General features: G+C 39.3%; 1 protein-coding gene across 3 annotated transcripts; it reads right to left on the reverse strand.

Moving 5' to 3' along the window:
- Nucleotides 1–13,417: 13,417 nt before the first annotated feature.
- HPSE (heparanase) lies at nt 13,418–46,704 on the reverse strand (the record flags this gene model as incomplete). Of its 3 annotated transcripts, XM_082838196.1 has the most annotated exons (12): nt 13,418–14,439; nt 19,321–19,467; nt 20,645–20,763; nt 23,632–23,746; nt 24,865–24,971; nt 25,416–25,509; nt 26,018–26,065; nt 26,382–26,550; nt 28,625–28,798; nt 33,478–33,603; nt 35,357–35,502; nt 46,481–46,704. In XM_082838196.1, the coding sequence occupies 12 exons, from the start codon at nt 46,702–46,704 to the stop codon at nt 14,280–14,282; spliced, it is 1,629 nt and encodes a 542-aa protein (XP_082694322.1). In that variant the 3' UTR covers nt 13,418–14,279. The 3 variants fall into 3 exon arrangements, with proteins under 3 accessions (XP_082694322.1, XP_082694323.1, XP_082694324.1); XM_082838197.1 differs by lacking the exon at nt 28,625–28,798; XM_082838198.1 differs by lacking the exons at nt 23,632–23,746; nt 24,865–24,971.
- Nucleotides 46,705–72,089: the final 25,385 nt, after the last annotated feature.

Genomic DNA, 72,089 nt, shown 5'->3' on the forward strand with positions numbered 1-72,089 from the left:
CTCTCAGGTTTGATAATTCTCTAGAATGATTCATGGAACTCAAGAAGGAACTACACTTATGGTTGCAATTTATTAAAAAGATACAAATGAACAATCAGTTGAAGAGGTACATAGGGCAAGGTTCAGAAGTGTCCCAAGCACAGGAACATCTGTCCCTATGGAGTCAAAGTATACCACCCTCCTGGCATATCAATATGTTCAACAACTCGGAAGTGCTGTGAATCTTGTTCAAGAGTTTATCAAGGCTTGAGATTGGTTCAAGATGGCGGAGTAGAAGGACGTGCTGTCACTCCCTCTTGTGAGAACACCAGAATCACAACTACCTGCTGGACAATCATCGACAGGAAGACACTGGAACTCACCAAAAAAGATAGCCCACATCCAAAGACAAAGGAGAAGCCACGATGAGATGTTAGGAGTGGCGCAATCACAGTAAAATCAAATCCCATAACTGCTGGGGGGTGACGCACAGACTGGACAGCACTTATACCACAAAAGTCCACACACTGGAGTGAAGGTTCTGAACCCCACGTCAGGCTTCCCAACCTGGGGGTCTGGCAATGGGAGGAGGAATTCCTAGAGAATCAGACTTTGAAGCCTAATGGGATTTGATTGCAGGACATAAACAGGACTGGGGAAAACAGAGACTCCACTCTTGGAGGGCACACACAAAGTAGTGTGCACATCAGGACCCGGGGGAAGGAGCAGTGACCCCAGGGGAGACTGAACCAGACCTACCTGCTAGTGTTGGAGGGTCTCCTGCAGAGGTGGGGGGTGGCTGTGGCTCACCGTGGGGACAAGGAAACTGGCAGCAGACGTTCTGGGAAGTACACCTTGGCATGAGCTCTCCCAGGGTCTGTCATTAGCCCCACCAAAGAGCTGAGGTAGACTCCAGTGTCGGGTTGCCTCAGGCCAAACAACCAACAGGGAGGGAACACAGCCCCACCCAACATCAGTCAAGAAGATTAAAGTTTTACTAAGCTCTGCCCACCAGAGCAACAGTCAGCTCCACCCACCACCAGTCCCTCCCATCAGGAAACTTGCAAAAGCCTCATAGATAGCCTCATCCCCCAGAGGGCACACAGCAGAAACAAGAAGAATTAAAATACAGCAGCCTGTGGAACAAAAACCATATTCACAGAAAGATAGACAAGATGAAAAGGCACAGGGCTATGTACCAGATGAAGAAAAAGAGATAAAACCCCAGGAAAACAGCTAAATGAAGTGGAGATAGGCAACCTTCCAGAAAAAGGATTCAGAATAATGATAGTGAAGATGATCCAGGACCTCAGAAAAAGAATGGAGGCAAAGATCGAGAAGATGCAAGAAATGTTTAACAAAGACCTAGAAGAATTAAAGAACAAGCAAACACAGATGAACAATAAATAACTGAAATGAAAACTGCACTAGAAGGAATCAATAGCAGAATAACTGAGGCAGAATTGGAAAAGTGATGGGGAAGACAGAATGGTGGGATTCACTGCTGCAGAACATAATATAGAAAAAAGAATGAAAAGAAATGAAGACAGCCTAAGAGACCTCTGGGACAACATTAAATGCAACAACATTCACATTATAGGGATCCCTGAAGGAGAAGAGAGAGAAAAAGGAACAAAGAAAATATTTAAAGAGATTATAGTCGAAAACTTCCCTAACATGGGAAAGGAAATAGCCACCCAACTCCAGGAAACACAGTGAGTCCCATACAGGATAAACCCAAGGAGAAACACGCCACGACACATAGTAATCAAATTGGCAAAAATTAAAGGCAAAGAAAATTTATTGAAAGCAGCAAGGGAAAGACAACAAATAACATACAAGGGAACTCCCATAAGGTTAACAGCCGATTTCTCAGAAGAAACTCTACAAGCCAGAAGGGAGTGGCATGATATACTTAAAGTGATGAAAGGGAAGAACCTACAACCAAGATTACTCTACCTGGCAAGGATCTCATTCAGATTCAATGGATAAATCAAAAGCTTTACAGACAAGCTAAAAGAATTCAGCACCACCAAAACAGCTCTACAACAAATGCTAAAGAAACTTATCTAAGTGGGAAACACAGGAGAAGAAAAGGAGCTACAACCGCAAACCCAAAACAATTAAGAAAATGGTCATAGGAACATACATATCGACAATTACCTTAAAGATGAATGGATTAAATGCTCCACCAAAAGACACAGGCTCGCTGAATGGATACAAAAACAAGACCCATATATATGTTGTCTACAAGAGACCCACTTCAGACCTAGGGACATACACAGACTGAAAGTGAGGGGATGGAAAAAGATATTCCATGCAAATGGAAATCAAAGAAAGCTGGAGTAGCAATACTCATATCAGATAAAATAGACTTTAAAATAAAGAATGTTACAAGAGACAAGGAAGAACACTACATAATGATCAAGGGATCAATCCAAGAAGAAGATATAACAATTATAAATATATATGCACCCATAATGGAGCACCTCAATATATAAGAGAACTGCTAACAGCTATAAAAGAGGAAATCGATAGTAACACAATAATAGTGGGGAATTTTAACGCCTCACTTACACCAATGGACAGATCATCCAAAATGAAAATAAATAAGGAAACAGAAGCTTTAAATGACACAATAGACCAGATAGATTTAATTGATATTTATAGGACAGTCCATCCAAAAACAGCAGATTACACTTTCTTCTCCAGTGTGCACAGAACATTCTCCAGGATAGATCACACCTTGGATTACAAATCAAGCCTCAGTAAACTTAAGAAAATTGAAATCATATCAAGCATCTTTTGTGACCACAACGCTATGAGATTAGAAATCAATTACAGAGAAAAAAATGTAAAAAGCACAAACACATGGAGACTAAACAATGCATTACTAAATAACCAAGACATCACTGAAGAAATCAAAGAGGAAATAAAAAAGTACCTAGAGACAAATGACAATGAAACACGACAATCCAAAACCTGTGGGATGCAGCAAAAACATTTGTAAGAGGGAAGTTTATAGCAATACAAGCCTACCTCAAGAAACAAGAAAAATCTCAAATAAACAATCTAACCTTACACCTAAAGGAGCTAGAGAAAGAAGAACAAACAAAACCCAGAGTTAGCAGAAGGAAAGAAATCATCAAGATCAGAGCAGAAATAAATGAAACAGAAACAAAGAAAACAATAGCAAAGATCAATAAAACTAAAACCTGGTTCTTTGAGAAGATAAACAAAATTGATAAACCATTAGCCAGACTCATCAAGAAAAAGAGGGAGAGGACTCAAATCAATAAAATTAGAAATGAAAAAGGAGAAGTTACAACAGACACCGCAGAAATACAAAGAATCCTAAGAGACTACTACAAGCAACTCTATGCCAATAAAATGGACAACCTGGAAGAAATGGACACATTCTTAGAAAGGTATAACCTTCCAAGACTGAGCCAGGAAGAAATAGAAAATATGAACAGACCAATCACAAGTCACGAAATTGAAACTGTGATTAAAAATCTTCCAACAAACAAAAGTCCAGGACCAGATGGCTTCACAGGTGATTTCCATCAAACATTTAGAGAGGAGCTAACACCCATCCTTCTCAAACTCTTCCAAAAAATTCCAGAGGAAGGAACACTCTCAAACTCATCCAATGAGTCCACCATCACCCTGATACCAAAACCAGACAAAGATACTACAAAAAAAGAAAATTACAGACCAATATCACTGATGAATATAGATGCAAAAATCCTCAACAAAATACTAGCAAACAGAATCCAACAACACATTAAAAGGATCATACACCACGATCAAGTGGGATTTATCCCAGTAATGCAAGCATTCTTCAATATAGGCAAATCAACCAATGTGATACACCATATTAAGAAACTGAAGAATAAAAACCATCTGATCATCTCCATAGATGCAGAAAAAACTTTTGACGTATTTCAACACTGATTTATGATAAAAACTCTCCAGAAAGTGGGCATAGAGGGAACCTACCTCAACATAATAAAGACCATATTCGAGAAACCCACAGCAAACATCATTCTCAATGGTGAAAAACTGAAAGCATTTCCTGTAAGATCAGGAACAAGACAAGAATGTCCACTCTCACCACTATTATTCAATACAGTTTTGGAAGTCCTAGCCACGGCAATCAGAGAAGAAAAAAATAAAAGGACTACACATTGGAAAAGAAGAACTAAAACTGTCAATGTTTGCAGACGACATGATACTATACATAAGAATACTAAAAATGCCACCAGAAAACTACTAGAGCTAATCCATGAATTTTGTAAAATTTCAGGATAGAAAATTAATGCACAGAAATCTCTTGCATTCCTATACACTAATGATGAAAAATCTGGAAGAGAAATTAAGGAAACACTCCCATTTACCATTGCAATAAAACGAATAAAATACCTAGGAATAAACCTACCTAGGGAGACAAAAGACCTGTATGCAGAAAACTGTAAGACACTGATGAAAGAAATTAAAAACGATACCAACAGACGGAGAGATATACCATGTGCTTGGATTAGAAGAATCAATATTGTGAAAATGACTGTATTACCCAAAACAATCTACAGATTCAATGCAATTCCTATCAAATTTCCAATGGCATTTTTTACGGAACTACAACAAAAAATCTTAAAATTTGTATGGAGATACAAAATACCCCGAATAGCCAAAGCAGTCTTGAGGGAAAATAATGGAGCAGGAGGAATCAGACTCCCTGACTTCGGACTGTACTACAAAGCTACAGTAATCAAGACAATATGGTACTAGCACAAAAACAGAAACATAGATGAATGGAATAAGATAGAAAGCCCTGAGATATACCCACGCACCTATGGTCAACTAATCTATGACAAAGGAGGCAAGGATATACAATGGAAAAAAGACAGTCTCTTCAATAAGTGGTGCTGGGAAAACTGGACAGTTACATGTAAAAGAATGAAATTAGAATGCTTCCTAACACCATACACAAAAATAAACTCAAAATGGATTTGAGATCTAAATTTAAGACTGGACACTGTAAAACTCTTAGAGGTAAAGGAGGTAAAGTTATGTCAAACAGGAAGAGCACTGTTTGACATAACTGACAGCAAGATCTTTTTTGATCCACCTCCTAGACTAATGGAAATAAAACCAAAAATAACCAAATGGGACCTAATGAAACTTAAAAGCTTTTGCACAGCAATGGAAACCATAAAAAGTACGAAAAGACAACCCTCAGAATGGGAGAACATATTTGCAAATGAATCAATGGACAAAGGATTAATCTCCAAAATATATAAACAGCTCATGCAGCTCAATATTAAAGAAACAAACAACCCAATCCAAAAATGGGCAGAAGACCTAAATAGACATTTCTCCAAAGAAGACATACAGATGGCCAAGAAGCACATGAAAAGCTGCTCAACATCACTAATTATTAGAGAAATGCAAATCAAAACTACAATGAGGTATCACCTCACAGCAGTTAGAATGGGCATCATCAGAAAATCTACAAACAACAAATGCTGCAGAGGGTGTGGAGAAAAGGGAACCCTCTTGCATTGTTGGTAGGAAAGTAAATTGAAACAGCCACTATGGAGAACAATATGGAGGTTCATTAAAATACTAAAAATAGAATTATCATATGATCCAGCAATCCCATTACTGGGCATATACCCAGAGAAAACCATAATTCTAAAAGACACATGCACCCCAATGTTCATTGCAGCACTATTTACAATAGCCAGGTCATGGAAGCAACCTAAATGCCCATCGACAGACGAATAGATAAGGAAGATGTGGTACATATATATATGATGGAATATTACTCAGCCACAAAAAGGAACGAAATTGGGTCATTTGTAGAGACATGGATGGATCTAGAGACTGTCATACAGAGTGAACTAAGTCAGAAAGAGAAAAACAAATATCGTATATTAACTCATGTATGTGGAATGTAGAAAAATGGTACAGATGAACTGGTGTGCAGGGCAGAAGTTGATATACAGATGTAGACAACAAATGTATGGAAATCAAGGGGGGAAAGCTGTGGGGGGTAGGGGGCGTGGGATGAATTGGGAGATTGGGATTGACATGTATACAGTGATGTGTATAAAATTGGTGACTAATAAGAAACTGCCATATGAAAAAATCAATAAAGTAAAATTAAAAAAAAAGAGGCACGAAGTTAAGTGTTTAAAAAATTGGTAGAGAGTGGGGTCAGAAGTAAAGCTACCAGAGAATATAGATGCTGGGAAGATTGGATGGATATGAACTTCTGATTTGAAGGTTCAGTGACTCTTTCTTTACCCAGTACCCAGAGAATAGACTAGTTACATAACTTGTGGGGCCCAGTGCAAAATGAAAATGCAGAGTGCCTTGTTCAAAAATTATTAAGACTTTCAAAATGGCAATAGCAGGACATTAAACCAAGTGTGAGGTTGTTCTGAGTGGAGGATTTTGAGGGACTGCATACATCATGTCTATGATGCTGGCCCTGCCCTGAGGTGATGGGTTCCCAAAAAAACGTGGGCCAATTAAAATGTACAGGAGTCTGAGGGAAGTACTCAAATGTCACTGTTTTAATTTATAGGACAATAGAGCAGTCACGTGGAGTGGAACCCCAACTTTCAGGGTCCCCTCTAGACTTTATTGCTGAGGTACTTGCTAGGCATGCAGTATAGTGCCTCTTGGGCAAGGTACTCAACTGCTGTAAACTCTTTAGAAAAAAGCAGAGACTGGATTATCTCTAAAATATCTGTAGCACTCTCATCCCTCAATCTGGATTGTGAGTACCTGGGGGAAGGGACTCTTTATTTTTTTTAAACTTATTACCCATAGGAACCAGGATGGTAAATTTTATGTGTCAACTTGGCTGAGTTATGGTGCTCAGATATTTGGTCAAATATTATTCTGGATGTTTTCATAAGGATGTTTTTGGATGAGAATAACATTTAAAAAGGTGGACTTTGAGTAAAGCAAATTGCCCTCCATAATGTGGGTGAGCCTTGTCCAACCATTTGAATGCCTAATAAAACAAAAGACTGACCTCCCCCAAGTGATAAGGAATTCTGCCAGCAAATAACCTTCAGACTTGAACTGCAATGGCTCTTTCCTGGGTCACCAGCCTGCTGGCCTACCTTGCAGATTGTGGACTTGCCAGCCTCCATAATCCCATGAGCAAATTCTTTAAAATAAATCATAACTCTCTGGAGAAACCTGCCGAATACAGGAAAATAACACCTAGTGGATGGTGAATAAATTTCTTTATTCCACAAATATTTGTTTAAATGATTAATCAACCAGACATTTCACTCTGTATGCACCATTCATTTTTACAGATTTATATTTTTTAAGTAATTCTATATTCATCATAATAGTTGACCTTTAGAACAATTTTTACTTCTCTACTATATTTCATCTGATTTTTGAGCTGACTCCTAGAGCTGTTTTAGATTTCTTTTTAAGTATCATTTTAAAAAAAAGTATAATTTGACTCCAAAAATGGATGTTAAATTTTAAAAATGAAACACAAAAGACCCCGAATAGCCAAAGCAATCTTGAGAAAGAAAAACGGAGCTGGAGGAATCAGGCTCCCCAACTTCAAACTATACTACAAAGCTACAGTAATCAAAACAGTATGATACCAGCACAAAAACAGTAATATAGATCAACGGTACAGGATAGAAAGCCCAGAGGTAAACCCATGCACCTATGGTCAACTAATCTATGACAAAGGAGGCAAGGATATACAATGGAGAAAAGACAGCCTCTTCAACAAGTGGTGCTGGGAAAACTGGACAGCTACATGTAAAAGAATGAAACTAGAACACTCTCTAACACCATACACAAAAATAAACTCAGAATGGATTAAAGACCTAAATGTAAGATCAGACACTATAAAACTCTTAGAGGAAAACATAGGAAAAACACTCTTTGACATAAACCATAGCAAGATCTTTTTTGACCCACCTCCTAGAGTAATGAAAATAAAAATAAAAATAAACAAATCGGACCTAATTAAACTTAAAGCTTTTGCACAGCAAAGGAAACTGTAAACAAAATGAAAAGACGACCCTCAGAATGGGAGAAAAATATTTGCAAATGAAGCAATGGACAAAGGATTAATCTCCAAAATATACAAACAACTCATGGAGCTCAATATCTAAAAAACAAACAACCCAGTCAAAAATTGGGCAGAAGACCCAAATAGACATTTCTCCAAAGAAGACATACAGATGGCCAAGAGGCACATGAAAAGATGCTCAACATCACTAATTATTAGAGAAATGCAACTCAAACCTATAATGAGGTATCACCTCACATCGGTCAGAATGGCCATCATCACAAAATTTACAAACAACAAATGCTGGAGAGGGTGTGGAGAAAAGAGAACCCTCTGGCACTGTTGGTGGGAATGTAAATTGATACAGTAACTAGGGAGAACAGTATGGAGGCCTCCTTAAAAAACTTAAAATAGAACTACCATATGACCCAGCAATTCCACTACTGGGCATATTCCCTGAGAAAACCATAATTCAAAAGGACACATGTACGCCAATGTTCATTGCAGCACTATTTACAATAGCCAGGACACAGAAACAAACTAAATGTCCATCAACAGATGAATGGATAAAGATGTGGTACATATATACAATGGAATATTATTCAGCCATAAAAAGGAATGAAATTGGGACTTATGTAGAGATGTGGATGGATCTAGAGACTGTCATACAGAGTTAAGTAAGTCAGAAAGAGAAAAATAAATATTGTATATTAATGCATATATGTGGAATGTAGAAAAATGGTACAGATGAACCTATTTGCAGGGCAGGAATAGAGATGCAGATGTATAGAAAGGACATGGGAACATGGTGGGGAAGGAGGGGTGGGACGAATTGGGACGTTAGGATTGACATATATACACTACCATGTTTAAAATAGATAGCTAGTGGGAACCTGCTATAAAGCACAGGCAGCTCAGCTCAGTGCTATGTGAAGACCTAGATGGGTGGGATGGGAGGGGTGGGAGGGAGGTCCAAGAAGGAGGGGATATATGTATACATATAGCTGATTCACTTCATTGTACAGCAGAAACTAACACCACATTGTAAAGCAATTATACTCCAGTAAAAAAAATTTTAATAAAATAAATAATAAAAATAAATTTGTAAAAGTACCTTTTACAAGGAGCTTAAATAGTAGAATCAATAACAATAATGCTTCAGGCCTTAAAATTATTTTATGTGATGTTGGTGTTCTTTATGAAAATTATTATAAAATGATAGCTGCTAAGAAATATGAGAATAATAAGAGAAAAATTATGAAAGGCATCCATGTTTCTCAGTGGTACTGGTGGAACTGAGTTCTCATTGCCTATTGCAGCAAATTCAGCAACAAACCTAAGTACTGGCTTTTCCTTCTCCTCCATCTCACTCTCCCTGATGTCTCACACCTGCTTCCTGAGATCACCTCCCAAATAAACTACTGGACCCCAAGTCCTTGTCTCAGCCTTTGCTTTAGATGACCCCCAACATCTGATACTTAAGCATAGGAAGGGGTTGAACCCAACACACTAGTGGTTCTATATCCTGTCTATAGACCCTCTAATCAAAAGCTAATTGTTACCGTACTTGGTGTAGCGGACCTGAATTGGTAATTCTATTAACTCTGGCCAGAGGAGTAAATTTGTAGTTTTGGCATGAGAAAATGACATTTTTGTACAAATTGTATTTTTTAAAAAATAAATTTATTTTATTTATTTATTTTTGTCTGCGTTGGGTCTTCGTCGCTGCACGCCGGCTTGCTCTAGTTGCAGTGAGTGGGGGCTACTCTTCATTGTGGTACTCGGGCTTCTCATTGTGCCGGATTCTCTTGTTGCGGAGCACGGGCTTTAGGGCACGTGGACTTCAGTAGTTGTGGTGCACGGACTCAGTAGTTGTGGCTCGTGGGCTCTAGAGTGCAGGCTCAGTGGTTGTGGCGCACGGGCTTAGTTGCTCCGCGGCATTTGGCATCTTCCCCGAACAGGTCTGCCCACCACCAGGGAAGCTCTACAAATTGTATTTATATAGGTTTGCTATCACTGTTGTTTGTTTTTTAAGATGTTGAAATGCTTAGGGAACTTGATCTACTAAATTTGTGTGTGATTTATTAGATATATAAGAATTTTTTTTAAGTGTGGTTAGGAAGAATATGTTAAATATGCAAATTTGCCTTATTAATTTTGGAGTGCTGCAGAATCAGAAAACTAGCCTTATTATTGTCCTTTCAAAGGTCTATGGGAATTGAAATAAATATGTTAAGTTGCATTTAATAAAGTAACCTAAGAACCAATTTAAAAACTAGTGACTATCATCAAATATATAAAAGTAAGGAACAAATTTAACTTAAATCAAAGTGTTATAAAAACTTACAGTGTTTGGACTTCCCTGGTGGTGCAGTGGTTAAGAATCTGCCTGCCAATGCAGGGGACACGGGTTTGAACCCTGGTCCGGGAAGATCCCACATGCTGCGGAGCAGCTAAGCCTGTGTGCCACGACTACTGAGCCCACGCTCCACAATTACTGAAGCCTGCATGCCTAGAGCCCGTGCTCCACAACAAGAGGAGCCACTGCTATGAGAAGCCTGCACACCCCAACGAAGAGCAGCCCCTGCTCACTGCAACTAGAGAAAGCCCACACGCAACGAAGACCCAATTCAGTCAAAAATAAATAATAAATAAATAAGTTTATATAAAAAAAGAAACAGCGTTTAACAACAGTGATAGGGAAGATTTTTTTAAAATACTGTTAAATATTTAAGTATCTAACTTGCTCTAGGGCTTTCTAACCCATAAGTCTGTAGAATTGAGAATGGTATAAAATTGCAAAAGGAGAAGACAGGAGTACCTTATCCTTGAAAAAAACCACAAATCTCTGACCCAGGGATGGAGTGAGTATGGGAATGTTCACACTATATTTTTCTAAGGCACACAGTACGTAAGTTGGTCTGCACATCATTGGTAATATTTTCTTCTACAGTTGAAACTAATTATTTATTCTACTACCATTTAATTTTGAATACTACTGCTTTGATTTTGTATTGCATTATCAGATAAAATAGATTGGTATTTATGTTAGTTTGGTTGGTCATCAAAATTCTGGTTAGAAGGAAAATTAAAAGACTTATCAACCATGAGGTGTTTCAATAGGTTGATGAGACACATCAGAAGTTTTAAAAAAGAAAATGGGTGCAATTACAGAATTGACAAGCCCTGAACATACAAGTTTCACAGCAGGAGTTGGTAATTCCCATTATCGTGTAGATGAGGTGAATCACAAGGGCCAAACTAAAAGACAGATGTAATTTTGAGCCAATATAATAAGTTGCAGAAAATAAATATATTTGATTGATTAAATAAATTAATGAAATCATATGGGTTCAAAAAGTCTCACTAATGTGACAGGCAAGAAGCTTCCTCTAAAAAAGTTTAAAAAAACCCTATTTATTAATAATGCATTTAATATTCATTAATATACAACTGAGAGCATTCCTTTCTTCACATAACTATGCCCCTGTTCTTCATATAACCACCCACCACAGTAAAAACTTTCTAGTGATAATTAAAAAAAATTTTTTTGAAGTTATCAGGCAATACTTTTTGAGGTTTGAAACATCACTCAGTTTTTCTGTATACTCAAAATCAAACTACCTAAGCTAGTTTCAAATTTGAACGTTCTTCTCTGTCATTAAGGAAACATCTGAATGGCTACTGTGTGCCAATGTGCTAAGCATAGGGAATACAAAGATGATTAAGATATTGAACTTCTTTCTTATAAGCTTAGAGTCAAGTTAGAAAGATATATGGACACAATTTAGATGTATCATAAGTGCCACAGTAAATGTCCAAACTGCTATAGGAGCAAAGAATATGACTAAAGCTACTTGAATGATAGGGGAGGCATTGAAACTGCTGTTTGAGCTGGGTCTTAATAAACATAAAAGTTTGCCGCATAGAGAGGAGAAGTAGAAGAGTCCAGGTGGAGAGCAGAAAGAGCAGTACCGAAGTTACAGGAGCAAAAGGTAAAAGAGGCTGTGTGTCTGGACTGCTCAACCGATGTGTGGGTGGAGAGCAGAATTCATGGGGAAAGTAGCAAGAATTGAGGCTGAAGAAAACAGCAGGTGCCAGGTTATGGAGGACCTTATATGCTATAGGAAATGGAGAGCCATTTTAATTTTTAAGCAAAGTTTAAGAATTTTAAGCAAAGTCAGGAAGAACAGAAAATTATTACAATAATACAAGTGAAAAAATGGGCCTTGAATTTATTAAGTGAAGGAGGGGTTAGGGAAAAGAAAAATAGATAGGACCGAACACTGATCATGATTGAATCTACATGATGAGGGAGGAAATCGTGTTTGTGCCTGATGATCTCTTTTCTTCAAGGTCAAGTCGGTATGGGGGAGGCTGAAAGGACAAATAAAGGTAAGAGGTGTAAATAAAGTGGTGAAGGAAACAAGGGATCTGTAGGCTTAAGCTTTATTGAAAGAATAATCAAGGACTTCCCTGGTGGTGCAGTGGTTAAGAATCCGCCTACCAATGCAGGGGACACGGTCTTGATCCCTGGTCCGGGAAGACCCCACATGCTGCGGAGCAACTAAGCCCGTGCTACAACTGAGCCTGTGCTCTAGAGCCCGCGAGCCACAACTACTGAAGCCTGCGCGCCTAGAGCCCGTGCTCCACAGCAACAGAAGCCGCCGCAGTGAGAGGCCCGCGTGCCGCAACGAAGAGTGGCCCCTGCTCGCCACAACTAGAGAAAGCCAACGCGCAGCAACGAAGACCCAACACAGCCAAAAATAAGTAAATAAATTAAAAAACAGGAAGAATAATCATGCAATATTGAGGTTATAAAAGTTACTTTATTTCAAATGTGAAAATATAAAAATTACTTACATATAAAATTTAAGGATATTAAAGCATCCAAACTTTAAGTTTCAGATTTAGTTCCTTATAAATGTACTTAATTGATGACAATATTCATAGCGGGCATAAATATAAGGAGAATTATATTTCTAAGAATTAAGACACAGGAGCAAATAATATATTCTGTTACTGATAAAAGCACAGAACAGTAGTGGTCAGTGTTATAGACTTCCCAACACCCTCTCCATTTCAAAAGATTATTAGGAGACAATTGGAGGAATCTCATTGATGGTGGCAGTGACTGGGGAGAATGGCCATGCGACCATGACACGAGGAGGCATGAGGAGAGTTTTGCTGAGAGAACCTCTGAGAAAGGGTCCTTCAAAAGTCTATGAAGGAGACAGAAAAAATTGCTCATCTTCTTTCTCTGGCTGCTGCCAGGTCTGAATGGGCCCATGGAATAGCTACAGCCATAGTGAAACCAGCTTGAGAATGAAGCCAATACTAAAGGTGACAGAGAAGAGAGATGGAATGAAACCGATTCCTTGATGACATACTGAGCAGTGGAGCTCACCCTACTTGAACTTCTTGTTATGTGGGATTATAAATGTGTGGTGGTTTAAGCCATTGGAATCAGGGTTTTCTGTTACTTGCAGCCAACTAAAACAAGAATTTAAGGTAGATTAAAGGTAAACATTAACAGATGCTTACAATGTATTGAATTAAATTTTCTCCTCTTGGTAAATCAATTTCACTTACAGTCAGTTTTTATTTCATTTGAAGTTTACATAATCCCTTCCCTCCAAATTGCCATTAATCATTTTTTTTTTGTGCTATCACATCTAACCATCTGTCCTCTCACACAGTATTGCTGACAGAGACAAACAGAACAGAGGGAAGTGAAGCAGCAGCTGCATTTAGCTCTCTGTTAAGCTGCAAAGAGATTGTCTCTCTTTTATAGATGATTTGAAGGTTGTGGTAGTAAACTTTTTCTGACAGCAGCCCTATGGGAGGAAAGCATATGGAGGAAAGAATCTGACAATCTTCTAATAACTGTTTTTTTTAAAAATAAAAACAACTAAACACTTTCTTAAAACTAATAATATATCCTTCACTTACTTGCCCCCTGGCTGTATTGGGAGTATTTATATACATTTTTAATAATCTTAAATAAAAATAGTACATGCAGAGTACAAACATAGTGTCTGGAACTAGGTATTACTATTAACAGTGGTCTACTTAGAACAAAATACTGTGCTAATCTAGCGCTGAGAGTGTCCTAGTGGCCCTAAAGCAGTCACCAGTTCATCTGCTTGCCTTCCTACAGCCTGAGATTTGCTTTCCTCTTATCAATGCACTTGAAAAATTCAGTCTCTGGGCTAGTATATGTCTTTCATTTTCAGATGCAAGCAGCAACTTTGGCATTTCTTATCACAAAAAATCCGTATGAGAGAGCTGGCAGGCCCAGTGAACTTCCTGGGCGGAGAGGCTTTTCTGTCAAAGCTGGCAGGGTTTGGTCATCCACCATCTTCAGAGTTTGACCATTGAGCTGGACAGATCTGCAAAGGGGAAAGATACGTCCAAGTTAGCCAAGTTGTGTGTCTTCCACCTACTCTATAAAAGTCATGAGATCTTTTTAAGACCAAAAAATTTTTCTGTGGCAGTTTATATTATATAATTTGTATTTGAACACTATGTCAGTTAAATATTTGACCTAGATGGTCTTTAAGCTGCACTGGTAGAGTTGAGCAGTTGTGACAGAAACCATATGGCCTGCAAAGCCCCAAATATTTACTATCTGGCCCTTTACAGAAAATGGAACACATGTAACCCATACTAGGCAAGATGATGGAGTTATAAAAAGAACGAAGATGACATACTTCTGGATCTGCAGCATTTTTTTGGATGGTAAGAAACTGAAAACATTTTTATATAAAGCAAATATATAGAATGGAGTGTGAATTTCATGAATTTAACATACAAAATGACAGTCAATTTCCCATTTGTAACTATGTCCATAAACCCTCTTACTCCCCTTTTCCCAGGAGGTATGCATTCATTTTCTTAAATTGTTAAGCTATTTTGGTAGAATGTATATTGCTGTGGTGAAGCAAAAATGATTTTGTTTAGCTAAACCACAGATTCCAAAAAAATTATGTTTTCTTTGCATCTCACTGTTGGAATTTAAAATCAAAACTGAGTCAAAAAATGGAAAAAAAATTAAGGACAAGTATTATTTCTTATGCATATTTATTATTATTTAAGTCAAATTAGTACATGCTTACAGCAATAAATCTCATATAAACAAGAGCTTATGAAGAAAAGCTTTAGTCTGCTTTTAGTTCTGCTGATAGTTCCATAATTCCAAATGATGCTTTTATCTCTATTATCTTTTTCTTAAATGCTTTTTACATTATGAAATTTTTATATATGAAAAAAGTTTTTTATTGTTGAAAATTTAGATTACTGTCAGAGTTTATCTATGTCATGTATATAATACATGTAACAGTACCTTGTATATAGTAAGCACTGTAAAAGTATTATCTATCATCATCATTATTATTCAGATAAATATAACAAAAGCAACCTGGTAACTCATCATAACCATTTTTAAGATTTTGATGTATATTTATTCATCTCTTTTCTATGTATGTATGTACATACATGTTTTCATTTAGACAAAAATGAGCATACAGTATATAGTCTCTTAAAAGTTGATTCTTTTTCCTGTAACACATCCTAACATTTGTTCACACCATTAAACATTCATCCACTACATCATTTTAATGGCTGCACAAGATTCAGTTGTATGAGCATATTAGTTTATTTACTTAATTGTCTAATGTTAGACATTTGATTGTTTCCAATTTAACATTATTATAAAGTTTTCTTTTTTTTTTTTTTTTTTGTGGTACACGGGCCTCTCACTCTTGTGGCCTCTCCCGTTGCGGAGCACAGGCTCCGGACGTGCAGGCTCAGCTGCCATGGCTCACGGGCCCAGCCGCTCCGCGGCATGTGGGATCTTCCCGGACCGGGGCACGAACCCGTGTCCCCTGCATCAGCAGGCGGACTCTCAACCACTGCGCCACCAGGGAAGCCCCTAAAGTTTTCATTTTTAAAGATCTCTCACACTCTATCCTAAGTATCAGTCAGCAGAAAAACTGGTTTCCATTTAACCTTGGTTAAATGCCCAGCTCTGGGCTCTGTGCCTAAAGATGTGATAAGATAACCATGGCTGTGCTGGAGGCTAATAAGCCTGCATAGCTGTTACACTCAGCCCACATGCACCCAAGCTTTATCTTAGCACCTGTATCACAGCAGTTCCTGGATGGGGTGTGGGAGGAAACGCCATGACCACCATCAGGAAACCACAGACAAAAATAGGCCTTGAAAACACCTCTAGATGGTGGTAGTAAGACCTCTTCTGCATGAAATTGAAGACCATTACAAGGGTACACAAAAAAGTCTCAGAAATGCTTTAGGAGAGGCCACAGAGTTTAAAGGTAAGTCTGATCATTGTAAATTAATACTGCTCTGGGTTAAGATGATGAAACATGGGCAAGATATTCCATCTGGCTATACTGTTTAATCACCTATAAATATAGCTAAAGGATGCTATCAACATACTGAGTGTAAGCTTAAAGCACGCAGAATATTTCCTCATCAGGCTGGGCAATGAGGGTAGGGCTTTTTTTGAGGGTAGTATCTTGTTTTATATTTTTAAGTCAGTAACATGATGACAAGAAATAGAAGACATGCTTGTCACGTTTCAGATAAATAGAGCTAGAAGGAATTATCAAGCAACAGATTTGGCAAAATTGGCGATGCTGGGCAAAATTTATCTGAGATAACTATTAAATACTGTTTTTATGTTAACATATATTCACTTCAAATATTTATTAAAAACTTACTATGCAGGGCCTTCTGTGGGAACTATACAAGTTATTCAAGTAAAAAATAATTTTTTAAAGGTGATTATTATTTAAGCCTCTGAGGTCATTAGCGTGAGCAAGTGTGCAGACTGTGCACTCATTAAACTTATCTGCGATGCTTTTGCAACATTTTAAAGAGGGAAAAATATAAGTAATATATACTCATCAAAGAGAACTTAGGGTAATAAAACATTATGCACAATTTCACCAATTTTCCAAGTATAAAGCATGAAACGTGTGATAAGAATGCAACAGGGTCTGGTAAATATAGCAAAGAGAAGAATCATTGAAGAAATTGGGCATATTTAGCCTGGAGAGAAGACAGTCCAATTGTCCTTCAAATATTTGAGAGTTATTCTGGAGAAAAGGAGGTATTCAGCATTGTTCCAGATTAACAGTAACAAACTCAAGTGTCCTCAAGGGCCAAGGAAGTTACGTGTGCCAGTGCAGTAGGACAGGTTTAAGACACAGCAGGGTCACATAGGGACTAAGGAGCACAGAAAGATGAACGACCTGTCTAAAGTAAACAACCCCAGTTCAACTCCATCGAATTGGGAAAACATCCCAGAGCTGCCAGAGCACCTATTTTCAAAGAAAAGCTAGAAATCCAGATACTTTAGTAGTTGTCAATTTTTACAACATTGACAACTAATTAAAAATAAAAATTAACACAGAATGTATGCCAACCTCCCCTAGCAGAAAAAGAGAAAAAAAAAATCCTCTAAACCCACTTGTCCACAGGCATGAGGTATAGTTTCCATCCTCCGTTCTAGAGAATAGAACTAAGAGCAGCAGATGAAAGGCTTAGAGGCTCACTTTATCCTTGCCACAGAGAGCAGTCGCCAGCAGAGGCTGCGAGATCCAACAGAGGAGGAATCAAACAGAGCTGAATGGCCTTAGATACCCATCTAAAATGATCTCTTAAAACACTTTTAATTCTGCAACTATTATTCAACGACTTCAGAAAAGCTTTTCTCTTATCAGCCTCAGACAGAAATATGCAAAAAATAGCCACTTCAAAAAGGGTCAAAACCCAAATAGAGAAAAGTATCTGTTATCCAAATATACATTATTTACAATAGGGGAAAAAAAGATTTAAACAGTAGGAAAATAAGTAAACCATGGCATTTTATAAAACATGCAGCGGGGCTTCCCTGGTGGCGCAGTGGTTGAGAGTCCGCCTGCCAATGCAGGGGACATGGGTTCGTGCCCCGGTCCGGGAAGATCCCACATGCCGCGGAGCAGCTAGGCCCGTGAGCCATGGCTGCTAAGCCTGCGCGTCTGGAGCCTGTGCTCTGCAACAGGAGAGGCCACAACAGCGAGAGGCCCGCGTAACGCAAAAAAAAAAAAAAAACAAAAACATGCATCCCATTTAGAAGACTACAAAGGCTATATATGGAAAGATACTTTGGGAAACTTGTGGGTTCCCCTTTACTTTTTCCTATTAGAGGTTGTATGATTACAGTTATAGTAAAATAAAGGATAGGGAAAAAAAGTAATGGTACCCAGTGTTAATAATGCTTGTCTATGGGGGATAGGACTTTGGAGAAAGCATGTTTATGGTACTTTTTCAGGTTCTGAGGCTGTCACTGAAAACATCACTCATAGAGCATTTGCAAAGATGCGAGGAGGTAGTAAGAATTTTGTAATCTCAATTTTTTATGCTTTAATGTGAGAATAGCCATGATGGAAAGAGCCCCTTCCAACACACAATGAATTTTTATTTTAATTAATTAATTTTTTTGGCTGCACCGTACAGCTTGTGGGATTTTTAGTTCCCTGACTAGGGATTGAACCCGTACCCCCTGATTTGGGAGCATGGAGTCTTAACCACTGGACCATGGGGGAAGTCTCCTTCCAATACATATTAGACAGAAATCTTACAATGTTTGTGTGCCTAACTCTTAAAGGCTTACGGTCATTCTTGGGTATTCTGTTGGATTACAGGCTTTTGTAAGACATAGTCAATGACAGGCTTTTATAACTAAAATGTATTAGAACCAACTTTAAATAATTCACCTAAAAGGCACATTTCTGACCACTTTTTTCTTACTCTAACCAATAAAAACACTACTCTGATACCATAAGAGACTCACACCCAGCTCGCACCATATAATATTTTACAACAACTCCTATGCCTTTATATAGCAATTACATATAGGTATTTTTGTTTTAGTGACTGTGTTACCAAGAATTATGTCTTTTTGGAGCAAATAATCTAAATGCATTGAGTGGATCTTGATATATCATGTTGCTCTGAAATGAAAACATTTCCCTGAGATAACTGCTAGTTTGTGGTCCCATTCTTCTGCTTTGGACTCTCTGAATGAATCACACTTGTATTAGCATGTATTCATATGTAACTTCCTGAATATTAAGAATTGTTAGAACTTGAAATAGTTGACTTTTTTTTTTTTTTTTGCTCCCTATCAACACATGGTATTCTGACAAACACCAATAAAATTCACTTTTGGTGAAAGTTTGAAATGAACCAAGAAAATTACTCACTTGGAAAATAAGCCATTGGGTCCTGAAGGTTTTATGAGGTATTTGTCCACTTGCTTGTCAAATAAGTGATGTGGTAACTGCAAGCGCTTGGTGACATTATGGAGGTTTAAGGCATACAGAGTTATATCTCCTTCTTTATACCTTGGGCTAAAAGCAAATGGATTAACTCAATAAAAATATTTATCTAATTTAAGCAATTGAATAGTTGATTAAAAATATAGTCATGGACAATACTAAGTATTAGTATCTATAGTGATGATGGGCCCTCTTTGTATCCTTCCATTTATGATAATATTAGGCTACTAATGTGGTCCTATTTTGAAAACATGATAAAAATATTGCTGTTCACACTGCCATTTTCTGGGCTTTAGCACTTTGAGATCTTTGCTGCTTTGCTAGGCTGCGTTGTGAGGAAGCCAGTCAGCCCATATGCATTCAAACATAGGGAAGTTAAATGGTAAAATGGAAATTTTCAGGGTTCATGTGAATTCCTAATATAAACCATATAAACCCAGGCTTTTCCTAACCTTATGAAAAGACTGAAACAAATAAGAAAATTAAATCTACTGACACTTTTCAGAATTTTTCCACCTAAACCATTCCCCCACTTATTCCTAATGGGGCTCACTACCCAGAAACAGAGTTTCCACTCACTGAAACTGGAAACAGTATGTAGCTTTTGTAGCTAGAATTAGCATTTTAGTATTATTCTATTAGGAAAGACAGACTGAAACTAAAAAGAGAAAAATCTCAGACTTAGGAACATTTTTCCTACCTAAGGCCAGAGTACTGGATTACAAAAGTCTCTATGGCCTCTCAACTCCAGAAACTGGGTTGAAACTTTTGAAAACATGAGTGTTATTGTTGTTATTGGTGTCATTTTAATTATTCTTCTTTATTAATCAGATATGATGCAAAGGGATAAGTATATTCATGTAATTATTCATTCATATGAGTTCATATTCATATTTTATTCATTCATAGCCATTCAATTGATTAATCATTCATACAAAATTGGTTTTATGTGCTTCATTTGTATCATTATTTATTTAAATTCAGGATATAGTTTCATTATGGATTGTGATAATTAAATCATTGTACAAATCTTTGCTGGACTGCAAATGCCTATGTTTAACCTTTTTTTTTTTTTCATTTTTTTAGCTAGACTCTGGCACCATATCACTATGAGAATGAAAAGAAATGAAGAACAATGACACACCTTAGACCCACTGTATAGATAGAAGACAACAGTGTGTTAGAGTAGGAAGTTGTGTGCTTACTAATTAAAACTTGTTGATTGGTAAAGGGCATCTTACACACTTACTGGTTGATGTTTGTGCAATGAAGGTATACTCGAAGTTTGTTTCTGTCTGGACCTTTCACACTTGCCATTAACACATTGGTGCCCACCAGTTTCTTGAACAGAAGAGAGAGCCAATAATCCTAGTTGTAGTGATTGGGGAGGGGAGGGACAAAAATAAATCTTTACTTACTCTTTAACAAAAACAGTGTCAAGAAAATAGTTATCCTACAAAGAGTGTGACTGTTATCCTAGAGCTATTTTAAAAGGATTCATCTTTTGGTCTGCATTACCACCACGAATCTGAGGGCAATATCTTGTTTGCTGCTTTTTATCACTGGACGACTACACTTCCACAATTCAGAGTGCTAGGAGATAAATCTCAAGGATGTAACTCATTGCTCAGAGACAGTCTAAATATTCTTTGTTGTCAATCATCCAAAAATTCAAAGCTCAAAGCAAAACTTTTAGATATAGACACACACACTCACATACACACACACACACACACACACACACACAAAGCCAAGTTTTAAAAATAAAACTTCTGTTTAAGAGACTAAAACAATTTCCTCTGAAACCTTATAAACCCCCAACCCCTGCCCAATAAGGCAGTGCATTAGGCAGTGACCATCACTAGCTATCAAGGTCAAGAAAAGAGACAATCAGACATTATGTGTCTCTTGATGGAAGCACACACTATCACCTATGAAGAATTCTTGCAAAACAAAAAACCCCACAAAAATCAAGCCTCTGGGTCTAGCTACCAGTTTACAGGAAATACAGGGGACAGAGGAACATGCTAAATGATACCACAGAAATAAATTTAGCAAAATCCAGAATGTGGGAAAGACTATATAACATTACCTGGTTTCTTAATAAATTCCAAGGGACAAAACAAAGAGAGGGAGAGAGAACTTAAAGATTAACAGATTTAAGAGATATAATAAATACAATATATGGACCTTGTTTGGGTTCTGATGTGAATAAACCAACAATTAAAAACTTTTGTGACTGGGGGGTGGGGTGGTGGTGTGATGAATTGGGAGATTGGGATTGACAGGTATACACTGATGTGTATAAAATGGATGACTAATAAGAAACAAAAAAACAAAAAAAACCATTTGTGACAATAAGGAAAATATGAAACACTGATTAAATATTTAATGATACTGAGAAATTACTGTTCATATTTTAAAGTATGATAATTATATTTTGTTATGTTTTTACAAAGGAGATACATACTGAAATACTTATGGATAAAGTGGTATACCTGAGATTTGCTTAGAAGTAATCCAGTAGGTGGGAGGTAAAGAGTGGGTACAATTATGGATTAAACAACATTAGGGCTTCATATACTTTTCTCTCTACTTTGAAAATTTTCATAATAAAAAGTTTTGTTTTTTTTTTAAATCCACTCAATATATATATACCCCAACCCTTCCTTCTTGAGCTTGGGTAAGGTAGACTCAACAGGCAAACAGCTTTTGTTTCTCTGCTTAACTTCAAAATTCTTACTGGAGACAAGAAGAGAATCAATTAAATGTTTTCAAAGGAGATGTAGCATGGTTCCACGACTTGGGGTAGAAAGGAAGCAGGCTCAGAGCCAGGATTTATTTGTACAGGATTCTTTAGAGTAACAATGAGACAGCTGTGTGACCTCTAGCAAATCACACAAGCTCATCTCAATTTGAACTTCCTCATTTGAAAAATGGATCTAAGATACCTTCCTTGCCACCTTCCAGGACTGTTTTGCGAATTCCCTGGGATTCTGCAGATGTCAAAGGTACCATTTACTCTTGCAAGTTTTTCTAGCTGACTTGTGCACCTTGAGGAGGAAGTATATTTAGCACATATACAAAGAATTCTTAAGCCAAAAGTTTATGTTTGGCTGAGAAGCTTTAGATAACATCATAAATAGCTGGTACTACTTACAAAGAGTGACAGGATAAGCTGGCTAATTTCTAGGCATTGGACTCAAAGCAAATTGTGAAGAAACTGTTTATTTCTCTTCCTTGTTCAATGTCCATTTAAGAAGGGGCCAGTAGTAGATTTTGGATATTTGTCTAATGAAATGATCACGTTTGGTTTAACTCATTTTATAAATGACTCATAATATACTTGGGGAAGATAGATTCCATTTTGTGCAAAGACATTCTGCTAAAAAATTTTTTTAGGTTATGAACAGTGTGCTCCATGAATTTGGACCACTATAGACTAAAAGCAATTTTGGGGGGAAATCTATCTACAAACCACAAAAGCCTAGCTTATATTTTGGCATGTGCTTTTTGCAGACTTTCTTAGCTTTCCTACAATGTTCAAGCAATTCCCTTAGGAATTATTCTTAGAAAATAGATATTCTCAAATGCTATTTTAGACTATAAAAATCAAGGTCATACTTCTCAGGCTATACCTATGCTATCCCAACTTTTAGATATATATATCTTCCAGGTGGCTTTTTAGATAGAAAGGCTATATTTCCTGATTTAGTACCAGATGTAGTTGGAGGTAGGGTGGAAATGAGACTTTACTCATAAATATCTTGAAGATTATTAACAAAATAGCCAATCGTATGGTGATATTTTTAAACAAATACATGGTACTAGCTTATTTTAAGTTAAATAAATTATGATTTCATGACAAAAAATTTTGAAACTTTGGATACTACAGGCAATTTTAACTTTGATTTACTTGGCAAAACATTTGATTCAAGTTTATCTTATAAAATTGAAGTCAAAAAATTTCAAATTACTCCTTTTTAAAAAAATCCCACAACATGCCCCAAATAACCCACATTAAAAACATTATTTCTGGGTCTCAATTTCTTGAGACACAAAAAAGTTAGAATGAGTGATCTCTAAGGTTTCTTCTAATTCATCTGTCCATGGTTTGGCTACTTATTGAGAGCATTGAATTTATTGAGAGAATTGACTATTTATAAAAGTTTAATACAGGGGGCCCTTAGTATACTCTAACCTACTCACGATAATAGGAAAATAATGGTCACTTACAGGCAAAGGTTCAAAATTTTCATCCACTAAATGGTAGTTTCCAGCTCCAAAGAACACTTGCCTCATCACCACTTCTATGCCCATTCTGGCCGACAGGCCCAATTTATCCAGCCACCTGGAACAGAGTGAGGCCAAGCTTTCTTCAGATTTGGAAAACAAAATAACTCGGTTTTAACTATACACTATTCTGATTTATTCCTCCGTGTGGGAGGAATTGACAGGAAGCCAGAAAAGTAGTATTATCAATAAGGCATTCAGATGAAGTAGAGACTTCACTTCACATGTTCTCACACTTCTGCATGATAACAAATCCTAGAAGACTATTAATATGCTATAGGAGTCCCTATCAGGGTAGGACAACATCTACAAAGCAGAGTTGACAAATGCCCACACTTATAGACTTATTCTCCGTCCTGTGGGATCCAAACCCGCCCTTCCCACTTCTACCCGCCGCCTCCCCACCCGCATTTCCATGTGAGGTCTGAAGAAAGGATTGCTGGTGGCCAGCAGCACTAAAATGCAAAATAAGTAGAATCACCCCTAAGCTTTTATGGACACTTCTTCCTCCCGTGTTCAGTCAGTGGCAAAACACACATCTTCTTTCTTTCCTCTCCTCCTCATGCCTCCACAAGCATAAGGGATGTGTGCTCTAGTCGGGGCTTATAAGAATGAGGATAGGAGAGGAAAGAGAATAAAGCTTAATATGAGCATGTAGAACTATAGACTAAGAGTGTTAACTGAGTTATGAAATGTAAGTAAATCAGTTGGTTTTAAAGCAATCAAGTTTGTGGTGCTTGGATAAGGGGGTGATTTAGTAAATCTTTAAATTCATTGGTAGCCCCTCGGGTGCGACCTCATACTTTCAGGCTCGAAACGTCTTGGGAATCTATGAATAGAGCTACATGTACTCAGAATCCTTCTCAGAGTCAAGGCTCTTGATGCACTCTTTTACAATGTATTTCTTTAGAGAAAGGAATGCTTGACATATTTATGGGCCATAATTAAGGAACAAAACTTCTAAAGCAGTTCATTCATACAGTGATTAATTTGGGCACATGTTAAAGATGTCCAACCAACTTTAGTAAATCATTTTCTTGCAAAATCTGGCACAAACTTTGGAGCTCAGCCACAGAAACTGTCTTTGACCAGATTTTTGTCTGACGAGTTATTTCAACTGAACAGAAGAACAGGAGAATGCTATCTGGTCCCTGAGACAAGTGCAAATTCACTCACATAAAGCCAGCAGCAAAGGTGTTGGACAGCAAGGGCGCTCCACCCCCATACGCAGAGCTGGTCTCTCCTAACCAAACCTTCTTGTGGGGTCTGGTCTCCTCAACAGCCTATGTATGGAACAGAAAAGTCTCCACAGTAATTGCAAACAAGCTGACCAAATATGGTGCTGAAGATTATTCAATATTCAAAACCTTGCATTCCCAGATCCATCCGTTCAGTAGAGTTACAAAATATTTTCGCGGTCATTTAGGTCTTGGGAAATTACCTTTTATTGGAATACTAGGTGTGGAAGCAATGTAAATAATCCCCTTCTTTTCTTATGGACTCTGAGAGTTCACTCTACCAAAAGGCCATTGGAAGTATTTTTAATTTCCAATCAACATACATGGGTGAGACCCGATACTAAGGGGAACTGAAGGTGAATAAGACCTAGTGCCTGCTCTCTAAAATTGGAAAAACATGTAAATTTATATACCTGTAGAATTTAGGACTAGCTAGACTACAAAATAAGGACTCTGGTTTTACATTAAAAAGAATAAGAAGACTATTACCTGGAAAATTTTTTGCACAGATGAAATAAAAGTGTCTAGTACATCAGGGTTTAGAAAATCTTCTTTGGTAGCAATTCGCCCATTCAAGTAGTAGCTAAATTATTCAGAAAATATTCAGGAAAAAGTAACAAACTTTACTTTCTGCTTTTAAGTTAATTGGCCGCCCTTGCCCTCCTTTCTACTTCTTCCCACCCCTGTGCTATTAAAAAAAAAAAAAAAAAAAAGCAGAAGTTCTACTAAGGAGAGAACAAGATGGAAGGGGACCACTTATTCTGTCTTGAGAAAACATAGTCACAAATGCAGGTATTTGTGGGTTACCCATTCTTTGGCAAGCATATTAGTTTTACCTACTATTAGCTACATCTATTCCATGACTTAAACAATAGTGTGCCTTGATCTTGTAGAAACTACCACGTTACTTAAAACAAGTTTAAATTTCTGTTTTATTAATGTTAAGATCCTAGTACAATGCTGCTTGAGACCGTTTCTTATCAGGAACTATAAAGTCAATTAGCAATTAAATGAAAACAATTTTTTGAAAACTAGGTAATAAGTAAAGCTAGCTTTACTTTCTCAGTATAAACAGTAGGAGACATACTTACTGATGCCATGTAACTGAATCAATCACTTCTCCCCCAGCCTTCAGGAAACTAGAAAAAAAAATCTATTATGTTATCACTTAATCCTTATATGAACAATAAATGCACAAGAGTTGTCTTCCCTAGAAATAGGCTGGTTACTACTTTAGGATAAAGCAACACAAACTTCCTAATTCTGATACAAATTTTATCACAGGTGCCATTTGCCCCCAAATCTTTGGTATTCTGAGCCAGTCAATGTTTCCTCTTTTGGTAAACCTTCTAGTCAGGCAACAAATTGTTTAATAACAGGTGGTTTATTGAGGATTCTCCACCAAAGAAAAATATTATATTTAAGAAAAGTGGTTCTGCTTCCTCTAGCTCTTACCTCTTCAGCATCTTAACAGTCTTTCCTCGAGGCTGGCCAACATCAGGACCATAGAGTTTTGCATTTTTGAAAGCAGATTTTCCTAGAAGTTTATGCAACTCCATAAAATCTTCTCCTAACTGCAATCCATCGATGAAAATACCAGCCTTCTTCCGGAAACTGTTAGGTTCTGAAAGACAGCAATTCACAAAATAATTGCTTACCTAGAAAATTTTTTATTTAAAAGCAAACATAAAAGCAGCATATAAAAGCAACAGAGCATTTTTCATATTACAAAAACTTAGAATCCAAAGTCAAGGAAAGTAAAATCTCCAGTTATAAAGAAGATATTCCAGGAAAATAAAAATATAAGTTATATAAATGAAGTATTGGGGGTAATAAAACGGTTGGAAATTAATAATTGGGATATTAAACTAGTGGATATTTAGGAAATAGTCTGTATTCAGTATTTAATAACCTAATTTACTTAAAAAAAAAGATTGTGTGGGAGAAGACATTTAAAAACCTATTTCTACAATGTAATTAAAAGTCTTCCTGAGGGGCTTCCCTAGTGGCTTCCCTAGTGGCGCAGTGGTTAAGAATACACCTGCCAATGCAGGGACACGGGTTCGAGCCCTGGTCAAGGAAGATCCCACATGCCGCGGAGCAACTAAGCCCGTGCGCCACAACTACTGAGCCTGCGCTCTAGAGCCCACAAGCCACAACTACTGAAGCCTGCACGCCTAGAGCCTGTACTCTGCAACAAATGAAGCCACCACAATGAGAAGCCCGCGCACCGCAAAGAAGAGTAGCCCCTGCTCGCTGCAATTAGAGAAAGCCCGCGCAGAGCAACGAAGACCTAACACAGCCAAAAGTAAATAAATAAATTTATTTTAAAAAAAAGTCTTACTGAGAATTATAAGTGCAAATTATATGTGCATGTGAGTCTGGAAGTAGCAAAGCTGAAGGGAGGGGAGGGAGGCATGGAAAGTGTCCAATCTACTTCCCAAATTACCTTACTCTTCTCCTTCACCCCAGAAACCAGAACTTCCTTTTGCAAAATGGGGCCCGGGGAAGAGGGGCACATGATGACACTCTTTTATCTTACTCTGAAGAGCAGGAGCTGGGGATGGGTAGGGTAGAAAAGTAGGGAAGGTGAGATGTACAGAGATGGGTAAGGATGGGTTCAGATGACCTATTATTCACATAGTTGCTGCAGTAAAGTTGTTCACCATCTAACTAAGATATGGTTGCCTTGACCCTTCCTTTTATTCTGTTTTCAGTGCTTCAACTTGCCAGTTACCCTCAGTAACCCAATCCCAAAATCTGCTGCTAGACTTTATTATAATACATACCACTATAGACATGTATCACTTCTTTGCTTGCTTTCTGGTTGGTCTGCCTCCCTACCTCTAGAACAGAAGTCTCAAGAGAGCAGGGACCTCCTACTAGAGCCAGACTGCCTGGGTTCAAATTCTAACTCCTGTAAGATTCCTCTCACTGATAATTGCCCAGCATCACACAGCTATTGAGCTAAAATTTTTGTGCCTCTTTTGTCATCTATGAAATGAATGTCATAATTGTGTTCACCTCGGGGCAATTATAAAGATAAAATAAGCTAATACTTATTAAATGCTCAGAACAGTGCCTGGAATATAGTATGTGCTCATCATATTACTACATCTCACTTCCCATTTTATCTTCAGTTCCATCAGCTGATGTGTGAACAAAGCATTGTAAATATGTTTGAATGAATGTGGCTAATCACTAGCACTTTAGTTACAGTTTATAAGTTCCTTACAATAAAAGAATGACAAAGGAGACAATCAAGAGCTTGACCCAGGTAAGACTCTGTACCAGAACTTCTAGCTTGAACCCATTATGAGTGTTGGGATGGGGTTGCTGAGATTGACAAGTTGAGAACAGAGGAAGGAATGGAAAGGTAAAAGCAAACTGCTTGAGTCCAACCTGCCAAACATAAGAGGTCTAGGTGACCCTGAAGATCTCAAGGGAATCAGGGAGCTGTGGAAGTGCTCAAATGTAACATAAACTGGGATTAACGATAGGTTCTGGGATACATAAGGAGTTTTCTGCCACAAGTAATTCCAAACTCACACCACTGAGCACTTACACAAATATTCCAAGGCAAAAAGCATGTTTGCTATTATTAAAAAGAAGGTCATAGATAGGAACAAATAATGCCAAAGTGGGGGAATCTCCTTATTATTGAAATGTTCCCCGGGCAGGGGCAGGGGAGCACTTACCATTGCCTAGTTCCCAAGAAATGTTATAACTCTTGGAAGAGCAGTAGTCCAGGAGTAACTGAGCATTGGAACTGTTCCAGTGCAAATCTGCAGTTCGTAGTAATGCATTTAGACCAAAGATCAGGTCCAGTCCTGAGCAACTGGCAAAAGTATACAGCATATCCACTGAGCTTCCTAAAAGAAAAATGTTGCCATTTCGTGGTTAGGTCAGCACCAGAGTGCCGAAGTGATGAAGGACTCCAGATTTGTTCCTCATAATGAATTGCTATTTCTGTTGTTAAATGGAAGGAATTCCAATGAGTGCTTATAATTATGAATGTGTCAACAAAATAGGACTGGCAAATTAAAAATATATATATATATTACTTTATTTGCTTCAGCTGTTGAATCAAGTCCTATGGAAGGTACCAGAGGCTTTGGTCTGGCACTTGGGTTTTGTTCAAGTGACCTCAGGTGAACTGGGGAAACTGCAGTGTACGGCTCAGGGCTCAACACGCACAGGCCAGATTTTCATTAGTCAACACAAACCCCACACTTCATAATCTAAATATCTCCACTCATAAACTCAGTCACAAAATAACTTGGTAACTTTGATTACATTTTTTTAAAGTTTTTGAAAAATTCATGTATATAATTTATTAATTCAAAATAAATGGAATTTTACATTAAAAAATTGGCCTAGGGCTGTGGTTTCCAAACTCTGCGCCAAGGCACTCTGGGGAGTGAATTCACTGGTACGGTTTAGCAAATAAAAATACAGGACATCTAGCTAAATTTGAACTTCAGATAAATAATGAATAATTTTTAGTGTATGTCATGTGCATTATTTGAGAAATACAGCAAAGAAATTATTGTTTATTTGAAATTAAAATTTGACCAGGCAACCTTACTCACAGGGGCACTGCAGGATCTTTTAAATTTGCAAGGGAATGCATCAACATCTGTTGGACAGGATGAGAACTGTTACTATTAGGTTGTTCGGACCTAACAGCTTAATTGAAACTCTCAGGTATTTCTTTTGGGCTAGATGTGCTATGAAAAAAATTGAGTCACTAAGGAGTTATTAAAGCTTTGGAACTTTTGAACTCAGCTTTTTAACCATTAGCTAGCCTATAATCTCTTTTTGAGAGTGGCAGAAAGTATTTTTGAGTGTTTAAATCAGTTATTACCTGCATAGATCTGGTGATCTTAATGTATATTTAGAGTTATCTATTAAACAGAAATTCACTTCCCTAGTTTAAAAAAAAAATCTCTATCTATCTGGCAAACTTACACCCTTTCTCCTTCAAAGTGGCTCTGTTTCTAAGTCTTCAGCCTGAACTACTTGGATTACCAGAGCAGTGAAACCCTAGGTTTAATACTGCACATAACGGCTGAGGGGCGGTAACAACACTAGCAAGCTATTTTAGGTGTTTTTGATATTTGCTGTGTCACCCACTTCCACAAACCTGCTGCCTATCATTAAGGTGTTACAGACATTGGGGTCTGAAAAGCTCTCTGAGTCCTAGCCTGTTCCTGGGATCTTAGGGCCACAGTGGAGGACAGCATGGGACTTTGGGATTATGGAGTCCTCCCCAAACCTCCACCCTCATTTTTCTATGAGGAAACTGACACCCAAAGAAATAAAGTGCTTTGCCCAATATCACATAGCTATTTGGTGACAGTGCCACAGTAATAGAGCCTGTAATAAAGGCCCTGTGACTGTCCTAGTCATAGTTATCTTTTAGACATATACTGCTAATCATGTTGTAGAAAGTGTCCTAAATCAGGAATCATAGATCTGAGCTCCCAGCCCCACTATCCCACTTATAGACTGAATGATCAGGAGTGATCCCTTTACCTGCATGAGCCCTGGCTACAGATCTACAATCCTGGAACTAGTACCATCATCCATCTACCTCACAAAACCAAGTTGAAATAGCACATGTGAAAACCCTTTGTAAGCCATAAAAAACTCTTACAGATATAAAGCACTATTATTGCCTAGACCTTCTACAAGGATTATGGCATTTTCAAGAAACATAGAGTGTTTTCATTTTTGAGTATTTATTCAGCTCATTCCTTACTCTTCCTCTATTTCCACATTTTTCCAAAAACACTTTGAATTTAAGTAGCTTGAAATTCTATTATATGCCCTCTGTAACAGTAACATCTCCTAGAATAAGGGCTGTATATTACTGAGTTAAAATCCACTCTTAAAAATAAAACCCACCCAGCCTATTCCCTCCTCAAAATAAGAAAACTCACAGATAATTATCCAATTCCCAGTCATTATCCAATCTCTTATCTCTTACCGTATGAAAGGGTGGAAAGACCCCTGGAATGAAGACAATCTAAATAACACATTATACATTGGCACTGACTATTATACCATTTTTGTTTACATAAATGTGTCCAGCATCCAGTGTGGGAGTGGGATGATGAGGAAGAAAGGTGGAGAAGAAGGAGAAAAAAGGATTAGCTTATTAAATATTATTATTTTAATAAGGGAGTCCTCCTTTCTGTAGTCGCACTCAACATTATACCTGTAACATTGCTTCCTTTTCCTGCCCAGACAGGTTTACAGTGTGAATCTATATTCTCATGACAAATGTTTTTGTCATTTTCTACTTAAGTGAAACATACCATCCAATGGCTCCTGTAATTAGAAAATTCACCTATATCTTCTAGGACACCTGTTTTAAAGGTGCAGGCCATTAAGCAATTAACACAATAGACTTTTGCTATCTCTTCCATCGTATGATGTCGCATCATACGATGTTACTCAGGCATTACCAACCTTAGCCACGGATGCAGAGCCATGTGTAGAGACACCTATTGGCTTCTTAGATAACCCTATAATGAGCTGGTGCCCAGACCAAACGCAGTAGATTTATTTTTTTTAAGACTTTTTAAATGTGGACCACTTTTAAAGTCTTTATTGAATTTGTTACAATATTGCTTCTGTTTTACGTTTTGGTTTTTTGGCCATGAGGCATGTGGGATCTTAGCTCTCCAACCAGGGATCAAACCCATACCCGCTGCACTGGAAGGCGAAGTCTTAACCACTGGACCACCAGGGAAGTCCCATAGATTTCTATCTATATGTTTCTAATACATGCAGATTAAAATAGAAAATTTCAAATCAGAAGTCAAATAGTTCCAAATACAAATTAACTATCTGTATTTGTTATACATTTTAGCATTGCCAGTAGGGCGGCTGGAATTATACTGACCCAGCTACATAGTTAGTAAAAGAAGGGCTTTCCCCTGGTGCAGAAGCTATGAAGGCCCTGATCCCAAAGGCAGGAAAAAGGTGTTGAAAACCTTCTTGGTTCCAAAAAGATCATGTGAGGTAGCAAACATTTTTAAAGAAAAATTTAGGACTTCCCTGGTGGTGCAGTGGTTAAGAATCCACCTGCCAATGCAGGAGACACGGGTTCAAGCCCTGGTCTGGGAAGATCCCACATGCCACAGAGCAACTAAGCCCATGAGCCACAACTATTGAAGCCCACGTGCCTAGAGCCCGTGCTCCACAACAAAAGAAGCCACCACAAAGAGAAGTCTGCCACTGCAACGAAGAGAAACCCAGCTCGCCGCAACTGGGGAAAGCCCACGCACAGCAACAAAGATCCAACACAGCCAAAAATAAATAATTAATTAAAAAATTAAGGTAAATTGGCATATGTTTAAGATGACCAAGAAAAAAAGTATAAAGCTATAGATTACCTAATACCATAGGGTCTTCTCCTAGCAGGCCTATTTCAGATGATTAATTACAAATAAGGCCTTCCTGCTGTGGGTCTCTTGGACTTCTGTTATCCCTTTAATGGGATCTGAGAAGGCTCTGTCCTGCCAAATTCTGTTCAACCATAGATCATGTTATTAAACCGTTAGCATAGCTCCCGTCTGCCCTCTGCTTTAAAATGCAAAAATTAATTTAGAGGACCATATTTTCTATTAGCATATAACCTATTTTCTGATTTCTTATGTGTTACTTTTTCCCTTACCTTATAAATAAAAAATATAAAAATAAAAAATCCATTGTACACACTGGAATCTAGGTAGTGTATAGTAAAATCTTACAAAGAAATAATTTACTGTCAATAATGTACTCTTAGAAATGTTGACTAACCCAAACTAACTTCAAGATCATTTATTTTTCAAAAGCCAAAAGAAGACAGTTGTAGCGTATCTAAGCAGGTTATTTTCTTAACTGAGATCTGGGGCAACATCATTCCTTAGTTGGGTATAAAACATCAACTTTTGGATAAAAATATATTTCATAGTTAGATAAGGATTGCTTGTTTCAGTTGTTTGTGGTAAAGCCCTGCATGACATCATCCCATTTAAACACTGGAAAAGTGTTTCCATGAATGGAAATAAATTCCTGGTTAGTTGAGCTAGTCCTGCGTTTTCAAACCCACAGAGGAAAGAAAATGAGAAAGCTGCCCTGCCAGTGATACACAACACATCACTGGCAGGGCAGTGGCTGCTTCTTGGAGGGGAAACAGAATGTACAATGAGGTGTGAATGGTTTCACGTTTTACTCTTCACACTTTTATATTTTACTTTTACACAAGGAGTATATCCATGTCTTCCTTGACTTCCTAGTTCTTCAGAGCAGTAAAGGTCATTTTTAGCTTGTGAATGAATGATTCTATATTTCACTCCGTGGCTAGTAGGCAAAGTCAGGAGAAGAAAAGTAAAAAACAGAAGTTTGGGGTTGAAGATTGCCCATTAACTCTCGCTAACATTTGAGGATTATGCAGCTTTACGCAACTGCTATAGGGCTTATTAGATTCAAGCCCAAGTTCAAGCCATCCAAATATTTTGGGGGCTGGGACACTTGCAGGATACCTTTCATTTCTTACTTGAGTAGGTACTGTTCCTGAACTTTTTCTGATACTGTTCTCTGAGTAGCAATTGCTCCTGGAAGGGCCATTCCAACTTCAACCTCCTCTCCACATCAGAAGGGACGGATCCAGATTCGCAAATATCTGCAAATGGAGTAAAAAATTTAGAGAATCTATTTTCACAGTGACACGGTTGAAATCCCATACACTTATTTAGTTAGCTATTTATGTGACTAAAGCAGGATAATTGAGTTTCTGGTTGTTAAGTGTAACATCAGAGAAGGATATATTCTGCAATACATGTCAAATTTGCTGGCTAATCAATTACCACAAAAAAAAAAAACAGCCAAAGGGCAGGTTTCTGAAGAAACACTAGACATATACTGGACATAGATACATTGGACATAACTTCAAGTTATTTAACAATTCAGAAGGCTCCTCAGAAACCTGAAATTACTAGAGAACCCACCGGAAAAAAACATAGTTCAGTTCTCTTAAGGTTCACTTTCAACATACATAGAAATTTGTTTTACATGGACTATATCTGCTTTATGGTGATTTCCTCTTGCCAAATGGTAGGACAGGAAATGTTGACTTTTATTCCTTCAAATTTGGTATCATCAAAGCTCCTGAGACCACAACATGTGTACTTGGAAAATCCACCACTATCCTATCAGGCAGACTGTGCTTCCTTATCATAAGACAGCAGGGCTGCTGCGGGCGGCTGTCAGGACTGGCTGACCTCCCAGTGACTTCCTTTCTGGGAAGCTGCACATTCTGGCTCTCTGACAGCGGGTGCCTCATCTACCCCTGTGCTCACAAAGGATGTTTCTGAAGCACTTGGATAACCCCAGTGATCCCCCCTCCCTACAGGATGAAGAAAATTGATGAGCAAAGGACAGTTTCCTATCTAAATTTATGGGACCTTTTGAATGCATATGACTGGTGAGAAAGGGCCAGGTCTAAACATATTCCAACGTGTTACGCTAAGAAAACTCTCCTGCGTTTTTCTTTTTTTCTAATCACTATTCTATCAATTGGCACTGTTATTAATGGTTCTAAACACTTCCTAACCGCAGAAAATAAACAGAAGGAAATATGTAATATATAAAATAATAAAATATTGTTCATTTATATATATCATAATTCACTATTGTAATTCAATGATGCACATGGTTCTTTAATAACTGTTAAGATAATGATTTAGCTTCCATTTGATGTCTGTATAGCACTTATGAAAGACACAGGGCAAATCCTCGTGTTGCCCCAGGGTGTTTCTCAGATGAAGCCCACAGACTCCCAATATCAGAATCACCTGAGGAGCCTGCTAAACTTGTAACCTAAGTTTGGAGCCCAAGAATCCAAATATTCAAACTCACCCCAGGTGATTATGTCTAGTCAATAAAGTTTGAGAACCACTGCCCAACAAATCAAGTCTTGAAATCCATTCTTAGAAGCAGAGCATATCTCCATGTCCCCTTATTACACCTTTCATCCACATTTTTTGGAATAAATGGGTTTTGATCAGTGCTGTGTCTTGAGCAGGAAATACTCTTTTTGTTTTGGTGCATTTCTACCCACAGGCCCCTCTAGGCAGTTCTGTCCTTTTAGCTACAATCATTGTTCTGTTTACACCACAATTAACTCTCCCCTGCCCCAATGTTGTGTCCAGCACACCATCCCCCCTGCCCCAATGTCTCACATTCATGAAAACATCAGGAGGAGGAAACCTGCCCACCGCTTCCTCTTTTTGTATAGGTGCCTCCACGGGTCCGCTGGGAGCCCTTCATCTCTTATTAATTGTTAGATGTGAGCAATAGCTCTCCTCTGAGAATGCCCACGAGTGACTCAAGTTATCAAGTTAACTCAGATATATGGTTAATCTTTAAAGTTTCACCCTGGTTGACTTGAGATTGCCAGTAACTTCTCTCTTCAAAGGTTGGTTCCTTCTTGGGATCAAAAATGAGAAAGTCCGTCTTCGTGCCACCAAATCTCAGGTATGCGGGAGACAAACCTCTGGCCAAGGTACGAAGCTTTGAAGAACTGTTATAAAGACAAGCAAGAAATTAAAATTATTTTTTCCAAGACAATGCAGTCAAACAGATTTACTCTCTTCTCTCTTGGTGGACCCATTTCCTAATAGCTGTACAGGCCCTGGAGGGAGAAATATCAGTCTAACAGGGACATCGTCTCAATTGGAATCTTCCTAATTGCAAGACTGCTCTTCTAGGCACCTGAGAAAACTTGGAGCTCTGACTCGGGCAAGAGCTTATATTTCAACTTGACAAGCAGGATAATGTTCAGTACTTTCAAAAAATTCATAACCTTTTGTGATTCATGGAGGAAAAGAGGTGAGAGAGTGGAAAGATGACTCTGTTTCTTTGAAAAATAGATTGTCTTCAAAAATTTATGTTCCCAGAGAAGTTCATAAATGATTGGGAGTCCTCTTCATCTCCTTAACCAAGCCCCACCTCCACCCCAAGGAAAACCGTCCTTTTAAATTTAAGTCAAATGACTTAGAACGATGTAAGATTTTAATTCCTACCCACCTAGGACACTTCCAATTCAATCAATTCTAAATGCGTATGTCATCAAGCCCAAAATGCTCCTGATAGGTGTCTATTATGCACTCAGAATGGTACAGAATGCTATAGAATGGAATCAGAATGATTTATAATTCCTTCTCTCAGAGAGATGAAGATGTCATGAATATTTAAGTGAACAAAACTAAAAAAACAGAAGACCCAGGTAACAGGGACACTTGCCATGTATTTCTGAAGCCTCACATATGTGATCCTGGCTTCAGTGCTCTCTGGAAAGCTCTTAAAACACATGGAACCAATGCTGTGCATTCTCAAAATGGCCCAGTTAATTAGTTTACATTTGGGTTTATTTCAAATTGGAAAATCATGCCAGGAGGACTATCTAATTGACAGTATTTCTTGACATCTTAGGAACTGAAGACAGGACCTAAAATTTAAAATTTCAATGCATGCTCCTGCTTTAACTATATATAGTGCTATGTAAAATTTCTGTAAGATTTCTTTATTTTTGCTTAGGAAAGATAAATTAAAAGGTGGAAATTGACCAAAGGATAAGTGTCTTGCATTAAAAACTTCAGTGATTCCTCCTCACCATTTTTTTTGTTTGTAACATGAAAGCATTTACAGTACTACCTAGGCACTTTTGCCTTCATGAACCTCTTCCACCATAAAAAAATTTTTTTAATTATATTTTGTGATGATATTCATGGAAAGACAAATATGTTAACATTATATATTAAAACATTTTCGAGGGCCCCTGAACCTATTGTGGGTCCTGGCATGAGGAGACGTAGCACAAAGTGAGACTTCAGGGATGTTATCAACATGGAATTGACTGAACTACCTGACAGCACCAAAGAACTCTGGGAAGGATGGCATCTGCCAAGAAATCCTCAGAACCTCTTGAAGATAAATGGGAATGTTCACTTGAACTGAGTAAGGATTCAGAAGAAAGCCATTTCCACTATGCTATGAACCCAAATAAAACTAAACTGTAGGGACTTCCCTGGTGATTCAGTGGTTAAGATTCCAATGCAGGGGGCACGGGTTCAATCCCTGGTCGGGGCACTAAGATCCCATATGCTTCAAGCATGGCCAAAAGAATAAATAAATAAACTGTAGGAAGGGGGAATAGCACATTATTGTTTAATGGGTACAGAGTTTCAGTTTGGGAAGATGAAAAAGTTCTAAGATGGCTGGTGGTGATGGCTGCACAACAATGTGAATACACTTAATGCCAGGGAACTCTGCACTTTAAATAACCACAACTTTTACTATTAAAGGAACAACCTGTAGACATAGTGTGATTTCAACAATGAAAATAATATATATATAGAAGGAGATAACGAGTCATAATTATGTGGTGAAATGGATGGTAGACTCTTTCTTATTGCTTTTATGTATTTTTCACATTTTCTATAAACACATAATTTTTTTTTTGTGGTACGCAGGCCTCTCACTCTTGTGGCCTCTCCTGTTGCGAAGCACAGGCTCCGGACGCGCAGGCTCAGCGGCCATGGCTCACGGGCCCAGCCGCTCCGGGGCATGTGGGATCTTCCCGGACCGGGGCACGAACCCGCATCCCCTGCATCAGCAGGCAGACTCTCAACCATTGCGCCACCACGGAAGCCCAATAACCACATAATATTTTAATTCGTACAAGGTGACTCTATGTGTGTGTGTGTTTCTGTCATTTTAAGAATAGGTGAAAAAAACAAGACTTACTTAAAGGAGACATAGCCATCCATTAATTTATGCAATAAGTATTCATTGTAGGCGCACTCTGTGTCAGGCATTATGTTAGTTGCTGGGGCTACAATGGCAAAAAAGCCACAGGCAGCTGCTGTTCTCATATAATTTATAGTCCAGTGATATATATATATATATATGAACAAGTAAATAGGCAATTCCAAAACAATGCTATCAGAACATACAAAGGGGATCTTAATCCAGACTTTGTCCTAGAGGTAGGAGGTGGTTAGAGATTTTCCAGGGGCAAGCAGTTAGATGTTCAAAAGGAAAAAATTTTATCCAGATCGAAGATAGTGAGGTGGGATTGAAGAAAGTGTTCCAGGTGTAGGGAAAAGTCTGTGCAAACAACAGAGGTAGAAGAAGGGAATATGGCACCACCGAAGAGCTGACAGGTGTGGCGAGAGTCTAGAGATTGGGGACAGTAAGGTGCTGGGAGAAGATAGACTGGAGAGGCAAGCAGGACCATATCATGGAGGGCTTGTAAGCCACCATGTCCAGGAGTTCCAATTTTATATCAAGGCAGTGGGAAGCCATGGAAGGATTTAAAGCAGTGGAGTGCCCGCACCAGACTTTTATTTTAGAAAAGAATCTCAGGCTTCAGTGTAAATAACTGAATAGAAGGACCAAGACTGTGGTCACATTAATGTAGACAGAAAGTGATGGGCTGAGGTAAGGTAAAAACAGTGGGGATGAAGAGAGGGATAAATTCAAGATACATGTGGAGACACAAATACTAGATTTGGTGTTTAACTGGATGTTGGAGAAGAGTCCAAGATCACCCCTGGGAAGCATCTGGAAGATGGTAATATCATTTGCTGAGATGAAGAATAGGTGATAGACTGGAGATAGGGAGGAAGATGGGGGCAGGGCACAGTGCTGCAGAATTTGAGATGCCAGTAAAAGCCAAAAAACATTGCCATTAGGCCCTTGGCCATGTGTGCCTGGAGCTCAGAAGACACATAAAGGCGGGGTGTAGAATGGAGAGTCCTCAGTCTAGAAGTCAGTGACTAGTGAATCCCTAGCCCACAGGTGCAGAGATGTGGCCCTAAAACTGATACAAGGAACTTTCCCAGAGTCACTCTGGGCTGGCCCTGTTCCACTGCTTTTGTCCAGGCACCGATTCTGGTCCTCGATTTTGATTTTGATTGTGTTTGACGATAGAGGAAGCTCATTTAGATTTGTGTAATTGGTATCTGTAAGTAATTGAGACAGGAGAGACTGGCGCTGTCTGGGAAAGGAAGGGTAAGTGAGCAGCAGGAAGGAGCTGTGGTATCACAAGATGTGCGTCTGTGCACGACCTTGCTCAGATGCCTGAGGATCAGAGCCTGATTCCCAGAAGGCATGACTGTACCACCTCGGGTCACTCTCGACCACATTACCCTGCCTTTATGTTCTTCACAGCGTTCACCACTCTCTGAAATTAGCTTCCTTTTTTGTTGATTTGGTTTACTATCTATCCCCACCCCTGAACTAAGCTCTGTGAAAGCAGGGACTCTGTATGGCTCATCAGAATCTCCTCAGCACCTAGATAAGTACCTGGCCCACAGCTGGTGCTTAATAAATATTCGTCAAGTGAATGAACAGTTAAGTCCAGCCTGATGAAAGGGCAAGTGGGTCCAGACAAAGACTGTTTTCTGAACAAAATTAAAACCCAGTGCTACGGCTCCTGCCAAGTAAAGGAAATCACATGTTTCAAAGTATTGGTATGAAGGACTTTTTTGTCTCCTTTGTAATGGAATATTTTCTTGTTTTGAGATACAATTTTGATGCCCTCTGACAAAAACCAGATTTAAAACAGCTGCAAACTTTTCATAAAAACAAAATTGATCAAAGGTACAGTATTTCTATCATATACAGTAAAAAGAAAGGGGGGAAAATCCACTGGCATCAGCACTGCCACCACAATGATGTGGAAATAACAAAGGAACACGTAAAAGCAGCTGCAGATATTCCATTTCTGGAACAGTTTGTTAGGGCAAAGAAATGTCTGCAGGTATTTTTATTTTACCTTAAGTATAAAAATAAGTTGCTTATCTCTGACACAAAAGCAGAGATGAGTTGGAGCCATCCTGCACTGACTCGTACCAGCTTGTGAGAGCCAACTGTTTCGTTCTGAGAACCAGCTGTTAAACTGTTGGCAGTTTGAAGACAGCCATGGTGGGGATATTTATACTACAGAAATCAGAAAAAAACATAAATCAGTCTCCTCTCCTCCCAGAGAGCCAGTCGTGAAACATTTTCTGGCACACCACTGCATGAACAGTAATTCAAGCCACGGAAGTGGGTGAAACCACTCAGGAGATTATGTGAAGTAAAAAAGAAGGCCTAGGTCAGAAGTCTGAGGAATATCAACACTGAAGATGAGCTAGAAGAAGAGGTGGAGAAGAACTGTTAGAGAGATTGGGGAAATCCCCAGAAATGGAAGTGACACAGGGATGAGTGTTTCCATTGTCAACCTTGTCAAATGCTTCTGGGAGACTGTGTTGGTTTGCTAGGGCTGTAGTAACAAAGTACCACAAACTGAGTGGCTTAAACAGTGGAAATTTATTGTCTTATAGTTCTGGAGGCTAGAAGTCTGAAATCAAGGTGTTGGCAAGGCCATACTCCCTCTGCAGGTGCTGGGGGAAGATCTGCTCCAGGCCTTTTTCCCAACTTCGGGTAGTTCCTTGTAGCAGTATAACTCCAATCTGCACAGGGTGTTCTCTGTGTGTGTCTGTCTCCAAATTTCCCCTTTTTATAAGCTCATCAGTCATATAGGATTGGGGCCCACTCCATTCCATTCTGACCAATTCTTAACTAGTTATGTCTGTAATGACACTATTTCCAAATAAGGTCACAGACTGAGGTACCAGGGGTTAGGACTTCAGCATATGAATTTGGAGGGGACACTCAGACATTCAACCCATAATAGAGACAAATAAGATAAGGACTGAAAGGTAGTCATTGGATTTCACAATAAAAGGTCACTGATGATGTGGGAGAGATTGATTTTATGACATGATGATGGGGACATCATGAGGGTGGACCAAGGAAGGCATGGTTAGTAAGAAAGGCTGCAAAGGAGAGGAGAAAGAGGGTGGTGAATGCAGAGACACACGTGCTGGGAGGTATTTGAGATGGGAAAGACTTGAGGATGTTTCTATGCTGAGAAGAAGGATCCAACAAAAAGGGAGAGGTTAAAGATACTGGAGAGAGAAGAATCTCTCTAGATGATTGCTAGAGCAAAGTCCTTGGGGAGGGGACAGGATCCACAGCAGACCTAGAAGAACTGGGCTGAGAAGAGAGAAAGGAAAAAAGCTAGAGGTAGCCATGCTGTCTGCAGGTTCGACTGCAGGAAGAAAAGGAAGTTCCTATCTAGCAACTTCATTTTCTTTGGGAAAGAGAAATGCGGTCATAGACTAAGAGTGATGAAGTGGAAGTGGGATCAGAGTTTTGAAGGAAGTGGAGAATGAGAGAGGCCAGAAAAGGAGTGTTAAGGAGTAGCATTAAAGGCCAAGTAAGTCTGGAGGCCAGGAATTTACAGCACGACATCAATCCATGTCACTGGGAGATTCCCCTCTGCCCCCAAGCGCGTAACAGCCCTGCTATGCAGGGTGGCCACTAAGACTGGAAGCAGAGGCAAATACCTATAAGTGGCTTATTAATATGCATGACAGTACATGATTAGATAATATTTTCCATTTCCAGACTTTATGGCCACCTTATAGATTCCAAAGAGGGAAAATATAGTTAGACTAAGCTAGGTTTGGGTTTTAGCAAGAAGAAAAATGGGGCAGGAGTTTGGGGAATATTATCATAAAAATTATTCATGTGATAAATCAAGAAGCCCAAATCAGATATGGAAGAAGTAAAAGGAAGAGGCTATTCAGTGGAGGTACTTAAAAAATAGTTGTGGTGGGATCCGCAAAGTAAAAAAAAGCTAAGAGGGTAAGGAGAACAGTCCAAGAATTGGAGATTTTAAGATTTCAGGTGTTGAAAGGTTCTTAGTGATGGAAAGAGTCAAGGCATGGCCATGGCATCAGGTGGTTGAAATGGAGTGAAATGGTGTGTTCTAGGAAGCTGCCCGCCGCCCCCAGAAAAGTGCCCTGCTTTTTGCATTTGCCAATTTCCATGGTGTAAATATTCCCATCAAGGCTGATTTCAAGATAATGGTGTTGATGTCACTGAATGTGGAGTTGGGAAGAAATGCACACATTTCACCAGCTGGTGGAAACTGGTTCCAGTAAAACACTGAGTGAAGATTATTAGAAAATGTGGGTGTCAGGAAACTGAGAGACAGTATTCAAGTGGACTTGAATTCATCTAGGATGATGGTGGGACGTGGGAGTGCAGAGGAGACTGTGAGATCGATGTGGATCTTCAGTCAATAATGAGGAGTGAATAAGAGGGGAGCAGAGTTCGGTCGCAAGGAGCGTAGGAGGAGAGCCAGACGTGGAGATAGCAAACCTCACCCTGGATCAGGACAGTCATCTCTAGCAGGCATCAAGTTATCCAAACTGAGTGTTTTACACACTTTGCATAGATTATTTCACTTAATGCCCAAACAACCCAAAGAGGTAGGTGTCATTATTACCCTCATTTTACAGACAAGGAACCTGAACAAAAGCAGGCTAGGTAATTTGCCCAAGGTAACAAGCCAATGGGGATTTGAACCACAGCAATCTGGAGTTCAAACCAGTGGGCAATTATCTAGAAGCTACACTGGGGAATGGGGGAGGGCTGCAGTGTGGGAGAATGCACAGCTTCTACTCCAAAGGGCTACTTCAGAGAAGTAGTTGCGTCTACTTCTCCACTTGGGTCTTCAAAAGAAGAGCCAAGTTTTAGCTAGGGCAAAGAGGAGGCCGGAATATTCTCCAGGGAAAATGGAGCAGGGTTACCATTGCAAAGGGCTCTAGGCTGCACAATGAAAGACTTTGTGGAGGAAGGAAACAGTGAGCGCTGCTCAACCAGGGGGAAGCGCAGAGTCTCAGGGGTCAGAAACTATGAGCCTATGGCTTGTTGATTGTTCTCAGTTTTCTGTTTCTCTGGCTGTGGTTCTTTCTCTCAGCAACAGGCACAAAGAGGGCCTGAGGTTATTTCCAACATTGCTTATCAAAACATGCATTTGACATTGATAATAAGTGCTTTTCTGATATGGAAAGCAACTTTGTCCATGAAGATGCAGGAATCTGATTATTGAAAGTTATTAATAATAAATATTTATCAAATTGGCAAGAAGGGATGAACTTTGCTGAAATAAAATAGGCAAATCCTTATGAAATGCAAGCACAGCTGCATTATCACTGCAATCGCTGTGTAGCATCACCGTTTTTGCTCTGTGATTTCTACCACTGACTCGGCGCTCTAATTCTTACCTTGAGTTAGTGAACTGTGCTTGTATTGAAATGTGGCTGCACTGCCAAGGCAGTAACCACATGCAGCTTGAAATGTGCCTAGTCTGAACTGAGATGTGCTGGGAATATAAAACATACACCAGACTTTGAAGACTTGGTTTGAAAAAGAATGTAAAATATCTGATTAATATTTTGTGTTGATTACATGTTGAATGATAGTAATTTGGATATTTTGTGTTTAGTAAAATATATTATTAAAATTAATTTTACCTGTTTCTGTTTTCCCTTTTTTAATATGGCTACTAGAAAACTTTAAATTACATTATGTGGCTTACTCATGAGGCCCACATTCTATTTCTGTTTAGCCCTACTGGTCTCTGTCCTCCCATCTTTGAGGGCCAGGGCCCCTTGGGAGCTCTGCATGTAGTTGGGCTTAGGAAGTTTTTGACTGGGTTGATGAGTTACCTCCAAGAAGAGGGCAAACTGAAAAGATGCTCCTTTCTGATTCTAGATTGTTCTACCATTGGCATTTAAGTTCTGTGTACTCCATGTTCTTTAACTGCAAATGTGGGGGGAAAAAAAAAACAAACCCAAAACACGTCTGTTTGCCACCATTGGAAACCAGAACCGTGCCATCTGACTGAATTTGCTTAGGCCTCTTTTGAAGTACCGTAGCGATATGGGCCCTGATTCTCCTGTTCTCAAGACAGTGCTTCTTTTCATTACATCAGTGTTCTCAATTTATTTCCAGACAATCTTTTTCTACCATTCCTCCTCTGCTGCCTTTAAAAAATATGAACTACTTTATTTTCTTTTTGTGTACTCGTGTGTCTACAATTAGCATCTGGCTTCAAATTCTGTTCCTTCATGTCATAGTTGGCTGACCATGGGCAAGTTGTTGAATCTCCCTAGGCCTCAATCTCTTTATTTTAAAAATGGGGATGATAACAGTACTGACCTCACAGTTTTGTAGCAAGGACTAAATGAATTACTGCCTAGGAGATGTTTAGAACAGGGCCTGGCCTATGACGACGGTTCAATTAGTGCCAGCTATTTTTATAATCCTTCCCTTCTTAGTACTTCAGCTTTCATCTGCTCAGCTCTTGCCATCTTCACCCAAGCAGCTTCACTCTTGAGGAACTGAAATACAACAATGCCCATCTGACTCTCCGCTCCTGTGATAGATGATAAGCCCTGTGTTGTCTTTTGAGATGGAAGCTAAATATTCTGTCTTCTGAGATGGCCAGGTCACTTTGGGCATTGTGTCAGCCATCCTGGGGAGATGGACCCTCAAACCCTAATTCAGAAGCTCCGTCTCAGGTGAGAAGGGGAGGGAGCTCATTCCTCTTTGAGCTGCAGTCCTTAAGGTCTCAGATGAGAACTGTGTGGATGCCTCTGGGGAGTAGGCATGGAAAACAGCTTCTGCTCAGGGAAGGGACCTGGAGGGGTCAGGAGCCAGCCCTGGAGAGAAGCTCATATGAACAGGAATACATTGTGTTTTGTAAACAAACAGTCTTATTGATTGCATGCCATGCTTTTTTGGTTTCATTATCCTCCAGCCTTTAACAAAAAGGTGGAGACCAGGGGGGAAGAAAGAGTGCTATGGGAAATTAAGAGATGTGTTTGAGAAGAATGGAAGTTCTGTGTGTGTTTGGGGATGGGGAGCATTGCTATCAAGTTGGTTAGCTTGCCTGCAGGGTGATCAGGCCTGGACCCCAAAAGTCATACTGTAGGTTTTTTCTTTTGGACTTGTGTCTCCAGGAAGGGATACCCAAACTCTCCTCCTTGGGGAGGGGTAGGGTATATGCTGGCTGCAGCAGCAGAAAAGGGCTTAAGTTCTCACATTTCAATAAATGGTCAATTACTTAATCTTTCTGTTTGCAGTAAGGCACCTCACACCCTCTCTTCCCCTATCACCACCACCCCCCACCCCCATCCCAAGCTAGGCCTGGGGTCCTCAGATATGGAGCCCTCTAATTCAGTGTTTCACCAGAATAATCTTTCTGTCTCTCAGCCAGCTTCTGCCTGATATCAGCTCACTTTCCATAAGGGAAAGGGGAAAAAGTGGGAACTCCTTTCCACCAGGAAATTCTTCCTTTCTTGCCACATGGGGAAAGATAGAGGTTAACTACCATTGAAAGAAATGCACAGAGAACTGATGAATTGTTAGCAAATACTCACCAATTTCCAGGAAGAAGCAATTAACAAATTTTGAGCACTGTCAAACACTAAGTGCTTATTTATTATCTCATCCAATGCTCATAGCAATTCTACAGGAAGGTTTTAGAAGTTCCATTCTACAGTTGAAGAAATCGAGGCTTGGAGCTGCCAAGCAACCTGTAAAAACCAAGCCACTGGTTTGGACAGAGCTGGGAACCAAGGCTGGCCAATCTCGCAACCTTAGACTATCTGCTTTTATTTGCAAAGTAAGTGACTGAAATTAGCAATAGCAGCTGAAGGTGTGGGCACAGAAAGCCCAGCCTGTAGGTGTTTGGCAATGGCAGGATTTGAGTTGTTTGTGCTGGTTGAGGTATGGTCATCTCTGGAGGCTCTCATGACCTAGATGAGTGGCCTAGATGACCTGGGTCTGTCCCTGCGGCGCCCTATCTTGGAATCAGCCTGCACTCATGGGCAGGGGCCAGTGAACCTGCACTAGGCTCAGTCTTTCTCAAGTGAGAAAAAAAATTACAGCTAGTAAAGCAGTGCCACATCTTGCACATCTCTTGGAGAGAGAGCTTTTTATTAAGGCTCTGTAAGTCACTGAAATAGTCTTCCAGGTCTCACTGATGTGATATTAAAAAATTTTTTAAAGAGCGTAGTATGGGAAATCTGTGTACCTTGTGCTCAATTTTGCTGTGAACGTAAAACTGTGTACCTTGTGCTCAATTTTGCTGTGAACGTAAAACTGCTCTTTAAAAGTCTTATTATAGAATAAATAAGCTTATTCTCCTTTGTGGCCTTTTCCTTCCCCCACCCCTCCCCCAAGGAAAAAGTTGTTTTTTTCCTTTAACCTTACTAACAGGTTTAAGAGACTGAAGCCTGGCGCACAGTGTTACTTGTCCTACAAGGTGCAGCAAATTCAAATGCTCAAAGCCCTCCAGGTGCACTTGCCGGGCCCCCTCCTTCCGGCGAGTTTCTGGGGCAGATGGGAAGTTTCTTTCCTCAGTATCCCCTAATACCTGGCCTTTAGTTGGCACTCAGGCAACACTTGCTGAATGAATGAAGGCAGAAAACAAGTGTTTGGGGGACCTGCAGGATGTGGGCTGGGGAGAAAAAGAGAGAGAGAGAGAGAGATGAGAAGGTCCCGGAGTATAGAGAAGAGAGCGGCCGGCAGGGCGGGCTTGATGTCAGCAGGGCAGGAGAGAGGACAAGGGCCCGCAGGCCCGCACTTACCCCAGGAAGGTGAGGAACCGCGGGTCCGTGGCCAGATTGGCGTCGATGGTGAAGGACAGGAACGCGGGACTCACCAGATGCACTGGCCGCTCGGTGGAGAAAACCAGCACCACGACGTCCTCAGCTGGCGCGAGTTCCGCCAGGGCGCCCGGGGAGCAGGGACACAGCGGCCCCAGGAGCAGCAGCAGCCGCAGCGGCAGCCCGGGCTTCCAGCTCAGCAGCATCTCGGTCTCACTTGGCGGCCCCACCCGCCAGGGGTGCGCAGCGACCGTCGAGACCGGCGCACTTCCTCCTGCCCGGCCACAGCGTCCTTCTCTCCTTTCCGCCGCCCTCTCACTCCTCACCCCTCCCACTGCTCCCTCTCCACCCGCCCCGCCTCCCCGCTCGCTCCCACCTCCTTGCGCGATTTCCCCTCGGCGGTGGTCACGTCCACTTAAGAAACCACCCACACCTATTTAAAGGGTGAGGACGTGGCTAGGATCCAAGCGCCCGGGAGGCCTGGGGAGGGAGCTCCCGGGGAGGAGCGCTGGGCATCCCGGATCGGCTTCCTGAAGCACAATGTCCGGTGAGCGCTGGTGAGAACGCCGGTGGTGCCCTCTTCCAGGTCCTCGCCTGTGGCGCCTGGTCTTCTGACCTCAACTAAAGCCTCCAGTGAGCATTTATCGCTTCCCTTCTCATCTGGCTTCTGAACACTTGCCTGTTCCTTGAGCTTGCCAAAATCTGATTAACTATGTGTCCTCTGGCGGGACTGCTGTTTCCCAGGCATCTTTTGCCAGGAAAAAAATCTGAGCATTGGCTAACATACACCTAGAAAGAGATTAACTCCAAATATTTCTTATCAATTTCTCATGAAAACAGTATTTAGCAGAGCCTTAAAGTATTAGGTGTCCCAATATCTGAAACTCGGGACATACAGCCTCCATACAAGTGTGGGGTAACGACTGTCCCTTGAATTTGGGGACTTTGCCAAGTTTCCCCTCCATACATTTACCTTTAGCTGTTGGCCAAACTTTTCTTCAGTTTCCCTTTGATGCCTACATTGGTATGTAATTACACCAAGCGCCATGCACTTCGGGCTTACTACATGCCTGATACCGCAGGAGGTACTTTACCTTGTATTCTCTTTCACTCCCACAGCGCTGACAAGTGGGCATTATCCTCATTTTACAGGTGAGGACCCAAGCTCTGAGACATTAACATGTCTAAGGGTCAGAATTGGGATGGGAATGCATTTACACAACCCGGAGCAGATGGCAGTCTGTCTCAGCTGAAATGTAACTTCCTCAAAGACACTTCGCCTGAATCTCCAGACAGCTGAATTCTCCCCATGACACACTCTTACAGCATCCTGAACTTGCTAGAACTTACCACATTTGTTAGTATTGTATTGTTCCACGTTGGCCTCACCTCCTGGATTATAAACTCTGTGAAAGCAGAGATGGGGTTTGTCTTGTCTCGAAGCTCACAGCACCGTGCTTGGCACTTAGTAGGCATCCAGTCAATATTGAGTAAGCAAATGACACCAAAACCCTTAGATTTTTCTGCTTAGATTGTACCACCAATAAAGTAATAAATAAAAATGGATTGTTTTGAGATTTATGTCTAATTTTCATAGATCTGTCTATTCTTAAGCAATTTAAAAGATTTTCCCCCGTGCTGCATGGCTCGTGTGATCTTAGGTCCCCCAAAGTCCCCCAAAGTCCCTGACTAGAGATCGAACCCGGGTCCCGGCAGTGAAGTGCTGAGTCCTAACCACTGCAGAATTCCAGAGAATTCCCATTAAAAGTTAAATGTATAGTTAATTGAGGAAGGTTACAGTTTGGAGATTTTGTGTGTATGTATCCATTACTTAGCAACTGTGCAATCTGAATCAGGTTTCTAGCCTACAATTACACATAAGAAAAAAATTCATATATAAACACCAAGCTACCAGGGGATCATATGGCCACAGACATGAAGATGGAAAAGCAGATGCCTGGGCTCCTTTGCTGCCTTTGTTCATACAACCTACCCCACTCTACCCATGCCCCTGTTGTCATGGGGCAAATCACACCAATTTCTTTGGAATATGTGGGCGATTTTGAAAACTGATCATGGCAAGTTTTCTAAATAGTAAATCCTTGTGACATGGTGAGATGTGGGTCAGTGCGGTCCACATGTGAGTTACTAATATGGAAACTGAGAAAACATAAATGAGGAAGTGAAGAAAAGCGACTCGCATAAATGATGACTGAGATCAGATGAGTTCCCAGCTCCTGGATCTAAGCTGGTTTGATTCACTGCGCCAGATAAGAATATACAGGCACATAGAAGGGAGGCTATGTGGTAATATTAAAAGAACTTGTCATTTCAGAGAGACTTTATAATTAGATACCTTATATTTTTATGGCAAGTCCAGCTTACACACATCCTAGCTAGAGCCCTTTTACATGCATCTTAGGCCTGCAGCTTGGAAGGGTGTGGAAGCTTGGGCCAGTTTTTCAACTTCCCAGAGCCTCAGCTTCCTCATTTGGAAACTGGATGTAATAATACATATTTCACAGTGCTTCTTTTAAGACTCATTTAACCTAATATATGTAACACATCTAGCTCCATATGCAGTATGAAGTACGTGTTCAACAGATGAGTTATTATTATTACTCATTTAATCTTCATAATAATCTTGTAAAGTAGATTTGGACCCAGCTTTCTGATTCTAGGTCCAGAGGTTTTCCACTATTATCTCCCAGATTTAGTGACTCACAAATTATGTGACGATAATGATTTAGAAGTAAAAACCTTTAAATGAACTATGACCAGTGCATGCGAATCATTTAATAGTTATGATGTAGCATCATTTCCATGTGGCCTTAGATTGACTTTCAGTAGTGGCATCGAACTAAAAGCCTAAAAGGGACTCACAGAAAGTTTACCAGGTCAACGACTACAAACACTTGTAAGACAACAGCTGACTGCAGGGCGTCTTCAGAAAATAATAATCTTTTCACTTGTCTGTCTAGAAAATTAAGATTTTCCTAATGTAGAAATCCCTTAGTGATGGCAATCTCTCAGGCATTTGTGGCTCCCTTCAGACTGTGTAAATAGTACACAGATAATATGTTGTTTTCAGTTATTGGGTTAAGACTTACTAAAGTTTTACTTTTAATTTTTCGACGATCAAACTATACTCTAAAACAAGGGGAAACTAAAAGCAAATATATGCTAGATACTGGAAAGAAGGAAGTTAACATGCACTGAGCATATGTTACTCTTCAAGGTGCTTTCACATATTTGTTTATTCATCTAATCATTCAAAAATGTATTGGGTGCCTATCATGTGTCAAGCAGTGGGCTGGGCAGCAGGAAGTAGCAAGCAGGAGGGGTCCCTGCACTCTGCAGCTCTCAGTCTCCCTGGGGAGGCAGATGGTATTAAAACATAAAAATCACACAGAAGTGAAATTGCAAGTGTGACAGATGTTTCAAAGATGATCATGGTGGTTTACACGCGTATGTTGGAAGATTTGAATTTGTGTGGGTGGGAGAGTTCCAATGGAGATAAAACAAGTCGAGAGCTGAAGGATGAGTAAACAACTTGGCAAAGTTGGGGGCTGGGAAGCATTCAAGGCCAAGGGGATGGCACGTGCAAGGGTGAGGGAGCCAGGAAGGAAGAGGTTAAGAGAAGTCTAGGGGAGCTGGACAGAGAGAGCGAGGGGACTGGCATTGCAGGGTCTTGCAATATCCTTGCAGTGATGGGGCTGAAGCTCTGGAAGGGCTTCAAGCTTTCAGCAGGCAGAGAGGGGATGTGATATGATCAGATTTATATTTCATTTTATTTTTTTATTAAAAAATTTTTTTGGCCACGTTGGGTCTTCGTTGCTGCGTGTGGGCTTTCTCTAGTTGCGGCCAGTGGGGGCCACTCTTCGTTGTGGTGTGTGGGCTTATCGTTGCGGTAGTTTCTCTTGTTGTGGAGCACGGGCTCTAGGCGCGCAGGTTCAGTAGTTGTGGCTCGCGGGCTCTAGAGCGCAGGCTCAGTAGTTGTGGTGCACAGGCTTAGTTGCTCCATAGCATGTGGGATCTTCCCATACCAGGGCTTGAACCCGTGTCCCCTGCATTGGCAGGTGGATTCCCAACCACTGCACCACCAGGGAAGTCCCAGATTTATATTTTAAAAAGTAAACTATAGATGTTCTGTTTCCTCTCTTGTGTGTATGTCTGTTCATAGAACATGGATGTGCATTTCTCTATAGCTCTAGACTGGGTTCCCAGTTTTTTTCTATTAAGTTTATGTCTATGTATACCTTATAAATATGTATTTCACTCTGTGTCTGTAGGAAAGTAGGTACTTGGGGCCAGGAAGTGAGCCTAGGGGTGTCAGAGAAAGCAGGAAGTGTCCCTAGAATAAGGATTTATAAGTCCCAATGGTCACACACAGTAACCAGGTAGGCTACTGTGGTGTAGGCTGAAGGATTATTCAAAGATCCCCAGAGGAAAGCTGACAGCCCAATTTTGGTCACCTGTCTCTGGGATGGTGAAGGCCCTGGAAGACCCTGTTAATTATACTTATGCCAAAAAAAGCACAATGAAGTGAGTGAAGTGGACATTATTTATTATTATCTCCAGGTTCTATAAACAGTATAAACAATACAAATATGGGCAAAGAAGGAAATTTCCAGCAAATGCATTGGAAATAAGTAATGGGTTGGGAGATAGGGAGGAGGTGTCCTACCCCCATACTATATGTAAGACAGACTCTCTACTATGTTCTTGACTTGGGTCCAGGCTTCAGGTAGTTTGGGGCCCTCTCAAGAAATAAGTGCTATGAAGTGGGGTGAAAGTATTTCCTGCTTTGTTGACTCCAGATAAACAGTTAATAAGGAAGGTGGCCTGTGTAGGAAACTGTCCTTGTGATGGAACTGATTTAGTGCTGGTGACTTAGGCATTGTAATGGCTACTGTTTGCCTCCAGATTGTGGCCAAAGTGCATGTTGGAATGCTCCATAAGCTGGGCGGGCAATGGCTTCTACAACTTCCATTGAATAGTTGGTTCGGGCATGATTGTGCAATTATTTGAATATTGCATTAGATCTTGTCATTATTTCATAAAAAGAATAGAAAATGGAAAATACTATTGCTGAGAAGCATGCATCTCATTAACTTACTTCATTTGCAACCAGGTGGGAAATCGTTAGGTGTGCTGATAGAGAAAAATCTTTTTTTTTTTTGCATTTTTTATATTGAAGTATAGTTGATTTACAATGTTGTGTTAATTACTGATGTACAACAAAGTGATTCAGTAATGCATATATATTTATATAGTTTCTTTTTTTTAATATATTCTTTTCCATTATGGTTTATCATAGGATATTGGATATAGTTCTCTGTGCTATACAGTAGGACCTTGTTATTTATCCATTCTGTATATAAAAGCTTACATCTGCTAACCCCACCCTCCTACTCCATCCCTCCCCCAACCCTCTCCCCTTTGGCAAGTACCAGTCTGTTCCCTATGTCCACAATTCTGTTTCTGTTTCATATATAGGTTCATTTCTGTCATATTTTAGATTCCACATATGAGTGATATTATATGGTATTTGTCTTTCTCTTTCTGACTTACTTCACTTAGTATGATAATCTCTAGTTGTATCCATGTTGCTACAAATGGTATTACTTTGTTCTTTTTTATGGCTGAGTAGTGTTCCATTGTGTATATGTACCACATCTTCTTTATCCATGCATCTGTTGATGGACATTTAAGTTGTTTCCATGTTTTGGCTATTGTGAATAGTGCTGCTATGAACATAGGGGTGCATGTATCTTTTTGAATTATAGTTTTGTCTGGATATATGCCCAGGAGTGGGATTGCTGGATCATATGGTAATTCTATTTCTAGTTTTCTGAGGAATCCCAACACTGTGTCCCACAGGGGCTGCACCTAGATACAAATTTTTATCCTCAATCTGAAGCTCTTCAGACATACTCAGGCCAAATGTGCATTCAGTTCTGAAGGAAAAATTTATATTAAAGACTCTATTCAAAAAATGCTAGAAATAACCTGATTCCAATCCCAACTCAAACAAACAAACTTTGTTTTAAAAAATTTATGAGGCAACTAGGGAAACACAGACTGAATATTTAATGATACAAGACAAGTTATTGTTATTTTTTTTTAAGGTGGGATAATGGCATTGTGGCTGTTTTTCAAGAATCTTTATGTTTTAGAGATATACACTGAAGGTGTTTATGGGTACAGTGATATGATGTTTGGGATTTGCTTCAAAATAAACTCAGCAGGAGGAGGAAAGTGGGTTTGGGTATGGATGAAACAAGAGTGATGGGACTTCCCTGGTGGTTCAGTGGGTAAGACTCTGCACTCCCAATGCAGGGGACCCAGGGTCAGGGATCTAGATCCCGCATGCATGCCACAACTAAGAGTTCACATGTTGCAACTATGAACCTGCGTGCCACAATTAAGACCCAGCACAGGCAAAATAAATAAATAAATATTTTTAAAAATAAGATAAAATCAAGGACAAAGAATAATAAAAAAAAAAGATTGACTGTGAGTGAATGATTATTGATGCTGGGTGATGGGTATGTGATTTTATTTTCTAAATATGGAAGTAACAGTATTTCCCAAACCACATATCCTTCTGTAATTTGACCTATCCAACCTCCCATAGAAAGGTGGGGATCTATGTTTCTTCCCTTTGAAAATTAGGCAGGCTTATAATGACTTTGATCAATATGGCATAAGAGGAATGACACAAGGTGACTTCAAAGGCTAGGTCATAAAAACCACATGGCTCCCACCTGATTCCCTTGGTACACTTGCTCTCCAGACACTCCCTCTCAGGATGTTCCATCTGGAAACCCAGTTGCCATATTATGAGGAGCCCAAGTCAAATGGAGAGGGCATGTACAGATGCTCCAGTCGACAACCTCACCTAAATTCAGCCTTGAAGACACCCCAGCACCTGGACGGATCTGTGAGTGAAGAAACCTCCAGATGATTCCATCCTTGGTGATTCAAATCACACCAACCGTTCTGTTCTTTTCACTTGAGGCACCAGACATTGTGAAGCAGAAATAAGCCATCTCTGCTGTGTGCTGTCCAAATTCCTGACCTTTAGAATCCATGAACATGGTAAAATGGTTCTTGATTTCTATCATAAAATTTGGGGTTATGCAGCAACAGAGAAATGAAATAGAGGGGCATTTTGTTCTTTATCTTTTGTATATATTTGAAATTGTCCATAATAAAAAGTTTTGAAAAGGTTTGTATGGACATTTAAAAAAAGAATGCTAGAAATACACCATCAGGTTGTCTAAAAGGTGAGATGCAATGAAGGATTTTACAATGGTTTTAGCTCTCTGGGGACAGCATCCCCCTTATGGTACGGTAAACTCTCAGACCCCTTGATCATACACGTGCAGCCTGTGAGAAAGTCAGAGACTGTCTAGATGAGATTTCTTGTATTAAATTGGAGAGGAGAGAGTGTGGGGATATAGTGGGAAGGGTAGACTCCTGTATTCAGAGTGAAAGGTCAAATTAGAGTAAATTGCAGGTTCTAGGTAGATTTCTTTTTTTTTTTAAGATTTTCTTTTTTTGATGTGGACTATTTTTAAAGTCTTTATTGAATTTGTTACAATATTGTTTTTATGTTTTGGCTTTTTGGCAGCGAGGCATGTGGGATCTTAGTTCCTCGACCAGGGATCAAACCCACACCCCCTGCACTGGAAGGTGAAGTCTTAACCACTGGACCGCCTGGGAAATCCTAAGCTTCTAGGTAGATTTCTATATTTTATGTGTTGAGAAGCTGTCTAAGCCCTTATTTCTTCTTCATGAATATTGAGATTGTGAAGTAAAGTTCATATTTTATGGCAAGACAAGAAAAATTTAAATATAAAAAATGTTCTCTGCCCTTTGCCCTCTTCTCTCCCCACACTGTGCACTGTGTATCTGCATTATGCAGTGAGCAAACCTCTCCCGTAGGCAGAAATACCTGCTCAACCATAAAAGAGCAACATCCTCCCAGCACCAATAAGACAACACCTTAAAAGACAACATTCCTTCTTGATCATGTAAGGGGTCACAATGACGCTTAGATCTGGACTGTGTGAACTGTCAATAATATGTCATTTGATGTACAGCCCTTGGTCTCAAAAAATTGATGTAACTCTGCCTTGACTTCTAAAGTTCTCAGAGCTTTCTGAGATGTTTTTCCTGAGTTATAATCCTCAAATTTGGCTCAAATAAAATATTCCATTTCTTGCTTAGATCGACTGCTTAATTTTTCATTGACAAGATTATGGAAAATCTTTTCTTTTCCTTCATAGTTGACTAAATTCCCAGGAGTCTTGCACAATAGGTTGATCAGCTAAGTTAAAGACCTTTATACCTCCCTTTCCTTCTCTTTGTTACCTGTGCTTTTCGAGGGAGAATGTGTTGTCTTTTTCCAAAATGGATATAGCCTTATTTTATTTCTATTTATAAAGTGAATTCATGTTCTTTAAAAAATTAGTATGTTTAGAAGCAACTCAAATGTCTATTAGTGAATAAATATGTAAACAAATGTGGTATATACATACAATAAAATGTTATTGTCTTAAAAAGGAAGGAAATCCTGTCACATGCTATAACACAGATGAACCTAAGTGAGATTATGCTATGTAAAATAAGCCAATCACGCACACAAAAACCAAATATTCTATAATTCCACTTATATGAGGTTCCTAAATTAGTCAGATTCATAGGAACAGGAAGAAGAATGGTGGTTGCCAGTGTCTGAGGGCTGGGGGGAACAGGGAGTTTTTGTTTATTGAGTATAGAGTTTCAGATTTGCAAGGTGTAAAATATCTAGAGGTCTGGTTCACAGCAATGTGAATATACTTAGCACTACTGGACTGTACACTTGAAGAGCTTGAAATGGTGAATTGTATGTTATGTGTTTTTTACCACAGTAAAATGTTTCAAATTAGTATATAAAGAAAAGGAATAAAGAAAATAAATATCTTCATAATCTTATAACCTAGAAATAATTAGCATTAATAGACATGTATCCTTCCATACATTTTTCCCTATGGGTATACACACACACACACACACACACACACACACACACACACACACACACATTTATTTTAATTAAATATGGGATCACACCATACTCATTTAACAATAAAGAAGATATCTTTTCATTCAATAGATATGTTTCCATGCTCCATTTCAGTGGTTGCAGAGTTTTCTGCCATACTAGATGTGTGGCAGTATGAAACTTTGGAAGTGGTACTCAAAGTTTTTGCTCGTAGGAACCCTTTACACAATTATAAATTATTGGGGCCTCCCCGCCACGTCTGCCTTCCTCTCCCTCCTACGTGGGCATTGCTGTATCTCCCGTAGAACAATGAAGGGCTACCAAGTTTGCTAAGACTCCCAGGCACATTCTTTGGACTTCTATGATAGTCTTCAAAATGTTTTGCCACTGACTTTTACAAGAAGCTGTTTTTTTAAAAGCCCTTCCCTTCATGGATTGCTTTGTCTGAAGATTACTCAGGGTGACCATGGCTCAGCACTTTATCCTCAGAAGGCAGCTAATCAGGAGTGTTTTTGTGTGTGTCTATCTGTTGAGACTTAGGAAACTAGCCACAAATGTTGGTCTCAACAAATTTTCTTTGGGCAAAATTGAAAATCTGACTGAGGCTATTCAGTATCTAGTGCCCAAAATGCAGTATCTGGGAGCAAAGTTTCACACTTGGAACTCTGGTCTGAAGTACCAGGTGGAGGCCTCTGCATGCAGCACCCTATGAGCAAGTGAAACTAGATGAAGCACAAAGGAAAACAAACAAACAAACAAAAGATCTAAGGAAACCAGAGGCTGGAGATACGGAGTAATTGTCCCAGCTCTTAAGGTGATAGAGTGAACATAAGTGTTTGTATTTCCTGCCTCATGCTCTTCTGGGTATTGTCAGAGCCTAAGAGCTGGACTTAGAAGAGGCAGCAGTTCAAACCCTAGTAACACCACTTCCAAGCTGGGAAACTGGTCTTTGTGCTCTGGCCCAGTGGCAGGCCTGAGCCTCTGAGGTGGGAGAGCCAAGTTCAGCACATTTGTCCACCAGAGATCTCCCAGCCCCTCATAATATCAATCAGTAAGAGCTCTCCCAGAGACCTCCATCTCAATGCTAACACCCAGCTCACTCAACGACCAGCAAGCTCCAGTGGTGGACTCCCCATGCCAAACAACTACCAAGACAGGAAAACAAACCCACCCACTACCAGAGGCTGTCTAAAATCATAATAAGTTCACAGACACCCCAAAACACACCACCAGATGCAGTCCTGCCCACCAGAAAGACAAGATCCAGCCTCATCCACCAGAACACAGGCACCAGTCCCCTCCACCAGGAAGCCTACACAACACATTGAACCAAACTTGTGCACTGGGGGCAGACACCAAAAAAAAAAAAATGGAAACTATGAACCTGCAGCCTGTGAAAAGGAGACCCCAAACACAGTAAGTTAAGAAAAGTAAGAAGACAGAGAAATACACAGCAGATGAAGGAGCAAGGTAAAAACCCACCAGACCAAACAAATGAAGAGGAAATATGCAGTCTACCTGAAAAAGCATTCAGAGTAATGATAGTAAACATGATCCAAAATCTTGGAAATAGAATGGAGAAAATGCAAGAAATGTTTAACAAGGACCTAGAGGAATTAAAGAGCAAACAATGATGAAAAACGAAATAAATGAAATTAAAAATTCTCTGGAGGGGGGCTTTCCTCGTGGTGCAGTGGTTGAGAGTCTGCCTGCCGATGCAGGGAACATGGGTTCGTGCCCCAGTCTGGGAGGATCCCACATGCCGCGGAGCAGCTAGACCCGTGAGCCATGGCTGCTGAGCCTGCGCATCCGGAGCCTGTGCTCTGCAATGGGAGAGGCCACAACAGTGAGAGGCCCGCGAACCACACACACACACAAAAAATTCTCTAGAGGGAATCAATAGTAGAATAACTGAGGCAGAAGAACGGATAAGTGACCTGGAAGACAAAATGGTGGAAATAACTACTGCAGAGCAGAATAAAGAAAACAGAATGAAAAGAATTGAGGACAGTCTCAGAGACCTCTGGGACAACATTAAATGCGCCAACATTCAAATTATAGGGGTCCCAGAAGAAGAGAAAAAGAAAGGAACTGAGAAAATATTTGAAGAGATTATAGTTGAAAAATTCCCTAACGTGGAAAAAGAAATAGTCAGTCAAGTCCAGGAAGTGCAGAGAGTCTCATACAGGATAAATCCAAGGAGAAACACACCAAGACATATATTAATCAAACTATCAAAAATTAAATTCAAAGAAAAAATATTAAAAGCAGCAAGGGAAAAGCAACAAATAATATACAATGGAATCCACATAAGGTAAACAGCTGACCTTTCAGCAGAAACTCTGCAAGCCAGAAGGGAGTGGCAGGATATATTTAAAGTGATGAAAGGGAAAAACCTAAAATCAAGATTACTCTACCCAGCAAGGATCTCATTCAGATTCAACAGAGAAATTAAAACTTTTATAGACAAGCAAAAGCTAAGAGAATTCAGCACCACCAAACCAGTTTTACAACAAATGCTAAAGGAAATTCTCTAGACAGAAAACACAAGAAAAGGAAAAGACCTATAATAACAAACCCTAATGATTAAGAAAATGGTAATAGGAACATACATATTGATAATTACCTTAAATGTAAATGGATTAAATGCTCCAACCAAAAGACATAGACTGGCTGAATAGATACAAAAACAAGACCCATATATATGCTGTCTAAAGAGATCCACTTCAGACCTAGGGACACATACAGATTGAAAGTGGGGGGATGAAAAAAGATACTCCATGCAAATGGAAATCTAAAGAAAGCTGGAGTAGCTATACTCATATCAGATAAAATAGACTTTAAAATAAAGACTATTACAAGAGACAAAGAAGGACACTACATAATGATCAAGGGATCAATCCAAGAAGAAGATATAACAATTATAAATATATATGCACCCAAATTAGGAGCACCTCAATACATAAGGCAAATGCTAACAGCCATAAAAGGGGAAATCAACAGTAACACAATCATAGTAGGGGACTTTTAACACCCCACTTTCACCAATGGACAGATCATCTAAAATGAAAATAAATAAGGAAACACAAGCTTTAAATGACACATTAAACAAGATGGACTTAATTGATATTTATAGGACATTCCACCCAAAAACAACAGAATACACTTTCTTCTTAAGTAGTCATGGAACATTTTCCAGGATAGATCATATCTTGGGTCACAAATCAAGCCTTGGTAAATATAAGAAAACTGAAATTGTATCAAGTATCTTTTCTGACCACAACGCTATGAGACTAGATATCAATTACAGGAAAAAAACTGTAATAAATACAAACACATGGAGGCTAAACAATACACTACTAAACACTGAAGAAATCAAAGAGAAAACCAAAAAATACCTAGAAACAAATGACAGTGAAAACACGACCACCCAAAATCTATGGGATGCAGCAAAAGCAGTTCTAAGGAGAAAGTTTATAGCAATACAATCCTACCTCAAGAAACAAGAAACAGGGCTTCCCTTGTGGTGCAGTGGTTGAGAGTCCACCTGCTGATGTAGGGGACATGGGTTCGTGCCCTGGTCCAGGAGGTTCCCACACACCGCGGAACGGCTGGGCCCGTGAGCCATGGCTGCTGAACCTGCGTATCAGGAGCCTGTGCTCTGCAACGGGAGAGGCCACAACAGTGAGAGGCCCATGTACCGCAAAAAAAAAAAAAAAAAAAAAAAGAAACAAAAAAAAATCTCAAATAAACAACCTAACCTTACACATAGAGCAATTCCAAATAAGAAAAGAAGTAAAACTGTCACTGTTTGCAGATGACATGATACTATACAAAGATAATCCTAAAGATTCTACCAGAAAACTACTAGAGCTAATCAATGAATTTGGTAAAGTAGCGGGATACAAAATTAATGCACAGAAATCTCTTGCATTCCTCTACACTAATGATGAAAAATCTGAAAGAGAAATTAAGGAAACACTCCCATTTACCACTGCAACAAAAAGAATAAAATACTTAGAAATAAACCTACCTTAGGAGACAAAAGTCCTGCATGCAGAAAACTGTAAGACACTGATGAAAGAAATTAAAGATGATACAAACATATGGAGAGATATACTATGTTCTTGGATTGGAAGAATAAACATTGTGAAAAGGACTATATTACCCAAAGCAATCTACAGATTTGGTGCAATCTCTATCAAACTACCGATGGCATTTTTCACAGAACTAGAACAAAATATTTCATAATTTGTATGGAAACACAAAAGATCCCGAATAGCCAAAGCAATCTTGAGAACGAAAAACGGAGCTGGAGGAATCAGGCTCCCTGACTTCAGACTATACTACAAGTCTACAGTAATCAAAACAGTATGGTATGGGCACAAAAACAGAAATATAGATCAATAGAACAGAATAGAAAGCCCAGGGATAAACCCACGCACCTATGGTCAAGTAATCTATGACAAAGGAGACAAGAATATATAATGGAGAAAAGACAGCCTCTTCAGTAAGTGGTGCTGGGAAAACTGAACAGCTACATGTAAAAGAATGAATTTAGAACACTCCTTAACACTGTACACAAAAATAAACTCAAAATAGATTAAAGACCTAAATATAAGGCCAGACATTATAAAACTCTTAGAGAAAAAAAAAGACAGAACATTCTATGACATAAATCACAGCAAGATCCTTTTTGACCCACCTCCTAGAGAAATGGAAATAAAAACAAAAATAAACAAAAGGGACCTAATTAAACTTCAAAGCTTTTGCACAACAAAGGAAACCATAAACAAGACCAAAAGACAACCCTCAGAATGGGAAAAAATATTTGCAAATGAATCAATGGACAAAGGATTAATCTCCAAAATATACAAGCAGCTCATGCAGCTCAATATCAAAAAAACAAACAACCCAAACCAAAAATGGGCAGAAGACCTAAATAGACATTTCTCCAAAGAAGATATACAGATTGCCAGCAAATACATGAAAAGATGCTCAACATCACTAATCATTAGAGAAATGCAAATCAAAACTACAATGAGGTATCACCTCACACTGGTCAGAATGGCCATCATCAAAAAATCTATAGACAATAAATGCTGGAGAGGGTGTGGAGAAAAGGGAACCCTCTTGCACTGTTGGTGGGAATGTAAATTGATACAGCCACTATGGAGAACAGTATGGAGTTTCCTTAAAAAACTAAAAATAGAACTACCCTATGACCCAGCAATCCCACTACTGGGCTCATACCCTGAGAAAACCATAATTCAAAAAGAGTCATGTACCACAATGTTCATTGCAGCACTATTTACAACAGCCAGGGCATGGAAGCAACCTAAGTTTCCATTGACAGATGAATGGATAAAGAAGATGTGGCACATATATACAATGGAATATTACTCAGCCATAAAAAGAAACGAAATTGAGTTATTTGTAGTGAGGTGGATGGGCATGGAGTCCGTCATACAGAGTGAAATAAGTCAGAAGGAGAAAAACAAATACCGTATGGTAACACATATATATGGAATCTAAAAGAAAAAGAAAAATAATGTTTCTGAAGAACCTAGGGATAGGACAGGAATAAAGACGCAGATGTAGAGAATGGGCTTGAGGATATGGGGAGGGGGAAGGGTAAACTCGGACGAAGTGAGAGAGTGGCATGGACATATATACACTACCAAATGTAAAATAGATAGCTAGTGGGAAGCAGCCACATAGCACAGAGAGATCAGCTCGGTGCTTTGTGTCCACATAGAGGGGTGGGATAGGGAGGGTGGGAGGAAGACACATGAGGGAGGGGATATGGGGATATATGTATACATATAGGTGATTCACTTTGTTATGCAGCAGAAACTAATGCAACAGTGTAACGCAATTATACTCCAATAAAGATGTCAAAAAAAATTATTAGAATCCCAAATAATTTTTTGTAGTTATATCTGTGATATATGATGTACTAGATATTAAAACTGAGGAAGTTAAAATATCTATTCATTTAAAAATAACAAACACATTTTAAATTAATATAAATAACATTATTGTGAAAAATAAACAACAATTAGTGAAAAAGGTGGCATTGTTTTACATTTCTGCAAATCCCTTTCATGTCTGGCTTAATAGAAGACGCTGGATTCTCATATCAACTTCTGCAGTCAATCTGTTAGCATATCACATATGTAGCTTCTGGAAAACTGCACTGTTCTCTCATGAGAGAATGAAAATGAAAAGAGCAAATAACATTTTAGTATTGTTATGAAAAGTGCTTTGATCTCACAGACCCTCTGCATGGGTGTCTGAGACCCTTTATGGACTGTGGACTACATTTCAAGAACAGTCTTTTTATACAATAGATATTACCATATGTCCAGTTCAAAAATTTTTTGAAAATTTCAGCTTTATTGAAGTACTATTGCCAAAATTTTAAGACATTTAACGTGTACATGGGGACTTCCCTGGTGGCACAGTGGTAAAGAATCCACCTGCCAATGCAGGGGACACGGGTTCAAGCCCTGGTCTGGGAAGATCCCACATGCCACGGAGCAACTAAGCCCGTGTGCCACAACTACTGATCCTGTGCTCTAGAGCTCGCGAGCCACAACTACTGAGTCCCTGAGTGCTACAGCTATTGAGGCCTGCGTGCCTAGAGCCTGTGCTCTGCAACAAAAACAAGCCTCCACTATGAGAAGCCCGCGCACCGCAATGAAGAGTAACCTCCGGCTCACCGCAACTAGAGAAAGCCCATGCACAACAACAAAGACCCAACACAGCCAAAACAATAAATAAATAAATAAATAAATAAATAATATTAAAAAAATAAAGTGTATGTCATGGGAATTCCTTGGTTGTCCAGTGGTTAGGATTCCGCGCTTTCACTGCCGAGGGTGTGGGTTCAATCCCTGGTTGGGGAACTAAGATCCCGCAAGCTGCGCAGCATGGCCAGAAGTAAAGTGTACATCATAGTGATTTGATACATGTTTGCACTGTGAAAGGATTTCCCACTCTAGTTAATTAATACCTCTATCACCTCAGGTATTTATTTTGTGTGTGGAGAGAGAAAACATTTAATTTCCACTCTCTAAGCAAATTTCAAGTATACCCTACAGTGTTATCAACTATAATCACCACTATAGATCCTCAGACTTTATTCATCTTATAGTTGAAAGTTTGTACCCTTTTACCACCCTCTATATGTTTTGTTTTGTTTTTTCTTTCTAGTCTTCCCTTTAGAACAAGTAACCAGGCAGGCTCTTTGCCCCATGGTAGGGATGTGACAAGGCAAAAAAAAAAAAAAAAAAAAGAAAGAAAAAAAGCTTTCATTTCTAAAAGCATATGCCTAAATCCTCTAAGGAGCTTATATGATGTGCATCAGAGGTAACATGTCACCATAGTGCAGCTGTCCAACCTCGTACTTGTTTTGACATACACAGGAAACTACAGCATTTGTAGGCCACTCTAGGGAAAGCTAGTGCTTTGGAGGGAGTCTATATATACTTGGTGAAAAATCATTCCATTTTGTATATTATATAATTATGATAAGAAAAGTAAAATACAGAGCATATGCTTCTTAAATATTCGATTTGTACACAACTTCCAAATACTGTCTCTTCCATTTTCTTAACAAAAGACTTGAGCTTGATTCCATGAACAGAAATTTTTAACATCCAATGTTGTGCTTGAAATGGCTGACCACCATCTTGGTCAAAAGCTTTAAATGATGATCTCTTCAAATTCTTGAGAAAAACTTTACTCACACAGTATATAATAAAAAAAAATTTTTTTTTTACTAGTTGTAATTCTATTACAAGAATCTTACAGCAATTCCTTTTCTTTCATGACAAAGATAATGTTGAAATTTCCTGTGATAAAGTGAATAGATTTTTAGATATAATTTAACTTTTCATAGTAAGTATTTCAAAATACTGATGAACCTGTAATTGTCAGAAAGGGCTTGCTGATGACCAAGAGGCAGATGGGCCAGTAGACATTCCAGCTGACACCAGAGTGGACGGATGCCCAGAACCTCAGTCCCATCCATCACTTGCCTGCTCCCTCCAAATACCACACCTTGGCACTGTGCAAGCATCCCCAAACTCAGAATAATCCTACAGAAGAGGGAAAATTCTTTTTTTTATTTTCCATTATGGTTTATTACAAGATTTTGAATATAGTTCCCTCTGCTATACAATAGGACCTTGTTGTTTATCCATTCTCTATATAATAGTCTGCATCTGCTCACCCCAAACTCCCTCCCCCTCACCCCACCCCACCCTACCAACCTCAAGTCTGTTTCCTGTGTCTGTGAGTCTGTTTCTGTTTCATAGATATGTTCATTCATGTCATATTTTAGATTCCATGGATAAGTGATATCATATGGTATTTGTCTTCCTCTTTCTGACTTGCTTTGCTTAGTATGATGATCTCTAGGTCCATCCATGTAGCTGCAAATGGCATTATTTCATTCTTTTTATGGCTGAGTAATATTCCACTGTACCACATCTTTTTTAAAAAATGCCATTTATTCTATGATATTATTTTTTTGTTTTGTTTTTTGGCCGCGTGGCATGTGGGATATTAGTTCTCTACCAGGGATCAAACCTGCAACCCCTGCATTGGAAGCACGAGTCTTAACCACTGGACCACTTGGGATGTCCCACCACATCTTTATCCATTCATCTGTCAGTGGACATTTAGGTTGCTTCCACATCTTGGCTGTTGTAAATAGTGCTGCTATGAACATAGGGGTGCATGTATTTTTTGAATTATAGTTTTGTTTGGATATATGTGCAGGAGTGGGATTGCTGGATCATATGGTAACTCTATTTTTAGTTTTTCGAGGAATCTCCATACTGTTCTCCATAGCTGCTGCACCAATTTACATTCCCACCAACAGTGTAGGAGGATTCTCTTTTCTCCACACCTGAAGAGGGAAAGTTCTTAATTGACTGAGATTGTGTCTACCCTTCCTATGGAATGGGCTCGAAATAAAAATTAAGTTGTCATAGAAAATGTGTTTAAAGTTTTTTGTATTTTTTTTAAGGTGGAACTCTATTCTCCCATGTTCTTTTTTTAAAATCTTTATTGGGGTATAATTGCTTTACAATGTTGTGTTATTTTCTGATGTATAACAAATGAATCAGCTATATGTATGCATATATCCCCATATCCCTCCCTCTTGAGCCTCCCTCCCACCCTCCCTATCCCACCCCTCTAGGTCATCACAAAGCATCGAGCTGATCTCCCTGTGCTATGCAGCAGCTTCCCACTAGCCATCCATTTTACATTTGGTAGTGTATATATGTCAATACTATGTTTAAAGTTTTATACTTAAGGCACACCTCAGTTTGTGCTCTGAGATTCATTTCTGTCACAGTATTTGTTTAGGATATTTCCAAGTGTTTTGCTATGATAAACAACACTTTGGGAAACTTCTTTCCACATACATTTTTTTCAGTTAAGATATGATTATTTCCTTAGGTTAAGTTGCTGAACAGACTTGCTGGGTCTAAGGTTTGTGGTATCTATCTATCACCTATCATCTATTTATACTCTGTTTTTTTTTTTAAAAAATGTCCTTGATATATGTTTGTAAAATCATCTTAAAAGTTGAATAAATTGATCATTCGGGGTTTTTTTCATCATTTTGTTATAAAAGCTGCAAATATAAAGAAAAGTTGAAAGAATCATACAGTGAACACTCATAGCCACCACCTAAATTCTACTATTAACATTTTGCTATGTTTGTTCTATCGCGTGTCTATTCATCTAACCATCCCTCTATCCCATCCATCAATCCATTTTATTTTTCTCACTGAGGTACAATTCTCATATTATAAATTCACCCTTTTAAAGTGTACAATTCAGTGGTTTTTAATATATTCACAATGTTGTGCAACCATCATCACTATCTAATTCCAAAACATTTTCATCACCCCTAAAAGAAATCTTATACCCATGAAGCAGTCACTCTATGTTGCTATCTACTTCCTGTCTCTATGGATTTGCCTATTCTGGACATTTCATACAAAAGGAATCACAATCTGTGGCCTTTTGAGACTGGCTCCTTTCACTTAGCACGGTGTTTCCAAGGTTCTTCATTGTTGTTGCATGACTCAGTATGTTGTTCTTTTTATGGCTGAATGATATTCCATTGTATGGATATATACCACCTGTATTTATCCATTTATTGGTTGACAGACATTTATGTTTTTTCCATTTTTTAGCTATTATGTATAGTGCTCCTGTGAACATTCATGTACAAGTTTTTGTATGGACATATGTTTTCAATTTTCTTAAGTATATACCTTAGGAGTGGAATTGCTGAGTCGTATGATAACTCTGTGTTTAATATTTTGAAGAATGTTTTTCCATGGTGACTGTACCATATTACATTTCCAACAGCAATACATGAGGGTTCTAATTTTTCCAGATACTTGCAAATACTTGTTATTGTCTGTCTTTTTTTTTTTCATTATACTTATCCTAGGAGGTGTGAAGTGATATTTTATCGTGGTTTTCATTTGCATTTCCCTATTGAAAAATGATGCTGAACATCTTTTCATGTTCTTATTAGGCACTTGTATATTTTCTTTGAAGAAAAGTCTACTTAAATTCTTTGTCCATCATCTTATTTTTTTGATATTGCAATGTAAGCTGCAGATAGTATACTTTAAAGACTTCAATATGCATATTATTACCTATAGTTCAATATTTGTTTATGGCTTTTTCATTTTTAGGAAAAATTTACATACAATATGTTAAAAACAACAGTCCTCAAATGGAGTCATTTAGGCTAAAACCCATGTCACTAAACCGAGATAGATATAGTTTCAGCATCTCCCAGAAATGGAATCTTCAACCAGTCAATCAGGAATCACTTGATCAGCACTAGTTAGGTAATCGGCCTGCTAGACCCCTGCCATCCCCTAAAGAAAAGTGATCTTGCAGTAATCAACCTGCTTTTTTGCCTAGTATAACTTCCTTGTTCCCACTCCCTTCTGCCTATAAAAGTCTTTCATTTTGTACAGCTCCTCGGAGCTCCTTTCTGTCTGCTAGATTGGATGCTGCCTGATTCATGAATCATTGAATAAAGCCAATAAGATCTTTAAAATTTACTCAGTTGAATTTTGTTTTTTAACAGGTGAAATGCACTAATTCTAAGTGTAACATTTGATGAGTTTTGACAATGCATGAACCCAAATCTCTATCACTCCAGAAAGTTCCTTCAAACTCTTCCCCCGTAAATCCCTTCTCCCATCCCCAAAGGCAATCACTGCTCTGACTATATTCATCAAATATTAGTTTAGCCTGCTCTAGAACTAAAAAAAAAATCACTAGAATCATACATTATATACTCTTGTGTAATACTCCTTTCACTCAGCATAATGTTTTTTAAATTAATTCAGGTTGTTGCATGTATCAGAATTTATTCATTTTTTTTTCTAAGCAGTTTCTTTTTTTTCCTTCTTTTCTGTACGCGGGCATCTCAGTGTTGTGGCCTCTCCCATTGCGGAGCACAGGCTCCGGACGCGCAGGCTCAGCGGCCATGGCTCACGGGCCTAGCCGCTCCGCGGCATGTGGGATCCTCCCGGACCGGGGCACGAACCCGCGTCCCCCGCATCGGCAGGCGGACTCTCAATTACTGTGCCACCAGGGAAGCCCTAAGCAGTTTCAACTGTGTGAATATACCACAGCTTGTTTATCCATTTTTCTATTGATGGGCATTTTAGGTTGTTGCCTATTTGGGGCTATTATGAGTAAAGGTGCTTAGGACATTATCTTAGTCTTTTTGTGGACATATATTTGCATTTCTCTAGGGTACATAGCCAGGAGTGAAATTGTTGGGTCATAGGGTCATTATGAAACTGCCAAAACTTTTTTCCCAAGAGACTGTACCATTTCACACTCCCTTAAACAATGTTTGGGAGTCCTGGTTGTTCCATGCCCTCACCAACATTTAGTGTTGTCAATTTAAAAAATTGTACCCATTATATGCCCATACAGGGTGTATAATCCTATCTCACTGTGGTTTCAATTTTCATTTCTCTGATGACTAATTATGTTATTTATGTGCTTATTTGCCATTTGAATAGCTTCCTTTATGAAATGATTGCCCAAAAGTTTGTTAACTGTATAGCGTTTTAATATATGTAAGGGTTGTATGCCCTTCAAGGTAGTAAAATTTTAAAAAGAACACAGAATTCTGAGAATTCAGACACATATATCTGAAGAGCCAAGGAAATGCAAAATGCATTTGGCATGAGGGGCCCATCTAGGTGGGATGTCAGAGTTCTGCAGATTGATTTAAGAATTAGGTCCTGATAGAACTCACACACAGGGAAGTGTGCTAAGTGACTAGAGTGCCATTATGACTTCATAGACTCTGGGCACTTTTGCCTTTATGGAAAAAAGATATTAAAATTTGTATTTTACTACTGCATTGGAATAAAGATGAATATAATCCACGCTTGATTTGATATATATTCCTTACTGTTATACTAATACTTCTCTTCTGATTTTAAAAGATATTAAAATTAGAATATATTTGTGGGCATCTAAAAGTATTGTAGGTCCTAGACACTGTGCCACTCAGCTTAATGGATAATTCAGCCCTGTTGTTCATCGCCCCTTCCTTAAATTATGGCATAAAACACCACAGTGATTACAGATGGGAACTCAGCCTAGGCTGGGATTGTAAGAAAAGCTGGTCAGGTTGCAACTTCTGGTTGTTCTGCAACCTCTCAAGCATCTGAGAAGATAATTCCCTAAGAGTGTGGAATGACGTCTTCTTTTCCTTGGTGGGTAAGCATCTCTCAAGCTCAGAAAGCATTAAGTATAGGAGCTTAGGAAAATCACACCTATACATGAATATCTTTGGGTTAAAGAAATTGTACATATTTGATATTTAAGTGTTTAAGGGAATTTGGCCTCTTTTCTTAGTATTTTAGCTTTGTAACTCCCAGTTAAATGTATAACTGAGCAACTGATTTAGCTCCTGATTTTAAGTTGAGGTGTTATATAAATTTAATTTATTAGATTTTAACTCACCTAAGAACATAGGAAGGTTTTGTTTGTTTAAACAGTACGTGAAAGGTAAATCCAATATGTTAAAAGTATAAATATAGTTGGAAATATTTAAGGGAATCTACTCCCTTTAAAAATCCATCTTTAAGGTGAGTGTTAAAATTGTCTAGAAATATAAAGAGAATTATATGTTTTAAAAAAACTGTGACTTCTTGTGTGGTTAATCGGGAGATTGGGATTGACATATATACGCTAATATGTATAAAATGGATAACTAATAAGAACCTGCTGTATAAATAAATAAATAAAATTCAAAAACAAACTGTGACTTCTTAAAAGCTTAGGAAATAATCAGGTTTTAAATAAATGAGATACTAATTTTTTAAATGAAAATACCTTTCTGTGCACAGAAACTACCCATGAGGACATTAAAAAAAAAAAAACGTGTTGACAATATATATTGCCACAGTGGAGGAAACTTGCTTTAGATGAGTGGTGAGGAGAACAGGTTGTATAAAGCGGGGGATGCCAGGAACACAGTGAGAATAAGAGCCTGCTCCTTTTACCCAGATCTCAGACTTGCCATTCTGGGGGCTTAGTCCTAAGCTCAAACATGTATCTATGAAGGCATATGTGCTAGATAATGACACCCCAATATCAAAGCCTCGTATCAATCAATTTGTATGGTCACCCTCCCACAAAACACACTTTAAATCTTTCCATCAGTACCCGAGCTCTCAAATATGACTTCCACCTTGGCCCAGACTGTCTGCTTTTGCTTATTTTTCTGCTTATTTATCTAGCTGTTTATTCCACCCAGATTCTTCTTTGTACTCCCTGGGTGCAAATTAGAGCTTTTGGAAGCAGCCTCAAATTTTTCAGTCACTAGGGTCCTATTTACCCTCACTTCTCAGAATAATAATTCCTCAAATGGTGTCCTGGTGGCCTGAATAAATGGAGGCCCCTTCCACATGGCCTAATTTGCATCCTGAGCATGATTTAGCCACCCAGCAACATCTAGGATTCTGTTTCTATTTATCTCATTAGTTAACTTTCTACTTACTTTGATAACTATTCTCAGAGTAGCCATACCACACTGCTTGGATAAGAGAAATATTAAAGCCACAGAGCTAATCTGGGTCATTTTCAGTGGCCGTATGTGAATACACATTCATATGCAAAGAGTATCATTTTTTAAAAGTGAAGCATGATATTCCTATATGCGGGCAGTTTAAGAGTTACACCAATTCCACATTAAAGCTACAAAGTCCTTGTTCCCTGGGACATTGTCATGTACATACGACAGTGTGTTTACCTGCTCTCCACCCTCCAAGAGCTTCTCCTCCCACCCATCCACAGCGTTGATTCTGTGCAGTAAATTTGTCCTGTGTGATGGCCACTGTTTCCCGCCATTGATTGACCAAGGATGGGAATGTAAACTAAACGTGGTCATTCTGGGAAATTAAGACTTAGAGAGCCAGGAAAGTGTCTACTGGTCTGCAGACGAGAGGTCCTAGGAACGAGGTTCTGAAGCTATGGCTGTGGGGCAACCATCCTGCACCACACATCTGTAGAGACCAAGGACTCTGTCTGCAGAGTGAGAGAGAGAGAGAGAGATGCAGAAGTGCTGAGCAAAGCAAAGGTAGATATGCGCTAGGCAGCATGGGAGAGACACAGAGCAGCTGTCTGATAGCTTTCTAGCTCCTGGTTCCATCCCTTATGAACCTGAGGGCACATCCCGTCCTTGGAGTCTGTAAAGTGACCCTGCATTTTATAACAAATCCCCCCCCATTCACCCTACATTACTCTGCTTGGGTTTCTCTTACTTGTAACACAAAGAACTTTGACTAAGAAATAAAGGCCACTTACTGGGACTTCCTTGGTGGCACAGTGGTTAAGAGTCCATCTGCCAATGCAGGGGACATGGGTTCGAGCCCTAGTGCCAGAAGATCACACATGCCGCGGAGCAACTAAACCCGTGCACCACAGCTACTGAGCCTATGCTCTAGAGCCCACGAGCCAAAACTACTGAGCCCATGAGCCACAACTACTGAGCCTGCGCTCTAGAGCCTGTGCTCCGCAACAAGAGAAGCCACCGCAATGAGAAGCCCGTGCACCGCAATGAAGAGTAGTCCCCGCTTGCCGCAACCAAGACCCAAGGCAGCCATAAATAAATAAATAAATAAATAAATAAGAAAGAAAGAAAAGTCACTTACTAAATAGTAGTCACAGAATCTGAATATCATTGTAAAATTAACTTATTTGGTTAATTCAATCTTAAATGAAAGCGGTGTCACGGTTTCACCAGTTTAATTAGGTTCTACTGTGTAAGGATTTCCATTCTCAGCTTAAAGAAATATGTGTGAATTCTGTAATACACCCTGTTCAACAGCTCAGTTCAGACCTTTAACAGACATTTGATGAGCATATAATAGATTGTGCCAATATTAGGGATACAAGATGAATAAGAATGGTCTTTTGCTTCTAGAGGAGTGTCCAACACAGAGGGACTGTCAATAAATATAAGTTCCCTTCCTTCCCCTACTCTGCTGTCGGCTCCATGGGGAGGTGGGGCGTGATCAGCAACCCACCTTGGATCAGCTCCAACCATCCTTGGAGTCTGATCCAGCAGAAAAGCATTGAGCAGGACACCGGGTTTCAGGCTGGGCTTTACCAAAACTAACACAGCTCTGTGACACCTTCTCCTAAGCCAGTTTTCCTGTTCATTTTCACAACTGTAAATGGGAAAAGGGAGACTGAGAAAGGGGCTCACGTGGGTAGATCACTCCAGATTCAGTTGTGGGAAACAGATGCCACTCCATGTACACTACGCTGGGCCTCTGCAATGAATCTCAAAAGCATGTTGCAGAATTGGCCCACCAGGGAATCAGAGGCTGAAGCAGGACCCATTGACTTCAAGGACACACTTCCCCTGCCTTGATCCATGACCAACTGCCTCAGGACACCTAGGAAGCTAATGATGGACACCAGACCCAGGCTGTAGAAAACCCAGGGCAGTACTTGGCAGAGAAAGTCAGTTACATAGCAGGAAGGTGGCCTGCACTGCACTTCCACCTTCAAAATAACCACCACAACAAAGATGATAATAGAGCTAACATTTATTGATACTATGTGCCAGACTAAGCAGTTTATAGGATTTAATTCACTAGTTCTCATAACAAACCTAGAGGTAGATGCTGTTATTTCTATTTTACAGACAAGGAAGCTGAGGTAGAGAGAGTAAGCATCTCCTGGTCATGCAGGTAGTAGTAACAGTAGAGGTGCGCATGCATTTTATGGTGTAACCTCTTTCATGTCTAGGACCCTAGTTGCAAAGAAGTCTAGGAAGCAAAGCATGGTTTTTGTTTTCCCACCTCTGGAGCTTTCACAATCACACTACAAGGCAGTCAGGCTATGCTGTGTCGATGTCCACGACATCCATGCCTCTGAGACAGCTGCAGACCCAGGGCTGAACTTGGTAAAAATGCTGCAGCAACAGTAATTCAGTGCAAA

The sequence above is a fragment of the Leucopleurus acutus genome, assembly GCF_964270905.1.
Source record: "Leucopleurus acutus genome assembly, chromosome: 4".
Taxonomy (NCBI): Eukaryota; Metazoa; Chordata; class Mammalia; order Artiodactyla; family Delphinidae; genus Leucopleurus; species Leucopleurus acutus.